We start from the raw sequence: 72,089 nt of genomic DNA on the forward strand, positions 1-72,089 counted from the left end.
AGTGAGAGTAGAGAAGGGGGTCCAAAGCGGATAATATCGTGTTACGGCGGAGCCGATCCCGGAATGTGACATTGGTGGGTGCGGGTAGTTCATTGTTGTTGCTTATTATCACAATTGGACTTGGTAAAACGACTTGGGGTTCAATTTTTCGACGATTGTAACAAGTTTGGGAGGGAAGTTAAAGGCAGTAAAAACTACATAAAATGATCATTTTGTCCTTATATTTAACCGAAAATGTAACAATATTATGACAACCAGGCAAATGGTGAGAGAGAGTGAAGTTGAGGATTATCAAACCTAATATTCGAGGTGAATGACCAAAATTTAAAGAGTTTTTCTATTTAAACCCCACACTTTTCTTTATTCACCCCAATACTTAAATCATTAAGCTTTTAAGTTTTATTATTGTGTAAAAAGACAAAAAAGGTCATCTAACTTAATACTTAACCCTAGTACATCTATACACACACTCCACACACCCCACCACTCTTCATATTAAGTTTTAGAAAAACAAACACTCCTCTACACCATATTAAGTTTTAGTATTTCAATTTTTATATAATTTGACTATTTCCGTGGGAAAATTGCACGCCAACACAGCTATGAATAATAGCTTGAATAAATTACATGGTGCAAGATTTACAATTAATTGCATCTCATCGAGCCCCAAGCAACATTATGGTAGAGTCATAATTTGAAGATGTTAAGTTCTTACTTGAAGAAGAATTTGCTTCAGACAAATATTCACCACCAGAGAAACCTGGTTTTTGGGTTGAGGTAAGGGGCGCTCATCACCTAACATCAGAATCATGGATGACATGGTTGGCATGTCTTCATGAAGCTGTTGCGCACATAAAAGACTAACATGTATGTAACACAAGAGTTTGGATAGAGTGTATGAGTCCCTTAAGCTACACATTTGACAACATTGTTTTTATCTCAAGTAATGTGAGATTGAGGTGAATTTAGAGTGGTTAGGGGGAAGATAGCGGGGTGTGGGGTGTGAGGTTGATGAGTTTTTTTTTTTGTTGGTCCACTGAGTGTGTATTTAGAGGTAGTTTGGGAAGACATTGGGGTTTTCTTAGAAATTGTGAAAATTTGAATTAAAAGTTGTGATGAATTTAGATTATGGGATGAACAAAGAGAAGTGTGAGATTTAAATAGAAAAACTCAATTTAAATGGGGTATAAGTTTAGGACTCGCTCCTAAAAAGCCTAAAATTCATATTATATTCATCCCGTATTTCACCGAAGGAAAACCAATCCTTTGCCGCCTGTTTTAATGAAGAAATGCCCAAAATATAGTATGATTTAGGGATGTAGTGTGCTGGCAGAGGCAGGTGGCAGGCAGCTGTGGAGCGCTGGAAATTTGGGTATTAATTCTACCTTCATTCTTCTTGAGAACACAGTCCAAGTAAGTCGTTGATAATGGAGAAAGGAAAAAATAATAAAAAAGAAACTCTATTCAATGTTCACTCCCTCAATATCCTCAAGGCGGAGAATGCGGAGCCAGGCAAAGACAGTGGTGAAATGACACTCTTCCCGTTCTCCTTTACCATAATTCCAAGGCAATGCCGGCCGAGGGACGGCAGTATCACTCTTGTTTCCGCATTTCTTTTTCACCATCTTCATCATCATCAGATTCGCTACACTCCCAATGCCCTCCTTCATTGATTTTCACCATTGCTATGTCACCTCCTAGGTGCTACCGTCCATTCCAAACTCAGCCGGAGACTTTTTGCTTCCGGTAGCCTTAATGGGTTGTGTTCAGGCCAAAACTAACTCCCCAACTCATGGCTTTCAAGGCCTTGGCAAGTTGAAATTGGATCATGGGTATGTCAAGGGAGGTAAGGGAGGAAAACCCATCAGCCAAAAACACTCCAGAAAGGATATTAAGGTGATGAGGTTTAATAGGGACGAGAAGGTTGTTGATGATGGTGGTGTTGGTGTTCCTGGTGGTGGAGGAGGAGGAGGAGGAGGAGAGGGTGTGATTGGAAGGGAGACAGAGAAAGGTAAAAATGGTGGGAATGTTTCAGGAAGGATTACATTGAAGCAGATTGGAGGAGATGATGATACTGTGGGTGGCTGGCCAAAATGGCTTGTTGAGAATGTGCCTGAAGATGTCTTAGCTGGCTTGGTTCCTAAGACTGCTGATTCCTATGACAAACTTGCTAAGGTAATTACTTACCAAGTACTCTTTAATTATGAGCAATGACATTATCCAATGTCTTACACTTGTCTTAGTGTTTGGTATATGCTGAGTACCCTTGTCATCCTTGCTCCCTGGATGGATAGACATGAATAAGTTTAAATGAGTTTTCATTGTTCTGACATCTGACACATTTTATGTTTAATTGCTTCTTTATTGTGGACTTGTAATTTTGATACATTCAAAGCCTGTACTTTGAGTTTGGGGGGTGCTCTTTGAATTCCTAAACCTTTTACTTGAAGGTTCTTTGTATCCTGGAGTGTATGAATGGAAGGAACTTGACGTGCTAGAATAGCTTCCTTTATTTATCATTTCTGTCATCTTCCTTCCTCTACCCTTGTTTTGCTCAATTTTTTAACATTTTCTATCATCATCCTTTCTCTATCCCTGTTTTGCCCAAAGATTCAAACTGCGGCTTCCGGTGTTAGATGAAAAAGAGGGGGTTGGGTGGGTAAATAAGTGGTGCCGTAAGGTTGTTTGCCTTTCTTGGAGGACATGAGCATCACAATACCTGAATTGGGCTTCGATATTTGGTTTTTGCAGATTGGCCAGGGAACCTACAGCAATGTGTACAAAGCTCGTGACAGGGAAACCAAAAAGATTGTAGCTTTGAAAAAGGTCCGCTTTGACACATCAGAGCCAGAGAGTGTCAAGTTTATGGCGAGGGAGATAACAATGCTACAGAAGCTAGATCATCCCAATATCATAAAGCTTGAAGGGATAGCTACATCAAGGATGCAGTACAGTCTATATCTGGTCTTTGATTTCATGCAGTCCGACTTGACCAGAGTAGTCTCACGTCCTGGACAGAGGCTCACTGAACCGCAGGTTGGCATTTTTCTTCGTCATCCTTAGAGCTAATTAAAAACTCTTATATGTAGGTATTGGGAATATAAGGATGAACTCAAATTTTGTGTAATATTCTGCTGAGAAAGGTGTGAAATTCATGAACTAATCACGAATAGGTCATGATAAGGCCAGGAAAGTCCTATAATTAACTTTGGAGTGGGAAACAATGAAGGTTGCAAATGATAAAGAATATTCCTGTGTCATTGGAAACTTTGCAAAATTGTAAGCACTTATTTGAACTTTGTAACTCAATTCCTAATTGTTGCAAACTCAATTCAAGGAATCACCTCTTAAGAAAAGAAACAGGGCCTTCCCATCCTCACACATAAATGAATAGGAAGCGGGGCGAGGGTCTTTTATTAGGGAGAAAAGAGAGGTTCTTTTGTAGCTTATTTCTATTTTAGGTGTCCGTGAACTTAATCAGACTGATTTGGGTGCTTTCTGTACAGGTGAAGTGCTATATGCAGCAGCTGCTTGCTGGTCTCCAGCACTGCCATGAGAATGGGATTCTACACAGAGACATTAAAGCTTCCAACTTGCTAATAGACAAAAGTGGGATGCTCAAAATTGCAGATTTTGGGCTTGCAAATTTTTTCCCTCCCAAAAAACGCCCTCTTACGAGCCGAGTTGTGACACTGTGGTACAGAGCGCCAGAGCTATTGTTAGGTTCTACAGATTATGGAGTTGGTATTGATCTTTGGAGTGCAGGATGTCTATTGGCAGAAATGTTTGTTGGGAGGGCGGTTATGCCTGGGAGAACAGAGGTAAAATGCTTTGACAGTGAGTTATTCTCTTTGAACTTCATTATCTGTGCATTCTAACTTTCCAGGAAAACTAAATGAGCTCTATTGCCTTCTCACATGAGTTAGTAATACAAATGAATCATCGCACCATTACAAAAATCTTGAGCAATTAGATAGGCATCTGCAAAATGAAACAATTGCATCTTTCATGTATTCTTCTCTACATAAGCACTTTCGTTTTTGTTTATTTCTATTCAACATAAGTTTCATTTTTTATTTTAATTTCTATGCTGGAAATAAATTTTACTGGATTCTGGTTTGATTTTATGCATGACTGAAATACGCTTTTTCTGTAAGCCTATGCACATAACCATCTTATTTGTGGGACTTTTTAGTCTATTAAGCATTTGTGTATTCAGGTTGAGCAACTTCATAGGATCTTCAAGCTTTGTGGTTCACCTGGAGATGATTACTGGAAGAAAATGAAGCTACCAACAAGCTTCCGACCACCACAACATTACAAACCTAGTTTTGAAGAATTCTTTAGGGACTTCTCAACATCATCATTTGATCTCTTGACAACACTTCTTGCTCTGTACCCAGCATCTCGTGGCAGTGCTGCTTCTGCTCTCCAAAGTGACGTGAGTACAAACAGGAAGCTCTTTCTTTGTGTAATCAATATTTTCCATTCCTTCTTTTTAGTCCCTTCTCTTTTAGTTTGCTTGCCCATTCTCTGCATCTGAAGAAGTTCATGCAGTGAAATTATCAGGAGTTTGAATAGTTAGTGCTACAGGAAAGGTTTAATCTCTCTGTTTTGTTAGATTAACATAGTCATGAATTTGTTCTGAATTGACTAAGAGTTTATGGTCAATGTCTAGCAGGTCATCATTGCTTTGTATAATGATGAATTCATATCATAATTTCTCCTCTCTCTCTCTCTCTCTCTCTCTCTCTCTCTGTGTGAAAAGGATTAGCGTTATCAGTTGTATGTCATCTTTGATTTGTTTCAGCAACCAGATACATAATTTATTTTTCTTTGTGGGAGATAAAATTAAGATGCCATGTTGTTACTCTTTTACTTTACGAGTTGGATGAAAGTTTATGAGTACAATTTCAAGTATGAACTGCGTATATGCGGGCAACTTGACCTTTAAGCAGAAATTTGGTCGCTCTAAGAGCAGAATGAGTGAAGAAATCGCAATGAGAAAGGAAAGATGTCTTAGTGATATATTTTAGTATTTTCCTTTTGATTGTTTGATGTACATCTGCTCAACATGTATTTATAAATACTAAATTCTTTCTGCTTTCAGTTCTTTAGTTCAAGTCCGTTGGCATGTGACCTTTCAGCTCTACCGGTAATGTATAAAGGGGAGGATGAGTGGATTCACACCAGGGATCGGAGGAAGTATGCTATTTAAATTGATAACATGCAATTTACTGTCATTATTTTGTTTATTTAATAAATAATAGGCTGAAAGAAGAAAGATTGGATGAAAAATTAAGATATATGTTTTACTAATTTCCCTTTTTATTAAACTTTTACCATTTGAAATCTTACTTTTGTATGTGTAACCAAAAAAAAAAATCTTTCTTTTTTATAACACAAAGATAACCTTTAAATTTTCCAATTCATTAGCATTTTAAATTCCCTTTTTCCTTCCTACGTAAGATGTTAGAAACTTAGAATCTGCTCTTTTAGGTTTTTTAAATGGTGTTCAATTGAGTACAAATTTGTCCATTATGTTCTAGTCCCATTTAGAGGAAAAACTTTCATTTTCAGTAATGGAGACGTTGCAGAAACGAGCCTCACAAAAAAAGACTGTAGGAAAAGAAGCAATGAACAAAAGCTTTCCCAGAATCTAAAACAAAAGAAAATCTGAAAGTGGCAAGTACTTTCAATTAAATGCTACAAAACCACAATGGATTTAAATTATCTTGTTTAGATATAAAATGGATGTTATGGGTTGTCAACACACCCAATGTATGAATTACTTTAATTGTGCTTTTCCATCTGATATAAGGAGGGCTTCCAAACCAAAACAATTGTCTCAAACAAATCGTGAACGTCATCAAAGAAAGGTCCAAGAGGTCAGAGGAGAGTTTGAATCTTCTAATAAGGTAAATCCTTAGTTTCGCATTTTTGTTTGATTAATCAGACTCAATTTTGAATTACTTTTCCTATTTATGAAGTTATACGGTATATGATATATAGCTCATGATGTAAATCCTTTTCTCTTTCTTTAGTTTCTGCTGGAAAAGAATGCAGAACCGAACATGTGCCGCCAAGCTACGGGAAGTTCGCACAGCCATGATATGGAAAGCATGCATAGCCAAGAGATGGGAAGCATGCATGGCCAAGAGATGGGGAGCAACAGTGCAAGAAGCAGCACTTCCTCCAGTTTTAAACCAAGCATATTTGAGAACTTGCATGCATCTCTTTCTCCAATAACCCGTTCTCATAAAAAACGATTCTCGACCACTGAGGGTCATCCTAATGCTCTCAAGAACATCAACCCTGATGTTCTTAAAAAGATCAAGGACTTTCCCCTCTTGCATGCCTCTATAACAGATATCATCAACCATACTGAAGGCAGTGCACTGTCCTATTATCGCAGATCTCATTCTACATTGGACTTCCGAAATCTTGATCCGGAGAAGATGTGATAACTGTTGGGACTGGACAAAGAATAGACAATTGGAACAAATCTTTATCACCTCAAGCTGTTCTAGTCCTGGCCTAGAAGCTTATAATTCTTTTCCCCACTTGTTTTCGGTCTCAGTTTTCCCCTTGTATGATTTTGTGCTATAAATAAATCTGTATCTGGGACCCTTTCTTTACTAAATTACTTATGCAAAATTCTCTAGGGAACATTGATAAGGGAAGTTAGTTTTGCACTGAACTAACGATTACAGAGAAGTAGTAATATATCGATGATCTTTTATTCTAAACTTGTCCAAGAAACAATTGTGTTGGATTGGACCATAGACATGATTTGCTAACAAATTTGTACCAGTACTTTACATGTGTTTGTTCTAGATTTGTCCCGGATACCATACCATCAGGGGTGAGCCAGAGAGGCAAGTTAAATTTGGAAGCAGTGGTCGAATTTGATGTTAGACTTCGGTCTGAGTTTGAACAATGTGGCCGGGATTTGACTGCAGTAAGTTGAAAGACCATTAGGCGCCAAATGTATCGGAAGCTTCAACTGGGTACAAGCGGAGGCACTAAAGAAAGTACGGCATGCTAACCCAAGCTAAGAAAAAAAATATAATAATAATATAAAAATACAAAGAGGGAAAGTTAGCCTGGTATCTCTGGTAGACCAAAAAAATCCTTGGTGAAGGAGAAAAATTCAATAAATCTCAACAAATGAAGACAAGAATCATGGGAGGGGCCAAAATGCTTAACCCTTAAACCCAAAACACACTCCAAAATAATTGGCAGAGGATTTTATGCCAATGCTTGCATCAGAAAAGTCCATAAAGAATCCGACATAGGAGCTGCTGAAGAATTTTGAAGGCAGCCAGTAGATTCATGCCTCCATCATGCCTTAAGTCTCTCCATCAAGCATTAATTAGCTCCAACCCAACCTCATTCATCCTCAATCATGACCCAGATCACCTTCACTAATCGCTTCCTTAATTGCTTCGTTTGAAATATCAATATACGCATACTTTTTGTTTCTTCTCAATCCTCTAAACTAACAGGAAACCCCAATTTTCCTGGGGCCGCCACCAACGCTAAGAGTTGGTGGACTTGGTTCTCTGTATGCCCTATGTTTAATATTACCTTGGACCCCAAGAAACCTTACAAATAGGTCACCTTCTCCCTTCACATGGGATTGACACTTGTCCTTATACAAAGAAAACTCTGTTGAATTAACTGTTAAAATTCTGATATGATTTTAGAGCCACAAGGTTTTTGACTGGTAGCATACCGATTTCCCTCAGATAATCTGATTGTTGTCTTGTGCAGGGTTTACTTGGTGATTTTACTCAAGCTATCTTAGATTGAATAATAATCGTTCGTACTTTAAAAGGACTTCGGCTGTGTGCATGCCCCCTATAGTGCTCTTTCATTTGTAGATTTAATGAAGGACTATTTGCTAAATCTAGAGAAGGTAAGGACTGTTTTTCTTCTTTTGTTTGGCATAGAAGTTATAGGAAATTCGGAATGAAAGGAATTGAAAACCTACCCTAACATAGCGGAGGTTCTAGTTGATGAAGAATGAAGTAAGACTAAAGGGTATTGAAAGTAAGTTGTCCAATCCTAAAGGACTGAATCCCACACATCTGTTGGTAATTGTTGTAATTTTAGATATAGTACCGTAAAGTAGAAGCTAATATCACAGATGATTACGTTTGTGTGATATTGTGATATGATAACCTAAAGCATCAATAACCATAGAAGACAAACAATTATACATCTGGATAAATAAATAAATATAAGGCTAGGCTTAAAATACAGAAAAAGAAACAGATAGCAACGGAAAAGAAGCATGTTCCTCTGCAAGAGCAGCTTAATTCAAGAGTAGTCAAAACCATTTTACATATCAATCATTGGATTCAATCCCAAGAAATTCGTTACAAATTAACCAGGTCTTGACAAACAATGTTTTAAGTTCATATTTTCACCCATTTAGCTTAAACAAACTATACAGTAATTGGAACCTTACTTGACTTTGACAAGAAAATAAAAAAGTAAAAGGATTCGGTTTAGTTCACTACTCATCGTAGAAGTTGTCAACAAACTTGCCCTTGATCCATTTGAAACTGTTGCGCAACGACGACTTGAACTTACCTTCCACAGCATACATGTTGTAGCTTGCCACCCTCTTCCTTCTCTCCAGCTCTGGATTGCCAGATGTTGAAGACAACTCATCTACCTTGCTGCAGCTGACCGGACCATTGAAGCTGTATGATTTCGACCGGTCCTCAAACCCAAACCGGGCTTCTGTGTAGCCGGTCGAGTAGTAGCCGGAAAATGATTTGCTCTTCTCCATTTCAGAACTTGCTCAGGGAGAGGGAGGCCTTACAAGAGTACCTTTCAGTTCCAAATATATATGCGGTGTGAGAAACTCAGAATAGCAACCCAAATAACCAAGTGCGGTATGCATGGGCCATGAGATGCCTTTGATGATTAAAGAATTGAATTATTGGGAATTGTGCGCAGGACAAAATCTAAGTTTGGATATGGTGGCAGACAATTAATAATACTACTCAGGGCAGTTGCTTAGATAATTTCATACGGAATATGCTATGTAATTTATGAGCAATGAGCATTTGCCACCCACAAAATCAATTAAACTCGGATGCTCTAAATGTCTTTTATAGCGTCCAATACAAGTACTAAATACTGAAATTTAAAACAAAATTATCATAATAAGAAAGCAGTATACAAGGTGCAATTAGGAGGCAAATAATTATACACAACAAAGTAGACATTTTTTTTTCTTAGTGGAGAAGTTTGGTGACACCATAGGTGGAGTAGGTACTGTGCTTTCCTCGTTATATGAAATGGAATCATGAGAGAGAGAGGGAGAGAGAGAGAGAGAGAGAGAGAGAGAGTACACGTGGACCAAGATGGTGGTGGACCTGTTTTACTGTTCAATAGGATAACCCACTACTGATGTATCATTTGGGTATCAATTAGTAGTGGTAGGGGCAATGTGTGTGGGGTTGGCTTAGTGGAGGAGTGAACCCACCAATATTGGTGTGGAAAGGAGTTGAATGGCCCACCATAATTTTCATAAGGTTGTGAAGCCCACAAGGCCCAATTTCATTTTAGAATTTTAAAATTTATCTTTTATTTTTTACTTTTTCTTTTATATTATTATTATTTTTTTACCAAAGTTAGGAAGAGAAAGGGGGGTTTTCTTACGCACACATTGCCAATGTGTCATGGTATTTGAACCTGAGCCTTTTCCACTCGGCTAGACACCTTGGCATTTTAGAATAATAATTTATTTAGGGTTTAAAAAAAAACACTCAAATCTCACACGGATTCCAATTTGCAGCACAGTAAGAAAAACATGGTAGGAAAAGTGACCTTCCACTCTAGACACAGTTCCAAACTTCTATGTACGATCTTGATGAAGCAGAAGCAATAACAAGAACAGAGTAAAATAGCAACATCTGCACAGAGTGATGGAAGGTGTAGATTGAATGAATTTATAGATCGGGTGCTAAATTGAAATCGACCTATAAATCAGGTCTGCATTTTGTAATTGACCTTTTATAAAACTTAACTCATCATCCAAGTAAAATATTTGCTGCTTTACTAACAAAAAGGGACAAAAGAGGAAATTAATTGAATAGTTGTATTTGACACAGAAAGAACAAAAAGAAATGGCTCTAATGCAGAATAAATTTTTAGATGAAGAGGAACAAGCATATGCGCACCTGATTTTGCCCATATAAGTGAAATTTAACGCCTGAAGAAATCAGCACCATCCTCGACATCATCAGTTTTGATGCATCCACTTTGTGCCATAAGTATTCTGTACACTCTCTTGGAACAAACTTCACCTAATCTTCTATCATCACCAAGTAAACCTTCCGTTGTCAAGTCCTTCAGCAGAAATTCCTTTTCATGAACCTGCAGAGAAAAGCAAATAGAACAAAAAATTCATTGTTTTACTCAAACTGATGAAGCAGACTGAAAGGCATGTGCATGCTGCTCATCTTTTAACAATATCAACATATATTGCAAGCTGCTCATCTTGTAACAATATCAACATATATTGCATAAGCAATAAGCATGCGAGTCGGTATATTTCAACCAACTATACATGGCGACTTAACCTCCAAATTGTTTTCTCAATGAACTCAATCAAAGCAATTTCCTTTTTTTTTTCTTTCTGTTTTTAAGAGACAATTAAAGCAATTATGTTCAAAATGGCATAGAACAATGGCCATACAATAATCAAAATCCATTTCTATTGGAATTTCATGGTTGTATTCTAATTACTTCTCGAGCAGATATATATCACTAACAAAACATGTTATTCAGTTGTCATATGCATTACACAAACTATACATGGTTATTCAAGAAGCAGAAAACCCATCCAATTTTTACTTTATTAGAAATACATGTTTTACAGAGTTAAAATCAAAAGGAACAATAAGAAACATGGAAGAGTGGTCCATCAGACACTTAAAACAACAGTTAAAACACTCTAACCCAGTCAATACACCTGAAACAGAAGTCAATCAACCGTAATCCAGTAAGCCCTCAGTACAAAACTCCCCCCTCCCCCCTCCCCCCTCGGGATAAAAAATGATTATTCTGAAAGGAATGTTCTTAAAAGGTTTTGACAGAGATGCCCAGAGAGAAGCAAGCAGTCTAACTCTATCGCCAATTGCTCCCCCTTCCTCCTTGAAATGTTTTAACCAAGAGGATAGTGACTATTAATTCCTTTCAGAACTTGGGAGTTCGATTGCATTTCTTAATCTCTCTTTATTTCCCAAAACAGACTAGTAGCCAGATGTAACCCAAAATTACAGATTCCATCTTCCAAACAAGCCCAAGACTCCTACAAGACCAATGGGTGAGGCTATGTTCAAAACTTTAACTTGCTTACTAAGGTATCGGTCCACAATTTTTATTTATTTTGTTGATAGGAAACAAAATTTCATTAACAAGAGAGCAACAGCACAAAACAATAGACAACATGTCCACAGGAGCAAAGAACTAGGGACCTGTAAAACAGCATCAAAACCTTAAAAATAGCATAGAACCAGTAAAGAAACAAAAGAACTCTAATAAACAACTGCAGTCCAATTTGAACAAAAAAAAAGTTCTTAAAAAAGGAGTGCCCCTAAAATCCGGAGAGCTTGAAGCCCATACTTATTAATACATTTGGATCCATGTACACACTCAGAAAAAGGCGTACTATACTTACTGATATATTTGGGTCCATGTAAATACTCAAAAGAGATTTCATGGTAGGGTACTTCTTCCATATAGCAATAGCAAATCGTGGCTGTACCTTAGGGATAGCTACCAAAGCTTTTAACCTGGATGCAGATATTAGGAACAAACATAAAGTACTCACGTATAAAATGGATAAACTTACGAAAAACATACAAATCATATTAGTTTGTACAGAGAAGGCTTGTTCAACAAAATGTTTTACCTAGTGTCTACCAAAATTGCTTTGGCATTCATTAGTTGAGAACACTAATAGGAAAAAAAAAAAAAAAAAAGACCAAGTAAACTGTTGCATGCTGGTGTTTGGGAAATTAATTAAAATTAAAGTCATCAATATTCCTAGAATTCCAGAAATCCAGTTTGAATTCGGAAGGCCATGGTCCAATTTTGTGGGGGCAATGGTTGGAGGGCTTGGAGGAAGGGGGATTAGTCCCAACTAACTAGACAATTAGGCTTGCAGGTTTCTCTATCCTCTCACTTTCATCATGGTTCCTCTTCTCCTTTCTGTCCGATCAAACCGTCCTCAAAAGGAGATAGAGCAACCTCATCGGCCTATATCTAGACCTGCAAGAGGGTCACAACACCTAGATCACAAGTCTTTAACACCAGAAAGTGAATTCAAAGATACTATATCCCCTTGAGGAAATAAGAAAGTATATCAAATGACATAAGTAGAACCACCATCATAACAACCATAGGAGATGAATAAAATCTGTACACTCTAAAATGATGCATTACTTTTGGTGCTGGGAACAATAATTAAGGGTCTATTTGACAGTGCTTTTAGAAGGGCTAAAAGCGAAATCACAAAACCAAAAGTGTTTTTGGCCGTGTATAACAGAATAGTTAAGGGAAGCACTTCCAGACATTTCCAGGAAGCAATTGGATTTTCAATAAAAATTTTGATGTGCTTCTAACAAAAGTGCTTCCAGCAAGTAGAAGTGTCCCAAACAGGCCCTAAGCAGTTCAGACCCCTAAAAGTAGGCTTCACGTTATCACTGGTTGCTACATTCATCATACAAAGTCACATCTTTAATTTTTAATCACAATCCAGACTTCTGCCTTCTGAATCTGCTATCTTGTTATCTTCTAATTCTAGATGATCAATCTGTTAACATCATGCTACTCACCATGGGCTCTTTTTAATTAAATTTCGGTCAAGGCAGTCCTTAGGGATAAGGGATCCATTAGCATTTACATCCAGTCTCGTTAACTTCTTTCTGCAATTTCATAAAGCAAAAGGTAGAATCAAAATATCAACCAGTTAAAATGTGAAAATTCCGATGGAAAGAGAGAGCATTTGTCGTTTTACAATGAAAAAAATAACTGTACCAAATGACAGAACTATTATTTTCTAGGTAATATAAAATAAAACGAAAAAATAATTTGGAAGTTTGAAACATGAGTAAGCTATGTGATCCTCAGACAGAACTTTTTAAAGAAAATGAAAGTGCATAATGTATAAGCATGTATAAGGTTTAGAAAAGTAAAATCAACAAATACCTAAATTGGCAGGATGACAGGCTGCATGTTAAACCAACAACATGTTCAGCAAGTTCAGCCTCATCTATGCACTGCCTGGAGTGTACTTTAAAAAAATTAGTGGTCAATTTTGCGAGCGCCTGTTAAAAAGGAAAGAAGTCAGGACACTAAACAATTAAAGATCCACTGTTCTGCAAGACATATATGAACGGCCAAAAAGCGTTAATGTCTTGCAATCCCAAGTATTTTAATGTTAGTAGTTCAACCTCCTCAACAGGTGGGCGTCTCCGGCCGCTATGATTTGTTGGGTTCTTGTACAGCTCTTGTTCCCTAACATTGTAAAAAAATCAATGTGATGCAGATCTTCAGTATGCACAAACCCATACTAGCATATTATAGTAGAGCAGAAAATAAAGATAGCAATTGGCAGGTCATCACAAACTGTAAATTTTATACAATGAAAGATAAAAAAGATAAACTTATTTCCGACAAAATCTGAGAAAATACCGTTGCATGTCAAAAACACATTCAAGATTTTCTACGGATAACACAAATGAGTAAATGTTAGGTATATGTCACTCATAAAGCTAAACATTCTATCGTTCATATCAAAAGTACGCTGAACTGAATGACAATTTTTTTTTTTTTTTTTACATCATACAGTAGTTTTCTTCATGTGATATTCTACAATATAACAAAACACTGGTTCAACAGGTATTTATAATCAATCAATAATACTCAACAAGCCTATACATTTTATTGAACATTGCATAAGCTCCATCTGTTTAAAAGGCAGATAACAAAGCTTGACTTTTATATTAATCTGTTCCAATTACTTATCACTTGCTCCTATTTGAATAAAATTCTAATTACTTACTGAAAGGAAAAAGAACATGCAAGCTTTTAGCTACGTAATCAACTATGTTTATCTAAATTGTGTTAACCATTATGCAGCATACCTCAAAGATTTAACATATAACACTCTCAGAAGATGAAATAAGTCAAATGGCAGCAAAAAAATTTCAATACAAGATACAATGCATATCTTTAGCTAAGTAAATGAGCTACAGATGCACAATGGTAACCTTGGATCTTCAGCAACCTCACCTTTTATTAACGTATGCCATCAACCTATTTGTAAGATAACACACTGTATACGATGGATAACGACTTCGAACACTAAAAACATTATCCAAAAGAGATTCATTGATGACAAGGTTACAAAACTCTTCAGCTTCATACACGAGCACTATATATTGAATCTCTATTTCTTCAGGAGAAAGCTGCAATTAGATATTGAGGTTAATCTATGTGAAAAAAAAAAATTACAGCAGATACAAAGAAGCAACAGATGCACAAAAATAAATTCTAATTCATTTACTTCGCAGAGAAATTAATATGTTTTTCATATATTCCAACAAGAGACACTAATGGTTAGTGGTTATGCCAGGCATGCCTCTGAGATAGTGAGATGTAAAGTATATTGATCTGTGAGGCTGATGTTCATGAAATCCTTAAAGAAAGATCTTCAAATAAACCATGAAGATGCAACACAATAGCAATCAATCATTTTACATCATGGTCCTTTGATAATGAGCCTTCCACCCACACATACACCCACAATAAACCTTTAACTTTATGGTTTCTATTTTTATAAAATTAATGAATTGACCTAATCTTATGATCCACTAGGGCACAAAGGCTGATAATGTTCAACCATACGGAATTTATTTTTATTTTTAAATTCCAGCCAATTTTCCTATTGTGAAAACTACTAGTGTCTGAGATGATATGATGATGCATACAGAAAATCATCCATTCCATACACCAATTACCTGTGAAATATGTTCTGGGACAGTCATGGTCCAGACAATTGATCTTTCAATTGGATTTGATGTTATACGGTATGTTAGCCCCTTTTCAGCAAACCTTGTAAGCAAATTTCCTACAATAAAGTTCAAATAAGTTCTCAGCTACCAGATATAAACGGATATGAGACACATACACATGCGAAGTACTTCAAGAGAAAAAAAGCAATGACACCACACCTCCAACTGACCCCAACTCCACTACTTTAGAATCAATCTCGGCCACGATGGATTTTAGGGCAAACTTCCCTTTTTCCCACTTTTGCTTTTCTTTCTGTATTTTTTTCAACTCTGCTGCTTCAGCTTTCAGAGCTTCTCTTTGCAATTTCTCTTGCTGTTTTTCATGGATATCAATCAGCTTATTGTTCTGTTAGAAAAAATGCAGTACTGATCATAAGAAGAACTTACTATCTTCTTTAGCTTCTTTTCTTCCATTAAGCGCGTTCTTTCCTCTTTTGTCAGCTTCCTTCTTCCTGTTGCTTCTTTTGTAATGTTTTCATTATCAGTAATAGCTGTTGTCCTTCTCTGCTTCATAATGTTTCCCATCTGATCCATTCTATTTTCTGGATAATCAAGTACCTAATCTCATCATGACATTGCATTTGAGGATTTGGATGTGTGAAATAGCAGAAATTAAAAAGTGATGTCCTCATCAACACCACACCACACCTTCCTTAAAAATGAGCACATAAAGAAGTGAAACATTACGGGGTCTCATGAATACACATATAATAATTGAATTCAGAGAGCAAATGCCCGCAGGAAAAGAATGACAAACAACAGAAAACTGTCCACAAATAGCTTGATTTTCCCAACTATTATGCATTTTAAGTTTAGACAATCGAGTGCGAGAAAAAGTGGGAGAAGGGAAATTAGACATAACCAGATGATTGCTATACTACAAGACTGGTACTACAGTTGGACTGTTAATGTCAATATGTTATAAGCAAAATAGCATATAGAAAAACTTCAGCTACGGTTGATGAAATCATAAAGTACAGAGAACATTTTTCTTGATTGGTAAACAGAAATGCAGAGGATCTAGAAACTTGTTCTCATGATGCTGTAAATTTGTAGAGGAGATTGTTTAAGGAGGCAGAACTGAGCTGGGTTATTCCACCAGATTGAGGGAGGAAAAGAGCAAAGATGATCTAAAACTGTGAGGTGTTGGAAGCTATGGGTGATTTGGTTGGAAAGAAGCAATAGAATGTTTTAAAATTATAGAGATTAGGGGAAAGAGATTCTTTGAATAGAGTAAGATTTTCAACTTCACTATGGTGCATTGGTTTCTCCTGAGTTTTGGGATTTAGCTCGCTGTTATCCTTGCAGATTGGCGGGCTGTGCTTATTATCTTGTATGCAGTGGACAACATGTCCACAACCTTTTTTCTTCACTGGTACGTGTTGTGTTTTTAGAAGGTTATTAATATTTTTTTACTTATTTAAAAAAAAAATTATGTACTCATTTATATACAAAACTACCAAAGGAAAATATAATTTAAGTTCCATGTTTTTTATAAAGACTTCCACAACATCCATTGCAATCCACATTTTCTTGGACTTTCATTAGTCCTATCTGAAATGTCTTCCTCAATACTTCACATCCAAATCAGAATAATTTAAAACTCATCAAGTTTTGGATAAGTAAAAGATAACTAGGTACTTGAGGAGTAATGTTTCAAGTTGGTACTGTTTGGAACCATGTAATGCCTAAATTCTAGAAAATGCAATGCCCCTTATAGAAATTAACAAAATAAAACACACTTGTAACTAGAAGCATGTCTCTGAATTATGAAGCATAATTATTAAACATGAAAGACCAGAATGTCAATTGCACATATAGAAATTATAACCTCTGACCCTAACTGGGAATAGAAGCCACAGGTGTTTCTTGTCCACAGCCACAAAATAGATAATCCTTAAATAAAAGAAAAAAACAGGAAATTACCACAATGCATTGGGACAAAATACCTGATCAATATCATCTTGCAAAGTAGATAGTGAAAAATTCCCTTCAGACATATGTGCTAGCTCAGCATCTCCTGATAAACATGTATTTAATGAGTCCAATTAAATGGATAACATATTCCAGGGAGTGGATCATTTGTTAAATATTCTCAAATTCAAAAATAATAAATAAAGGCAAACACCCAACCTTAACCAAAGGAATGCCAAATACAACATAAACATACCAAGAGAACATGTGGACTCGACAAAACTAAACCTCCAATCTAAGTCCTTCACCACATCACACCCACTAACGATGGATTCAATCTCCTTCCCCTTTTTCCTTGCATGACCACTTTTAGGCTCATTATCAGATTCCAAACATATCAGTCCATTAACACCTGAATGTAAACAAAAGGCCAGTAAGGTCAAAGTTAACGCTGAGCTGTATGGCTGTGAAAAAAAAAATTATATATATATATATTTATGTTTAATATTGCAAACTAAACAAAGATTTCAACATTAACGCTCAAAATGTCAGCAACTAAACGAAAATAATTACAGAAAAACTAACAAATTTCATACAGTCCTCATTCACTTCCTCCAAACTCCCAAATCCTTTTTTCCCCAACACAAAATGCAAAAAATTCAAATCCACTTGGTCGTAAGCTTTTTTGAAATCAACATAAAGACTAGCCCTTCTTTCTACTTTCTCACTTCCTCCACCACTACATATTCATTAGGACCACCTCTGATATCTGCCTTTCTTTAACCTAAGCTCCTTGAATAGAAGGAAATTGTATCCTTTAATACTTCCTTCAATCTCAGAGCCAAAACCTTCGAGATAATCTTGTACAAGCTTGATGCCAAACCTTTCAAAACTTGTGTACATCCACTTTTTGGAAATTAATTTAAAGACTAGCCCTTCTTTCTACTTTCTCACTTCCTCCACCATTACATATTCAGTAGGACCACCTCTGATATCTGCCTTCCTTTAACAAAAGCTCCTTGACCAGAAGGAAATTGTATCCTCTAATACTTGCTTCAATCTCAGAGCCAAAACCTTCAAGATAATCTTGTACAAGCTTGATGCAAAACCTTTCCAAACTTGCATGCATCCGCTTTCTTTGGAATAAGGCAAATGTATGTTTCATTAGTGATCTCATTGACAACCCCACTTCTATAAAATTCCTCAAAAACTTCATCAAGTCCACCATCAACACAGCGTAACACTGGATAAACTGCTATAGAAATACCATCAGGACCGGGTGACTAATCCTTGCAGCAGTCCCAAATTGCCTTCATCATCTCATCGTCCTGAAAAGGTCTCTCTAACCAAGTTGTGTTTTCTTCTTTTGTATAAACCCTTTTATAAAAGCTGATTACTTCTTCCTCAATTTTTCCATCATCTTCAGTCACTGACCCATCTCCCAATTCCCGTCTACTCAAATTTAGGGATTTCACAGTTGAGCATTAGGGCTTAATACTAAAATTTTGAAGAACAGATAAATGGAACTCAAAACTATAATGCCAAGTGATCGTCGAACCTATATTCCAATTGATCGTAACAGAACTGTAATGCCAAAACACTTAATACGCACACACAAATAACTTGAAGCAAAACACTAAACAACTGATTCAACATACAGAAGAACAGTATTGATGATAAAGACAAACAAACAAACAAAACCTTGAATAGAATCAAGTTTAACCAAAAAGACGTAAAAATTATCATAATATAACAAGCAATGCATAAATAATTAATTCAAACAAAAACAAAATATAGCAAATAAGAATTTCCAAAAGCACTCAAATCGGTGAAATAACACAAATCAACCAACCAGGGAACTTGTGCTCGGAGTCTGAAACCCTAGCTTGGAAGTGGGAAGGGGCTTTGGTGCATTTCACAATTGCGAGATCAGACATGGGGGTCTCCGGGACGAAGTCAGGAGTGGAGATGGGGCCGGGCTGCTTCTGTGGGGTCGGGTCGTCGTCGAGGACCAGAACCGTAGGGATTGGGTTTGGGTCCAGTTGGGTTCGGCGTTTCTTACAGTGGAATGGTTGGAAAGGGGTTGAGAGGGCATTCTGGTCTTCTTCGTCGGAGAGAATGATTGGCTCCGACATTTGGGAAATGGGAGGAACTGCAAACGAACAGAGTATGGGAACCCACCCACTCCACTCGGATAGTGAAGTCCGTTTGGTTATGTCGCTTCCGCTTTGAATAAGCGCGGGATGGTGGTGATGGAGAGAGCAAGAAGGCTTTTGTCTACTTTTTATTATTATTTTAATACAAGGTAAGACCATCTCCAGTCATAGACTATAAGTAAGGACTAAAATATTGATAATATCAATGAAATATTGAGGATATTATCGTTTTTACGGGTATATGATATTTTGGAAGATATCCATACACATATTATATAAGTATTGATAATATCGAAAAATATCGACGTCGATAATTTCTCTCACATTTCAACAACATTTGACCAAAATATCGTTATAATATCATTATAATATCGATAATATCAATAATATCGAGATGATGAAGACTAGGGGCGAAACCACAGCCAAGGCTGTGGTATGCTATAGCCCAGTAAGTTTTGAAGAAAAACTAGTAATAAACCACAAGTGTCATGCCTTTTGGTTTTTTCCTTTGCAAAATCTATTGCCTTTTGTTTTGTTTTTTCTCAAAGTCTGCTGTCTTTTTTTCTTTATTTGCTGCTTGTGGCAAAAGATTTTTTAAGAAGGAAAAAAAAACTTATATGGCTCACCATCAACTACAACACATTAGAGACATATTATTTTTTCAAATTTACTTGCATTCTCTTTCAAGAATGAACAATACGTTAACCTAATTATATTGTTCTTGTGTTTACAACTAATTATTTATATGTGAAACATAATTATTTATATTTTTGCACTTGATATTTTAGAAGTTTATTCGGTTGATGTCAAGAAATTTTAATGTATTCAAATTGCAAAGGTAAAAATATCATTAAATTTTAACTAGCCCACCCACCGAAAAATTCTTGGTTCCGCCCTTGATGAAGACAGTGAAAAGTTTGAAGAGTTATTTACACTAACACCCACTGAGGTTTCTTGTGTTTTCATAAAACCCCCCTCATGTCTAAAAAATTACGCTAACACCCCCTAAGGTTTCAGTTTGTTTTCACAAAACCCCTTTTTGTTCATTGTTTGTCCAAAAATTAATGATTTTATTGAAAAAAAAAACTTATACAAATTTCAAAATTAACATCAATGAAGTATATGCAATCTAATCTCAAAGGCCAACTTTGTCATTTAGAGAATTTTTTTGTATAAAATCATCAAAAATCTTTAGATGAAAATCAATGAAAATGAGTTTTGTTAAAACAATTTAAAACCTTAGGGGGGCGTTTTTGTAATTTTCAAAACCTCAAGGAGTTTTGTGAAAAAGCCGAAAACCTCAAGGGGTGTTATTGTTTGTTAGCTCGCTATATAATCAACTTAAATAAGTTAAATCCATCATACAATGCATTTCCTTCCAATTTTTTTTATGTTAAAGTAATAGATAATTGACTAAATGCCTTCCTTTTCAATATATATAATTAAATCTCTCTCTCTCTCTCTCTCTCTCTCTCTCTCTCTCTCACACTTGCAGCTTGGACTTGGCATCCTTCCTTTCCTTTCCTTTCCTTTCCTTTCCTTCCCTTCTTAGTTCAACTCTGTAAGTGCCAACAATTAATTGAATATTATATTATATTATACAATTGCATATTTTTTTAGGTAGGTGGTGAAGAAAGAAAGAATGACTTTGTGTTTGGGCGTTCGTACCAAAGTTTTAAGAAAAATTTCCAAGTTTTTCTTACAATTTCTATGGTTTTTATTCAATTTATCAATATTGATAATTTTCCGATATTTCAATCGAAATATCTGTGTTTTTGGACTATCGATATTTTAGACATTGGCCATAAGCCAAATATAGCCATAAAATAATGCAAAATCCATCTCCATCCATGGGCTAGCCCTTCAACCAGGCTACTTGCAGCCTAGCTATAGCCTATGCCAAATTTTTTTGTGGGCGTGAGCACAGAACATCTCGTGCAATTGCATATCCAAAGGCTAATATTAAAGGTGCAGTGACGTTAGCGATGACATCAGCTAGCCATTAGTTTTCTTTTCCTTTTAACCTTTTTAAATGTATTAAAATTTGTTTTGTCCCACTCCGCATTGTATTTCACTAATCCAAACGGTCTATGTTTTAGATAATCATTCAAAGATCATCTCTACAAAAAATCACTTGAATCCGATATCGTTTGACCACTCAATTGTGTTATTGAAATTTTAGTACTTTCTTGAAGCACCGTGTTCATTGATTTTGTAGGATACAATTGGATATTGAAACGGTTTTCGATTTGTCTAATTTTTTTGCAAGGATGATCTATGAATGTAGACTTAAAAGTTAGATGGTTTGGATCGTTGGGAAGAAATTCGTAGGGTACCCTAAATGGTGTCCCTCAAATAGAAGGGGACTGTATATATATTGGATTTGAAACATTACCATTTTTTTTTCCTCTCTTTTTACATTTTAAATGTATATTAAATTCTAAAATGTAGCCCTGCATGGCTAGGGATGGAAAAATTTAGCCCTACACTATTCTTTAAAAAATTAATATTTTGGAGGGCTAAATTTATAGCCCTGAACTACATTTAACCTTATGACTGGAGAAGGCCAATTCCTAAATTATAGCCCTAAATCATGATCGTCTCATAATTGTATATCATTCTGTACCCTTCTAGCTTATGATTTCATTATGTTTTTGAGTTAAACTTGTGCTTTTAATCTCTTTTGTGTTTATAATTCAGTTCATTGAGCTTAAAGTAGCAATGGTGGCTTTGGATAGGAAAAGATGCAAAATAGTGCAAAAATGTGCAAACTGAGTTAGCAATTCGTTTTCGCTTTAACATCTTCATCTGACCTTGGATTGGGCCAAATGGCATGTAGTTGGAAATATGACATTATGAACTTCAAGATGGATGGCTCAACGTCATCAGTTGCTTAAGGGAAGCCCAAATCGTGAGCCCATGAAGTTACTAGTCATGCTGAGCTAAGGATGAGCTGATTGTTGCTTGGTCATGATGAGCTATGCATGAGCTATGGTTTCTGGTGGGATTTGTTGGTGAAGTGCTGCAGCAAAATAAGAAAAGAAACTGATTTTCTATTGCATTGGTGTTGTTGGTGAAGGCATAAATTAATTAAGAATTCTCCTTTCATTCTCCCTATAAATACCACATCCATCCCACACCAAAAGAAGACACACATTGTGGGATTCACACTCCCACAATTCATCCATCCTCCACACTCCCATCATTTCTTAAACACATTCAGAAATCACCCTTAAACACTCCCACAACCCTAAACAATCCAACAATCAACCCAAAGCTCTAAACAACCCCAAATAACCAAAACTGTCCCAACAAGCCTCTTCTCTATTTCCCTACGAATTTCCTCTTTCTCAGCCATCACCACTCACCCAAACTCATCCCAAATCACCTCCTTAACCTTCATACAGCCTTCTAAATGTGGGAAAGCTCTTGGAGAAGCATTGGACACCACAAGAACTTCAGAAAAGGGGTTTTCTACTCTATTGCATTCATTATGTTTTCTCATTTCTGTTTAAGTTTCTTTCCCATTATGAGTAGCTAAATCTATAATTAGGGCTTCGATGTAACCTAACATGAATATTCAGTTTTATAAATTTCAAGTTTCAAGTTTGATTCATGATTCATATTGTTCTTATTCATTATGCCTACTTGCTTATATGCTAATTGGAATGCCTAACTACCATTCAGATTTGTGTATCTTGGTTGGAATTAAGAGTAGACACCATATGCTTTAATTCCAATTGAACTATGAATCATAAGAGTATGTATGGACATTCGATAACAAGGATTAGATACATACTTGGTTGTTGAAAACATTCTTCTATGCTTAATGGATTTCTAATGCTTAATTTAGGTTCGACAACAAGGATCTAATTAGGGAATTAGGAATACAAGGTTATGACCAGACACCATGGCTTAATCATACTTTAGCTAGAATCGATCTTTGAATCTGCATTAGACTTGTCACTTGAATCCTCATAACATAGAATTGAATTGTTATGGCGAATCGAATGCCTTAGTCTCCAAATCTATTTTTCAACCTTTAAAATCACCCTTTGTTGCATTTACTTACTTTGCCTTTGTTTGCAATTTCATTTTGCTTCATTTGTTTTGACAATCACAATCACTCTCACTTTAAATTCTATTTTAGACTTAACTTTCTACTTTCTTGAATTCGGTAATCTAAGTACATAACTAAGTTTAACCTCTCAGTCCTCATGGGTATGACCTCGTACTTGTCTTGCTGTACTACTAATTGGCTCATGCAATTGCGAGTTTACATAACAACAAATCCCCGAAAATCATCTCCAAGTGAGGGTTACACAAAGGGCTACAAAAAAAAGGGAGGGCAACACAAATGGCCAATTCCTAAATTGAGGGCCACATGTGGGCCTTTGGCCAGCCTAGGCTAAATATTTGGATGGGGCCTAGCTGATGTCACCTAGCCGTTAGATGACATCAACCATCTTTCTTTTTTTTTTTTTTTATAACCCGAATTTTGTTTTTGTATAAATACCTACCTCATTCTTGCATAATTTCTCTCAACATCTTTATCATTTTACATATTATCCTTCCTCAATTTCATCATTTTACATAATTTCTCACAATCTCTTCATTCTTTTACAAACTATCCTCCATCTTTTTCTATTTAAATCAAATTTTAAGTTGTTTTTAAAATAAGACAAAGACTTGAACATGACAATGTATTGTCAATTATTATTAGTTACAAACACCAAAGTTGTTTTTAAAACAAGAAGAAAACTTGAACATGACAATGTATTGTCAAATTATTATTAGTTACAAACACTAAAGTTGTTTTTAAAACAAGACGAGGACTTGAACATGGCAATGTATTATCAATTATTATTAGTTGCAAACACAAAAGACTAGCTAATAATGTCACAAGGTCGCTGATCATTCTAGTGCGCATTTGGCCCAAAGATGTGCAACATGATCCTCTTGTAGGTTGTTGTTTACGGTAGGAGAGCGTATCGACCTATGACGATGCATGTATTCCTCTATGGGATCCTACCAGTTCTTGGTCTAAAATCATCTTCTTTGTACACTGGATTAGGATTGAAGTAGTTATTCATTAGTGTTTGGTGTGCAATCTCTCGTTGTTGGGGTTTGATAACTTGACCAACAATAGAGCACCCCACTGGGGTTGTTGGGAAGTTTCCTCACACACCCAAGATGCGGCGGTTGCCGCTATAAGGTCATTTCTACTCCTCTGGGTATCATCTTCTTCATCCTCCTCCATCAGTTATCGTCTCCGCTCTTCCCATTAGTATTCAAATTTGGAATTGAAAGAGGAACCCCAGTTGGATCCAATGCAAAATTGAATTGGAATAACAAATTATACAAATTGATGAGAGGAATTGGAGAGGAATCAGATGAAGGTGTGAGATATGAAACCCAAAACATCCCCTTTATTGGCATTTGAAGACGAAGATAAGATGTGCCTCATGGATAAAAATCCAATTGAAAATATTGTGGGCTAATCACATACCGACATGTGGCTCTCGAAAATCCTATCTGAAAAATTGTTGGGATTACATCATGATAAGATGTGTCACATGGAGAAAAAAAATCTAATTAGAAATCTATAGGGCTAATCACGTGCCCACATGTGGATGTCAAAAATCATATCCCAAAATATTTTGCTCTTCTAAAATGTATTTTAAATAGGATATAAATAGTAGTTTAATTAAATTAACTAATAAATTTACATAATATACTAAAACTATTAAAATATTAAATTTAGCCCTTTGTTGCTGGAGAAAGTTAAAATGTAGCCCTCCCCACCTAGAGGCCATCTCCAACAGTGGAGGTCTAAATATAGCCCACCCATAAAATTTAGCCCATCATTTATAGTTTTTTAAGGAATAGTGTTGGGCTATATTTTTACCGTCTCCAGCAGTGCAGGGTCTAGGGCTATATTTTAGTATATTCTTTAAATATATTGAATTATTTAATTAGGGGTCGTTTTGGTACAGCAGACTGTCATAGATTGGACTAAATCCTAGGACTGTCCTGGATTAGCTCGGATTAGACTAAGCTGGATTAAGTACTGACCCACGTTTGGTGCTGCGTCGGACTAAGAAGTTGGATTATAAAAATAGTGAAGACCTATGTTTGATGCTGTATCGGACTACAAAATAATTATTTTAGTATTTAAATTTAATTAAAAATTAAAAATAAATAAATAATTATACAAGCCAACTCTTGTGAATTGAAAAATGGCCCCACCCCTATCAGCCCTGCCAGCTCTCTTTCTCTCTCTCCTTTAAATTTTTTTTTATTTTTATAGTATCCCTTTAAAAAAAATAGTATTTTATTCTTATTTTCCTTGTTTTTCTCTCTTTTGTATTTATTCTCCTCTTCTCCATCGTTTCTTTCTGTTATGTTTTTCTTCTTTTTTTTTTTTTCTTTTTTTTCCCCCTCAATTGTGAAGAGAGATCCAGTAACCAACTGGCTTCATCGCCACCATTTTTCTGTGGGCCTCAACCAACCAGGGCATCAAACCTTGTAATCCCAGATGAGCAATTTGGCAACATTAGCAAGATGGCTCCATTTTTTCTAGCACTGCCGTCTTCATTGTCTGCGCGCAACGGAGGGTGTGTTCGGATGAAAATAAACTAAGCCGACTCAACACAGATCAAGCGGTTTCTAGACACCCTAAAACATCATCTGTTTTTTTTCCCTTCCTTTTTTCTTCTTTCCTCTCTCTGTTTCTGGTTTCATTATTTTTTGCTTTTCTTTTTCTCTTTGGAACTGCTACGAATCGGACTTAGATGTCTAAGATACATGGTTATGGGTTCTGCTAGTGGGTGGGGTGCGAAGAGAGATCGTTCTGAGAAGAAATCCAGGAGGAGTGCTGTTGGATCTGTGGCGGTGGGGTTTTGATTCAAGCGATAAGGAAGTCGGACTCACGTGTTCAAAATAGCGAGTGTGCTATTTTGCGAACCCAATTTCGAACTCACTATATTAGATGTGCGAGTCCGAGATTTTTTGAACTATTGGGCTATATAATCTCATTTAAACTAATCCCCTCCCTTACCAAACATAGGTTTCAAGGACTATTTAACACAGTCCAATCCAGTGAGGCATAGTGAGGCATGCCAAACATGCCCTTAAAGTATTATTTTGGACCCTATTTAAAATTTATTTTAAAAGAGAAAAATAATTATGGATAGGATTTTTGACATCTACTGATAGGATTTTAGAAAAGAAAAATATTTTCGAATTCAATAGGATTAATTAAAAACAACAATTACCCACCCAAGAAACTAAAACATCAATTTAAAAACAACAACAATACATTACTTTAAAAACAACAGCTGGCCCACCCAAGAAATAGGCCACATTTGGCCCTTTTGGCCTACTGATTGGGTTTGGCCGAGTGACATGGCACATTTGGCCCACTTGTTGGAGATGGGTTTTGGGTGTGGAAGGGCAATTTAGCCCACCGTTGGAGATGGCTTAACTCATTTACAGTTTCGGTGAGTGTAACCATATTTGTTTTTTGATAAACACATAATTATTACAATTTCTATCCCTAATCTATATTTGTTAATACTTTGTTTCACTGAATTTTGAACCAATTAAAATGTTACCTTGCATTTTACAAATCTAATTGCACTTCATTGAAATAAAGGCTAATTCACTTGATTCCTCTAATTGGTATCTCTTTCTTGTGCAGCAGCCCAAGGAGATAAAAGAAATGAAGCCCAAACTTCAGTTCATTTTCGGCAGTCAGCTTGCAATGCCCAAAACATACACTTGCACTGCTTAGATGGGAATACGTTCTTCATGAAAGTTGTTCCAATGAGTGTCTATTATAATATATCGAAATTTGAGCCCCATTGGATACATATTGAAACCTCAGGCCTTCCAACACCAAGCCTGGTGCAGAATAATTCGTTTTTCCAGCAATACATGTGCAGCAGCAAAAGAACTTTAGCAGTCAGCAACTTTGGACAGCAGCACATGGGTTGACAGCAAATAAAGAGCCAGACCTCCATGCTAAAAGAAGAATGGGCAGCACCATGTGTGCAGCTGCCAACATGTGAAGATGATGATTATGTTGATGCTTTAGTTGCTTTCCTTCCTCTATTAATAGAAGCTAATGCAAAGAGAATGAGAGTAGAATTGTAGAGCAGATTTTAGTAGAATAGAGTGCAGATTTTGTGCAATTCTTAGGCACCAAAAGGAGAGGAAAAATGGCAATATAATTGGAGAGAACCTTGGGGAGCCATGAGGCAAGGAACCAAGGGGTTGATGATGCAATTTTTCCTTCTCCTCTTTGTTCTTCATTTTTATCTTGTATTGTTATTTTATTTATGTCTAGTTAAACTTTGTTAATGATGAAATACCATTATGAAATGAAGTTCTAGTTCTTAACTTTCAATTCCCAACTATTATATTATTCAATGTTTATAATTTCACCTTCACATGATTAATGGGTTAATTTTCTTTTCACCACTTCTATCATGTATTTGTGGTAGTTAGGAATACAAGTTAATCTATTAATGCATCCTTGGTTTTGTATTACTAATATACAATTTTCTTTGATCCTTTGTAGTTAAACAATATTTTTCATATAGGATGGCTTAGAATTTGTAATTATGAAGGGAAGGGGAATTTACATAAGATTCATAAAAATGCATGCTTAATTGATATATCTTGAGAAAGTAGTAGATTGATTTCTTGATTGCTACTCTGTGGGAATTGTTAGACTTTATGGAGTAATGGTATGGAATCTAAAACCTTAGTTTTTCCCTATTTTAGTTTATTTGCATTTTCAATTCTTTGCTTTATTTCTTTTTCTTTTTCAACTTTGAATTAACTTGGGTTGGGTTTGTTTTCCATCTTTTTCACGCACTCCCTATGGGTACGACCTCGCACTTACACACACTTATTCTACAAATGATTCGTGCGCTTGCGAGTTTTATAAATTTAAAACATGCACCTTCGGGTGGCCAACATTTTTTGCTCAAATGGAGAGATTTACAATTGGGGTTTTAAAATTCAAGATTTAGTTTCAATTGTTGGATTGAATATAGAAGAAGGGATCTCAACCATTCAAATAAAGAGAGAAAATGAGTTGAGAAATTCAAACAAAAGAGATGATTGCATGCCCCCTACATCTCTTCCGAAAAATTTGCGTACCGTATTGACGGTGTTTGATTTAGTTAAATTATTTTTTTTGTATTTTTTATTCTTCTAATCCGATCCGTACCGAAGTGTTTAGTTAAAAGATCAAGTAACAATATCCCTAAACCGATGGAAATCCGTACCGAATCGAACTAATGTATGTGATCTATTTTTGGTTATAATGTATGTGTATATATAAAACACACATACATGTATACATAAGACGTGTGTATATATATATATATTTTGCATTTGTTATGGTGCTATCTTCTATATACGTTTCAAGTTGAGTACAAGTTGTACAATGTTCTTGCCATTTCTAAGGATCTGATTCTTCACAATAAAAATGGTTAGTTAATGAAAGAGAAATTGATCTACGAAGGCTTTGGTTTGGTTAACTAAAGCAATGGCGAACTTAGGATTCGAAAGTCGACCAGGCAAAACTTGCATTAAAAACTAGACGGTAAGAGTGAATTTTATTAATAAACATAAAAGATACACCTAATCAGGGGGGACATAATGAGCCTTACCCTCAAAACAAAACAACACTATTTAAATCTAAAAGTTTACCCTACGAGGCTTAAAAATCTTAAATTCCTCAATTATCGATGCATTATCGATATTATTAGTAAATTCTCTTTCAATGTGGAGAATCATGCAATCAGCAAGAATAACATCAATTATGGTGTTTCAAAGTCGATTCTTGATAATTCTCATACATAAAAAAGCTCGTTCTATTGTTGCTGTTGAAACACGAAGAGTCAACACCAACTAAATCAACCTGTTAATCAAACATTAGTTTTCTGCCAAAGTTATTTCCACAAATTGTTGAAATAATTGAAGAAGAGTAGTTGTTTCCTTAAAGCAAGGAAGATGATCTATATCATTTTGAAAGTACCTCAACTTTATTTCTAAAGATTTCAACTTATTTGGAAGGAAATCAGCAAGATAGAATTTCTCAGCTAGTTTACATATATGCTCAATATTGAATGACTTGAAGGAATTACGAGGATCCAATGCTGAGCTAAGAACAAGAAGTTGAATAGTTTGCTATGGAAATCTGTTATTTAACTACCTCAACATGTGCAATCTATAACATCATTAAATGCATCAACGCGATAATAATGCTCAACTGTAATAAAATCTTTTGGTTGACAAGAACGACGTGTACCCGTCATATGACTAACACCCATATTAGGAACATCAACACCATGTAGTTCACAAAATGATACTTGCATATTAGACGACGTAATCCTAGATCACGCTCAAGATAATTGATATTAAAATCATGATCATCATCAACTGTTTGAGAACTAATCATTTCAATTTGAGGCTCAACAATGGGAGACTCAAGAAGATTTTGCTCATCACAAATTGGAGTAGATAAAGGAGAACTAGAAGGCATTGAACTAGATGATGACCCATCATTCTTTTTCTTAAAAAAAATACAACAAATTCTTTGGTCTCTTGGGGTTCCGATTGTGATCCCCTATGTTGCACCGACACTCCAAACTGCTGGAGTGTCGGAGTGTCGGACACGCCGACAGGCCGACACGCCTCCGACACGCATTGGACACGGTCAACGGCTGGGACACGGTCAAGACAAGCCGCCGACACGGTCAAGACACGGCTCCGACACGGTCAAGACACAGCAGGGACCAGATTGAAATTTTGAAATTAAAAGTTGGGGTCTAAACGTGATTTTTGAAACTTTAGTGGACTGATTTGAAATATTTTTAAAAAGATGGGTTAAAAGTGAAAAATGACTTTTTTAAACCTAAATGAATCCCACATTTTTCCCTTTGTTTTTAAATTCTTTTTTTATGTTATCTATCTCTATTTTCTTTTCTTATCTCCCTCTTCACAGCAGTAGAAGAGTTGAATTTGGTGGTGAGGTGAAGATTATTTCTTCTGTTTTTTTTTTTAAGAGAAACACAACAAGAAGGATGATTCTTTCTTGCAAATCGTGACCAAGAAGGACGATTCCTTCTTGCAAACTCAGGTTAGGCTTCATAGATTTTTAATTTTGTTTCTCTATTGTGTTTTTTGTGTGTGGGTATTTTGTATGATTGTATCTATTTGGAGCTTTTTTTATTTTTAATAAAAGTCTTGTTATTAGTTGTTGAGTATATTTGAATTTGTTTTATTAATTGGGTATTAGACTATTAGACATAATGAATGTGAACCATGTTTTATTTTGTTTCTCTATTTTGATGTGTTTTGTATCTTTGTGTGATTTTATATGTATTTGGTTTTTTATTTTTAATAAAAGTCTTGTTTCTCTGTCTTGAAATATTGAGAATTAATTATTATTTTAATTGCCGTGTCCTAGCCGTGTCCGTGTCCTACTTTTTTGAGATTTTCCGCGTCGCCGTGTCGCCGTGTCGCGTTCCCGTGTCCCCGTATCCGTGTCCGTGCAACGTAGGTGATCCCACATAATAAGAGATAACCTATACACAATAAATAGAAGGACCTTTAATTAAACATACTAACAACAAAATCAAACATCTTATATAGAAAATATGTGAAATTAAATCATAATAAGTAATAGCAAAAGAGTAAAAAATGAAGTATAAAAAATAAGGGACAAAGAAAAAGTTCTGACTTGTGTAAGTGCTCCTCCTAGTTTTCTCCTTTATGTAGCAATCTCGAGTGTGAGAACTTTAAAGTTTAAATAAATAAAAAAATTTGTTATCAACAACAGCAAATAAAAAATTCTAAACAAAATTGAATCAAAGATGGAGAGAAAAATTACTTAGGAGATGGCGATAAAGTTGAACCTTTTCTGGTGCCCACCAATCAGCTTCTACTCTCCTCTCCACCAATGATTGTCAAGCACACAAAGAAGAAGAGGACAAATTCGCAAGGAAAAATTCGCAAGGACAAGGAGAATCAAATGCTGCGCATCATGGCTGGCTGGAAGGGTTTTCTTTTTCTCTTTTTGGGCTGAGCGGATTATATAGGTTGCTCAGCTAATTTTTTATTTTATTTTGGGAAAACTTTGGGTTGGGCAACAGCCCGTCCTACCCTCCATGTAAGCCCGCCCCTGAACATAAGAGCCATCTACCGTTTGAAACCGATCCTTGCTTAGGCCTTCCCCACTACGTAAGCTGACTTCCTCTTTGTTTGGGCTTTTTTGGTTTCTCTTTCCCCTTTTTCTCATGTGGGCCCCACATCTTCAGATGTAAAATTTAATGCACAATTGCATGCAAACATACATCACTGATGATTAATGCAAATTTACAACCCAATACACACTCCCACTCTAGGGACTTGAGGTATAAATGTGATTTACATCACCTTTACACCTCAGCAATGTAGATACTCTAAGAGAGGGGGTTTCTCACACACACTACAAGGTGTTATAGGGGTTCAAGCATTGTTCTATAAGTCAAGACCTTTTTTCCACTAGGCTCATTGGCTTATCTTTCTTTTATTGTTGAGAAGGAGTTGTTTAATGGTCTGTTTGGTTCAACGTTTAGAAGTTTGGGAATTGGTATGAAATTGTATTCCCATGTTTGGTAAGTGCATGAGAAATTTTATACCCTTGTGTCAAAAATCGCCTATTTGAGGATCTAGCCCGCACGTAGGAGGGGCCCATTTTCACCAAGCCCACTCTAGATGATCCCACTCATTTATTTGCACATGTTGAAATATGTGGGAATATTCCCAAGAGTTGACTTTCGGTAGTGTTTAGAGACATTGCATGTTCTATGATCTTCCTTTGTAATATGCTTCACCGTTAGATTGTTGTAATCCTGGCCATCGATTTAGGGCTAGGAGTTGTATATAAGGGGAAGGCCACATTTGGCCAAACCATCTCAGAGTTGTGTAGTTCTCTTAAGAGCAATACAAGTATACTTGCTCCCAAATCTTTGTCAGTTTTCTTTGTGTTCTTGTTTCTGTTAGGTGTTCGATCCCATTTTGTAGGTTTCATGCTTACTTAGCTTGTTCGAGGTATCGACCAAGTCTAAGGTCGCACGGTGCTAGGTGCTCAAACCTAGTCCAATGACAATTGGTATCAAAGAGGTTCGATATGCTCAAGGAACATGGATGGTGACAAGATTGCACACCAAGCATGCGATTAACTAATACTTTCGAAATACAGCTATCCAACACTAACCTTAATCGATTAACTAATACTTTCAACATTATATTGTACACCACATTACATAAGCTAATAGGTCGAAAATGAGTAACCCATTCAGGAGGATTAGTTTTGGGAATTAAGGTAATATAAGTACGATTTAAGAGATCAAGTAAAATATTAGAATGATAGAAACAATTTAAGAGATCATAAAATTCTCTTTAACCACATTCCAATTTTTTTTATAAAACAAAGCGGCCATCAGGTCCAGGAGCTTTTAAAGAACCAATTTCTTAATAGCCAAATCAATCTCTTTATGTTTAAAGGGAGCAATTATCATACTACTTTGTTATGCTGAAATAGCAAGATCAATGACTGATAAAAAATTCCTATTTGCAGTAGTAGACTTAGAGTCGTCTAAAAATCTTTTGGAAAACTCCTGAAGAAATAAATAATGAATTTGAATAGGATTCGTAATCCACATATTACCATCAGAATGAATTTGAAATTTTTTAATTTTTTGTTTACGAATGGTAACAGTAGGATGAAAACATTTAGTATATGTAACCAATTAATATGAGCATGTGGAGCCCAATAAGTTTCTTCTTGCTTACAAAGGCTATTTAATTTTTCATTGTAAATCACGTTCTTTCCGAAAGGTAGAAACCGACGCTAAATTATTACTTTGTTGTAAGTCTTCTAATTTCCTTTGTATGGATTTCATTTGAGAAAAAAATATTAGGATTAGTAATTTTATTCCATTTAATTAATGCAGAATGTGAATTTCCATTGTTCCCGAAAAAGTTTGAATAGGATTATCACGAGAACAGTATAGCCAATTATTCTTAAGGATATCCATCAAAGTCGAGTTATGTAAGTATTGTTCCTTAAAACGAAATAAAGGCTTAGAAACCGGTTTGTTATAATTAAGTTCAGAAAACTAAGGGGCTATGATATGAATTTGTAATAGGTAAAATATGCAACTTTGAGTGTGGAAAGATACTTTAAAAATCAAAATTGTAGAATGCTCAATCCAACTTAGCCCAGATCGGGTAATTAAAATCTTGATTATTAGTGCAAGTAATAAAATTCCCATTGGAGGGATATTCCAATAAATTTTTAGACAAAATGAAATTATGAAATTATGAAATTGATTAGAGCTATATGATGAAGATGACTATATCCTCCCCATTTCTCATCATGGTTTAGAATATCATTAAAATCTCATACTAAAAGAGTAGGAAGACTCCAATTAGCTTGCAAATGATTCCATAATTGATTTTGTAAATGTTTATGAGGATAACCATAAAGCCAACAAGCTTGAAATTTGAAATCAGTAAATAGATTAGATTTCATACTTGAAAAAAGAAAATGATCATGAGCATATATAATATCAAAAGACAGAGCAGTTGATACCCAACAAAAATACAGTCCACCTTCCATACCATTTGACTTAATCTCAAAAAATTGATCATACCCTAAGGGCATGTTTACGTATCAGTAATGAAGAAAATAAGGAATAAGAGAATTTAGGAATCGGGGAACTACTGAATCAGTATGGGAAGAATCATTCCCATTAAGCTGTTTACTAATTTTCATGAATCAAAATCCAAATTAATTTGATTACTAAAATGCCCTGCACATTTGAAACATTGGTGTCATATAACAAACAAGAAGGATTTGGTAATTGGGGAACAAAATTAGATGATTGTCAATAGAAAGAGAAAGATCAATATCACTTCACAACGGAACTGGTAAGTAATAAGATAAGGCCAAGAATTCCAAGGAAATATTCTATTGCTCATGCAAGAACCATATTTGCATGAATACAAAATTTCAGAAAAATGCTTACTCTCAATGAGGCATTCACAATAGGTAATAAAAGTAATTTAGAACCAAATGAGCACTTTTCTATCAAAGCACCTAAAAGGCTAAGAATTTATATAATGTATCACAAATAATAATAACTTGCATAATCTTCATACGATTAAATACATGATAGTCATACTACCAAAAGAAGAGATATATAATCTCCACAAAAGTCATTCACCCATTACTCATCAATCACAATCACTGTAAGCCATGCTCCATAAGATTAAATACATAATCCTTTTTTTCTTCATCAATCATGGTAAAGAAGACCCTCAGCAAATTGTGCTCTTTGGCTAAAATGTTGGTGATACGAAATACTTGCAAAGGAGATAGGAATTTTATTTTCCTCAATTCACCACCAAGTTTAGCTTGCATATTAGCAAGATACTTCTCTGTTGAAAGAACATTAAGCAAGCCTGCAAGATGAGGTGCCATTCCTGCTACAGCTTCAGCCATAAGTCCAAATTTGTTAGACATTTCATTCAAAGCATTTACCTTCCTACGAGGATTATTTGGACCACTTGCAACATCTTGTGCGGGTCTCTTCTGTTGGGCACGTTGTTGGGCACTTGAGGGTTGGGGATTTGGTTGTGTAAAGGTTGTCTCATCACCTTCCAAATCCTCAACATCATCAAATTGAGATCCATCATATTCTGAACCCCCATATTGCGAACCACCATCAGGATGTGAAAACATCTCCTTAATAAAATCATCACCCACACTTCTATTCTGATGAACACTTGCATCATCTCGCCTAACGTCTTCTTCATCATCATTAGAATTTCCAGCATTTGTTCCAATAGCACGATCTTTTCTGTATATCTCTCCAAGTGCATAGTAATGTGGAAACGATGAGCCATACAAACCACTTGCATCCTTTTTGTTCTACAATTACAATATATATATATATATATATATATATATATCTGCATTCGTATTCTTAAATAAATATTAAAGACATAGCATAACATATGTATTTTTTAATTCGATACGCACATAATAGGATATGATTAGATTTACCTTCTCCCATGCATCAAATACACTTTTCTCACATACCAACATCATCTCCTCTTCATTCCACCCAAAACCACTTTGAGATAATGCATTAGCTAAAGCACCATATTTTCCCTTCAAAGTCTTCACCCTTGATTCAATATGGGGTGATGCCTTCAACCCAGAATTCGGAAGTTTGACTTCTAGCATAGTTTCTAATTTATTCAAGTATCCATTTTTAAATCCTGAGTGCCCGTTTGGTATTGCTTATTTGGGATAATAAGTGATTTTTTAAAAATTTTGGGAAGCACAACCCGTTTGGTAAACTATGAGAAAATCACTTATTGTTAAAAATTGCTGTGAGAGAAAGCTATTTGGGAAAGCAGCTAATAAGGTGCTTTCATTTTCTGATTATACAGGAATCAGTTTCAAAGAGGCGCTGGATTTAATGATTATGCAGCAATTATTTTTTGATTATACGGGAATCCATACCAACAACACTTCTAACAAAAAGTTTACCAAACGCCAAACTGTGTTCTCTCATAGCTGATTTCTCTCACAGCAAATCTGACAGCGATTATTTTCACAGCACAGCAATGCCAAACTGGCCCTGAGTCACCTTGCCAATTGGTATTATGATGGAGTTCCATCAAGCATTCCATCAATGTGTTATCCTCCTTAGTTGTCCAATAGCGCTTATTTTGTCCCCTTCCTCCCCTTACTTTTCCACTTGAAGTAGCAGTAGAACTCATGACGATAAATGATCTACTACAAAAAATAAACAAAAAAAAAATATATTTTTTGAATCAAAAGTCATGACAATGAAGCAATGTCATATAACAGATGCTGTCAATGTCAAAGGCATGAAAAACAATGAATTTGCTACATAAGTGATGAATAACATGTAATTATATTGAAATTTTCGAGTTTCCATCTCTAAAAAATGAATGAATGAATGAATAAAAAGGTTCTTAAAAACATAGGAACTCACATTAGTTGTTCATATTCAATACATTACACAAGCACAATAAATAAATAATGTCTTGAGTACATTAAATAACATGATAAAAACAAAAAAAATAATGTGTTTGTCACATGTCTTTATTCCCTATTTCCATTCCATGTATTCCACATTTCATTTGCCAGGTTTTGCCTCCATACACTTAGTCGTCTGAGGATTCAACTGTACCAATGTAATCATTTGTTTCCAAAGTTTCATCTACAAGCTGATTGTCCACTTGATGTTCAATAGGATCCAAAGCCATCTCTCTTCTTATAAAGTTATGGAGCATACAACACACAGAAATTATACGACGTTGTGTTATAATATCATAAAAGGATGGACTCCTAAGAATTGCCCAACACATTTTTAATAAACCGAAACACCTCTCAATAACATTTCTATCACTCGAATGTTTCATATTGAAAAATTCATTTGGTGTCTCAGGTCGATGGCCATCCCTCCAATCATTAAGATGATAATGTTGTCCTCTAAAAGGCGCAAGGAAGCCTGTTCCGTTGGTGTAACTAGCATCCACTAAGTAATAATAACCTAATGTAAAAACAAAACAGTAAGAGACATAAACCTAAAGTGATATTTTATGCATAATGGAAAATGCACTAAATTAAAATACTGGTTTTTAAATATTACCATTAGGGACTTTTAGTCCATTTCTCCTACTCAGAGCATCTTTAAGAACTCGACTATCATGTGCAGAACCTCCCATCCAGCCAAAACATATATAAACTGCAAGTCTTGAGAGCACACTCCCAAAACATTCGTTGCTATTTCACCCTTCCTTGTTCTGTACTTTGGTTTCTCTCGTTCTGGTACCTTCACTCTAATATAGGTTCCATCTAATGCTCCTAAACAGTTCTATATTAAAATAGAAAAATTATTAATAAGGTTCTTAAAAGAAAATAAGTATTTTTGTTTTGAACAATTTCATAGCTATAAATAGTGCATACCTTAAACCACTTCCACCTATAGTCTATTGAGTTCTCAGGTACGGGTTTAGGTGATTTCCAGAAATCCTTTTGGCATAGAATCATTGCCTTCAAGCACTCATGAAAATATTTACTAACAGTTCGTCTCGATCTAGTAAAATTAAATTTTATGACGCGATTCTTATGATGGTGTGCAAGAATATTTTAAAAAATTGCAACCATCTCCTCTGTGGACATGTTTCGGGTCGATTGTAGTTCTCCTTTAGTGACCAAAATTTGACAAAGCTTATGAAAAGATTGTGTTTGTGCCTGATAAATCACGGCCATAAGCTGGCCGAAGGAGCCCCTTCTCTCGGCCCTGGCACTTGTTCGTAAAAATTGAAACGCAGCGTTTCGCCAGGGTACTTCGCCTTCCTAAAGACAAAAGAAGAAATGCTAAGGCATGATCATCTCGGCCTCAAGCGCAGGCCAAGGTCGAGGCCAAACAAAATCGCGGCCCAGGCATTAAAGGCAAATCATCACGTGACAGCAGGGTCCCAGGCTTCATTTAATGAAGTAGTGCCTGTTTAATACAGCAAACCCATTGGCCACAAAGAAGCATTTAATGCATGAGGGAAGGTGGGAAGTGACTGAAGTCAGGATTTGGTGATGAGGATCAGAGTGATTAGACGTGGACATTCTCACAAAAATTCTAACAGCCTGAGATATTGGTTCAACAGCTATCCAGGCCATAAATGCGTCTCCACGGCCAGAAGCTCAGAACCCACGATCCGGAGCGGCGGCCGAGATTCACCGGGATTTCTGGGGTCACAACACCATACTTCACGATCCCAAATGTCGATTGGACACCCACTTGCGCTAATCAGACTCCACTATGCGTAAATTCAGCCTCAATTACTCATCCAGGGACTCTTCCTATAAATACAAGACTCGAGCTACATTCAAAGGGTTCAACACCAAAAACAAAGCCTCCCACGGAGCAACTTATTTTTTCCTGTAATGCACTTTCAATATCTTTACTTGCTTTTCTAGGAGTAGTGTTAGATTGTAAGGAAAATCCATTCATCAATATATCATACGACCCTTGATTTTCAAGGCGCTGGAGCACCATCCTTGTTGTTCGTTCACTCACCCCATATATCACACGACCGTCGCTCCCTGAGCAGCGCGTCGGAGCACCGCCCAAAACCCACCACCAACACCATCACTCAACGGCCTTGTAGTTCAGGCCGTGGCCTTGTAGTTCAGGCCGTGAACCTAACAGCCGAGACCAGTTCCTCTCTCAGCTACAATCGTTTGATTAGGAAGACAGTTCAAACAGGCGCACCACTTATCCATCCAACACTCATCAACACATCGACGCACGATAGACCGCGCTGGCACGCCGCGCACAACCGCACCGCACCCAAAAATTAGGAAACCGCGTGTTAACGCACATGCCCTCGGCCCGGAACTCCAGGCCGTGAGATCTGCGCGGCAGACAGATTGTCTATCCATCATTAGTTGGTCAATACATGTAGTATCACTCTTATAAACTAATCCATGTAGGTATTCTAGTTGTTTGTAAACTCTTATCACCGAAGGAAGACTTGGTCGACGACTTTTTCAATAAGCTAAGCGTGCATAGACATAACCCACAACACATACAACAAATATTATTCGAAGCATTTATAGTAACATGTAGTTTCCTCTTTGTGGACAAACTTAATCGAGCCGTTTGTCTACATGACATTAAAATATATATATATATTATTCAAGATATCAATACCTCAGTATATGAGAAAGTTGAATTTTAAGAATCTTACCTAATTTGGGATATGATATTGCTTTGCAGACGTTGCTTTTGTGCTTGAAGATATACTCACAATCACTTTTATTGACACCTGCAAGGAACTAAAATTGTAAAATTAAATATACCGTTTGGGGTAAAGCCTACGTATTACAACAGAAGATTGTTGTATTTTTTTTTTTTTTTTGCTGTAGACATGCAAAAATATATATGTGATATGAAAAACAGTTTAACATATGTGAAAAGATTCTTATGTTGTTGCTGGTCACATAATTTTTTTTTTTCGCATTATGCTTCTGGTTAGAATGAATTCATTCATTCAAATGCAAGGAGGCCATTGCCATGTAAAAGGATATGTTTAACAATACATTGAAACTTGTAAAAGGATATTGGGAAAAACCAAAAACAAAAACAAAAAAGAAACAGCTGATCTATGGCATGAAGGCTTTTTCTCTTTTCCTTTTCTGATCAACACAATGCGAGGTGAGACCCAGAAATATTTGTGACAATAATAAAAATATTAGTTACCTAAGCCTAATCCTTGTTCTGTATATGCCACCAATCAAACCTTCTAATCTTGCATATGTGATTTGCTCAAATTATCAAAAGCAGGCACACTACAAGCCTTTGCGAAAGATCAAATGCCATCCATTGATTGGAACTCTAAACACAATAGAATTATGGAATGGAAGGGAGACTGTAGTAATTATCACGTATGTAGTAATTATCACATATCCATTGATTGGAACTCCAAACGGCATCAATCACGTTGTAGTAATTATCTAAACAAAATACATTCTTAGAATAGTAACACTAAGAAATTCATAAACAGAAGATAAATACCATATGTATAATTAATTCACACCCCTCTAATTTCATTGAAGGAATCATTTCTATATAAGAGCACACCAAACTTTTCAAGGATAATAGTTTTGAAATACGCCACCATGCTTTAGATATTAAAAGATGTATTCTAGTGCTCTAATTACTTTTTGCTTAGGGGCTAATTTTATTGTTAATTAAGGTGGGCGTGATGACATGTTAATACCAGCTATAAGATACATTATGCACCAGCTATAAGATTTTCCAAACCCAATGGAAATAAATTCTAAAATTCACACCATCGTGATATTCTACTGTCAAACTTCATTCATATACTACCAACATGGTTAACTATGACAATATCATCAATTTCTTTATCCATGATCATACTTTGTTTTACGATGAATGTGAAGACAGAAGATAGAAGAAGAAGAAAAAGGTAGATAGATAGATAGATAGAGTGACTTACATAGCACAAGACATTTCTGCTGCTTTAGGGAGGCTGTGTTTGCAACGTTAACATGAAAAAGAAGTTGGAGTGTCTTTGAACTCCTTCTTGGCGTGTATTTTTATTTTTTTGTAGGGTTTGAGCTGTCTTGGAATTATGGTAAAGTGTTAAGGGTATTTTTGGAAGTTACTAAGTGAAAAATGAATGGGAATTGTATCGACTACTCCCCCCTAGTTGATCTGATACCTGGTTTTGAGGGGATGTGATTACGGATTTTGAGGTAGGGCCCACTTTTTTAAAAATTCCTGATTGCAAGTAAACGCAGGGGAAGTTAGGAATGGAAATCATTCCCTTTCCTCACATTCCCATTACTGATACGTAAACATGCCCTAAATTCCTTAGTCTACGTTCCAGAGAGATAGGAACACCCTTTGTTTAAAAACAAGATACATTTGGCGCAAAAGACTAGTACATGTATTTAACATGAGGAAAGAAAGTTGGATAGGACCACCCTTGGCAATTCCATATGATAGCCTTCATGGTTCATCATCCATAGATGCAATCCTAACAGGGCTATAGAACACTTCACTTTTGTCCATAATTACATATTTGGATGCAGAAGGAGAACCACCAACAACTGTAACAATATAATGTAACATAGTAATAAGCTAACCAAGCCAACTAACTTTAAATTCAAAATGGTAGACATAAACATATTGAATTTTACCGTGAGAATCAATCCAAGGTCGCTTTTTAGGACTATTTTTACCAACGTTAGAATCACAAACCATAGTAACATGCTCAGATGTCCCCTCTAAATTAGTACACAGACCCAAAAGGGATATTAGAAAAGTAAACCCAATAAAGGCAGCAACCATGCAATTCAAAGATACTAAACATATAGAAATAAAGTTAAAAACTAAAAATAAAATTATACCACTTGGACTAGCATGCAAGGATTCAGTCCACTCATCCATTACTTGAACATCTTCTCCACCAAGGAGATAAGAACCAAACATTTGAGCCTCATTATGTTCATCATCAGCATTCATACCATGAGTTAGAGCAACAACCCTTCTAGAAAACTCAGATGAAGGTTTGAAACTTTTTCCTAACCTGGTCATACCCACCACTAAACCAGAATTATTTGTATGCATATGAAGAAACTCATTAGTATGAGACACATGTGAATGAGAGTGAGATCTTGTCCTTTGAGCCCGAGGTTGGGATATAGGAGGAGATACACAATGTATTCTAGGAGGAGAATTAAGAGAAGCAATAGAACCTTGAACCACCCTCGAAGCATAAATTTTGACTTGTGGAAAAACATAAATAATATGGCATTATTGAAACCAGTAGAATTAACATAAGAACCACTACCATCTGGTAAAAACTAAGGACAAAGTTGAGTCCAAGCCATCAAAAAGAGATGACAAAGACAAGGACAATGAGTAGAAGTACAAGTGCTACCTTTGTGACGGAGCACATTCAATGCATGATTGTCTAAAGAAGAAGAAGCTCATTGCAGTGATGGCTCGACTTGACTATGAGGATCAGGAGGAGAAACCTGAGGAAAGACTCATGGGGACTATCAAACGTCTTAGGTCGGTACAAGCGACATCCAAGACACCAAGGGTTCCATCGAAGGGACTCATGTTCGTGGAACCAACTCTGGGTGGCAAGACATCTTGTGCACTGATTGATACGAGTGCTAGCCACAACTTCATTTCAATAGAGGAAGCCAAGCAGTTAGGGCTCAATGTTTCCAGGGAAGAACGTTGATTCAAAACAATGAACTCTAGCCCTTGTGATTTCCAATGAGTAGCTCATGATGTGAAGTTGCAACATAGTTCGTGGACCAACTTGTCGTTTCGATAGATGACTTCGAGATCATACTCGGGATGGCATATATGGACAAGGTACAAGTGTTCCAAATGCTAGCTAGTAATACTTTAATTGTTTTGTAAGGTGGGACATCATGCACAGTGTTGACAAAGTTTGCCAAGACATGTTCAACCATATAATTGACCGAGTCCAAGTGCATCGACAAGACCACCGATTGTTTAGCTTGTTAAGACCTGCTCCAAGGTGGAGTCTTAGAGCATGGTGTAGTGATAGCCAAGCAGGAGCCATCGAGTGGAGAGGTGGATGATACTAAGGTGTTAAGTACCCAGCTTCTTGGGATTTAAGGCAACAAGAAGAAGAAGCACGGTGAGCTTATTATTCCAACCGGTTACATGGAGAGTAGCCATGGTGTATTGGCTGAAAAGTCAGAGGCACAACTTGACCACATTGGTGAGCACTTAGAAAATATGTCCAAGGGAAAAAGCTGACTCAACCCAAGAATGAGAAGAGCAAGAATGTGTAATGGTGCTCAAGCCATTGTTAAGGACGCAAGTGATGAAGAAGAGAAGTATACTTAACGAGTTTTATATCTTCCGTTGTCAAAGAGGTGGAGTCCATCTTAGCTGCTGGGGAGGTGTTCATGCCTCTTGTCCTGAGGTACTGATCATACCTTGTGAAGTGGAAAGGCTTTTCAGATTCTCAAGCCACTTGGGAGAAAGAGGAATCCTTGTGGGAAGATTGTTTAGTGGGATATGAATGTGGGGCTAATTAACCAAGTGTATGATTATCATTTGCGTGCTATGAATACGATAACATTTGTTGATAATAACCGGAGGTTTGTTACTTTCAGCACCAACAATTCTCTTATGGTATGGGAGTTAGGGTTACATGTGGTTGTAAGGTATATTAGGCCGCCTCATTCGATACAATCAATTTCTCTGCACCTCAATTCAAATTGGCTTGCAGTACAGACTATGGACGATTAGATTCTTGTTTATCGCACTAGAGAAACCTTTGAGCAGGATTATAATAAGAGGTTTACTGGACAGAAACTTTATGCATATGTTTGCGAAGTCAATATCTCACTAGATAGCCAACATGTTTTGTTGAGGGACGCTAAAGGTCAATGCTGGATCTGGAACTGAAACACTTGCAAAGTCCTCAGAACTATCAAATTCCATGAGGATTATGTCAACGAGTTCACATCCTTGTTATTCGAGCTTGACAATATGAGAAATAAGGATAATTTGATCTATTTCATGAGTGAGCTCAAGAACTATGCCAATGTGGAGTTGCAACGCTAAACAGTTGAAACTTTGTCCGCAGCCATAGCCTCAGTCGACTTCCTTGTTGAGATCAAGAAAGTCGAGTCCAAGTCCAACTAGTAGAAGGGTGACAAAGACCATGCTGGTGTTGATAACAAGTTGAAAGAGAAGTGCAAGGATAGGAAGCGCAAGGACAAAGCCAAGTTCAAGCCATCAAATATAGATGAAAAAGATAAGGACAATGAGTGGAAGTACAAGTGTTACCTGTGCGACGAACCACATTCGATGCATGATTGTTCGAAGAAGAAGAAGCTCAATGCAGTGGTGGCTCTGACAAGACCCGCCCCTAATTCCTCAGAATCCGTGACGAATCTTGTGGTTTTTCTGACATCCACCCGATGCCAAGCCCACTTACTAACATTATCCTCTTCTCCAAAAACAGAGGAAAAGAGGGTTGAGACTTTCTGCCGAAATTTCGGCAGAGTCTCCCCTAAAAAACGGACATTTGACAAATTTTTTTCCACCTGTAAAAATAATAAAATCATAGTTTAAAAATTCCCAAACTTCAGTATGCACTATCTACCATCCAGGCACAGTCATAAATAGTTGTAAAGACTCAATCCACAATCATTCATCAATCTAAAACGGGTTTCAGCCTTGTCACAACCACCAACACATTTTAACCAAACTCAACAAATCTAATAAATAGGATTTGATCCCAATGACCAGATTAAAGTTCCAAATATATAGTTTATCTCGCAGTTGAACCTAGGTGAGACCCCAAGCTACCTACGTACCCTTTCTGAGGGATGAAGCCACACGTTGTTCTTCAATCAATGATCACGAACCAGATAATATACAATTAATTTCAGTAATACCAAAAAGTTAATTCTTTTAAACATTAGTCTTTTCCCAATATAGTGTAAATATCATTTTCCCTTTCTTTGTTACTTTACTACATGCCAGAGAGTTCAACGTCACGCGTAGTAAAGTAACAATAACCAAAGTGTATAGATCCTTTACCACACGCCGGAAAATCTAACGTCATGTGTGGTAAGGTAACCAATGTCCAAGTAAGCACACACGCTGGAAAATCCAACGCCACGTGTGGCCCAACAAAACCATGTTCTATAAGTGTGGGAGCAAATATTTTCATCTCCAATCACAACACGCCACATGGAAAAGAAGATTATCCCTTAAATTAATTAATTAAACCAATTTGTTTGGCCAATTAATTAATAGGGATAATATCTTAATTATAAGATATTATCTTTATTTAATAAGAGTTTATTCTCTACGAAACCCTAGCCCCGAGGCTTCTATAAATAGATGACTTCATTCATCATTCAAGGTACTTTAAAAAACCTACATCTAAACCTACTTCTAAAACCAGAGAAAATACCTGAAGCTCTTTCCCTCTCTCTCCACTCTCCATATTTTCTCCACACGGGTCCGGTCACTACACACGGGTCCGGCCACCTGGTTCTCACCCTAGAGAAATCTCCTTACCATTTTTAGCTATTGTTTTACCTAGATTCAATTGAACTAACTTAGGCATCGGAGGGCCTTTGGCCAACACCCCCCGAGTGTGGTCTATTTACTCCGGTCTTTTTTATAGGAATCGAGGAAAATAGAGAAGGAAGATCAAAGGTTGAAGAATCACAAAGTGAATATTCTCCCGCGAGGATTTTCGCACAAACATTTGCTGCTTTCATTGAGAGCACGAGTTATACTCAATGCGTTGATCGGTGCATAATTACATATCATTTTGTATCCTTCTAACTTATGATTTGGTTATGTTTTTAAGTTAAACTTGTGCTTTTAATAAGTTTTGTGTTTGTTTCAGTGTAATAAGCTTGATACTCATTAAATGCATTTTGGAGACAAGTTAGCTCAAAACAGTGTTTGCAGATCAGTCAAATTCACGAATTGGACTGTACTTGCTCAAGAAGAACCAGATGATTAGCCATACATCATTGGAAAGATGCGGAAGTCTAGTTTCTGGAGAATTATAAGGTTCATGATTCCGAGTCTTCTAGAGAAAGTTATACAAGTTTTGGCAACTTAAGGTCAAATTCGGCAGCATCTGCGTTACTGGGCCAAATATCACATTTGAAGGGCTTTCCGATTTTTCCTTGAGCTGGGCTGCATATGCTTGGAAAGATAATTCAAAGAGCTTCAAGATCCAGATTTTTCCAGATTTTGTAGGAGGGAATATCAAGCCCAAAACAAGCCCACAAACTGACTGCAATGAAGTCAATTCCAGTCTATTTTCGGCAGTCAACTTGCATGGCCCAAAATGTACACTTGTACTGCTCAGATAGGAATACATTCTTCATAAAGATTGTTCCAATGCATGTCTATTATAACATATAAACATTTGAGCCCCATTGGATACATATTGAAACCTTAGGCCTTCCTACACCAAGCCTGGTTCAAAAGAATCGTTTTTTCCAACAACCAAAAGAAAACCCACATGGGTTGGCAGCAAAAGGCAGCCACAAATTGAACACCTTTGAAATCCCATGTGAAGAAAGCATGAGGTGCAGCAAAAGAAGTATGGGATGGAATTGATTCTAACCACACTAACATAGACAAGATGAAGTGGGAGTTATGGATTGTATTAAAAGAGGAATGGTGGTGTTGGAATTCATCATGATGTTCCTCCCTCTTAGCCCTATAAATAGAGAAGTCTTCAAGCTTTAAGACACACCCCAAGGGGGGGAGCTCTCAAACACTTCTCTAGAGCTCCCTTCCCTTCTCCCCCTCACATTCTCTTAGTTTCCTTTCAAGTTGTCAATTGTTGTAACAAAATGATTTTACTAAATTTTCCTTCAAGTTTTCAAGTTCTACTTTAATTTTATTTGTAATGTACATTCTTTCTTAAGTATTCAAGTTTAATTAGTTTCCAAGTTTCAATTATGGTTTTTGTTCTTATTCATTATGCTTATAAGTTAATATGCTAGTTTGAATGATTGATCACCATTTAGGCTTGCATGTTAGCTATCTTGATTTGAATTAAGAGTAGACACCATGCTTTAATTCGAATTGAACTATGGATAGGAAGAGTATGTATGGACATTCGACAACAGGGATTAGATACATACTTGGTTGTTTAAAATGTTCTTCTATGCTTAATGGGTTCCTAATGCTTAATTTTAGGTTAGACAACAAATGATCAAATTAGGGAATTAGGAACACAAGGTTAGGACCAAACACCATGGCTTAATCATACTTTAGCTAGAATCAATCCGTTAATCTAATTGAACTTGGGAACTTATCTACTTGAGTTATTTTCTTTTCTTTCTTTCTTGTTTTATTTATTTATTTATTTTTTTTTCTGTTTTGTGTAGGAAAATTGAATTGGATTATTCAATCACCAATCCCTATGGAATTGACCCCGCACTTACATATGCTATACTACCGAACGGCTCGTTCACTTGCGAGTATCACAAGTTGAGGATGCAGCTGAATCCATTTTGGTGCAGCTGAATCGATGCAACATGCGTGCTCAAGGAATCTGTTCCTCATATTTTCCAATCAACCGAAGCCTTCCAAACAACCATGGTTGGAAGCAAGCGCACAAGGAGCAAGACCGTCGCGATGGCTCAATCCGTGATGGCCCAAAGCTACTCCTCCCACGATCCCGCGATTGACATGGTGGCACCACCACCTCTCACCGCCACGAACCCACAACAAACCCTTACTGCTGCACCACAGTAGCCACCCCGTATGGCTGGAACCACCGTGCCACCTATCGAACCCGCAACTAGGACCACCGCAACTGCCTTTGTCGTCGTCATACCATCTCAAGGCCCCGACAATGCCGCCTAGCATGGTGGAACCTCCCATCAGGGTGGGCTCACTACCATCGCCGACTGAGGCCCAATCTTGGAGCAACTTCAATCATTCCCTCCATTGCCTCCGTGCTCGACATACGCTCCCGCGTACACCTCCAATGAAACCCTAGCCCATGTGCAATTGGGCTCCACACAATTCTCTCCTCCTGGTCCACAAAGTCAAGTAGACCTTAATATGAGAGTTGACCAGCTAACTCAGAGAACGGACGACCAAAACAATTTGATGAGGCAGCTCCTCAACCAAATAAACTTGGCTCAAAAGGAATACCAGAAAATACTGTGCACAAAACGAATAACTGCTTTGCTTGGAAAGTGCACCTCGAATAACTCATGAGAGAAGGTCGCTACACGGAGTTCATCGCGAAGCAGGCCATCCAACAGATTGAGGACCGTGATACCGCCAAGGAGCCACCCTAGAAGGTCATAAGGATTAACACAATCCTAGCCAACTCCGAGGAGTCTGGGCTGACCAGCAGAGAAAAGAAAAGGAAGATTAGACAGGCCACTGTGATCTCCCAAGTCTCAACTAGCCTTCCACTAGCAGAAGACGATTCCATAATCGGCTTCCAACGTAAAGATCTAATTAGCCTTGATTTGCCACACAACGACGCCCTTGTCATAAGCATTCAAATCGCTTAGGCCATGGTTGATCGAATCCATGTAGACGAGGGCATCGTAACCAATATCCTACAATTGGCAGTCATCCAACAGATGGGCTTAGAAACAAAGATCAATAAATCAGTCAGGTCGCTAACTAACTTTAATGGTGTGACAACAGTTACTATAGGCATGATAAATCTCGACGTCTACTCTGTACCTGTAATCAGCTCGCAAACGTTCATGGGCATTGACGAAGTCTCACCCTACAATGGCATTCCGGGCAGACCATGATCAGCCAGATCAACAACGATCAGGCAATGGCGAGGAAATGCTAGGCTCAAGGGCTAAAGAGAAGCAAGCAAACACAATTCCTCCATGTGAATCAAGCATATCTAAAGGGAGTAGAACAAGCAGAGGAGAAAGCAAATCTCGTTCCTAATGGTCGAGCAGACCAGAAAGGAAAGGGAATAGCTACTCCACAATAGCTATCAAAGAATCAAGACCAAGTCGAGAGAATCTGTCTGGAGGTCTCTCCTGAAGAAGGATGGAAGCCCAAAGAGGATGTCGAGCTAGTACCCTTTGATCTTGACAAGCCAGAGAGAAAAGCACAGATCGGCTCGCGCCTAAGCCAGGAGGAAAAGACAGAGCTTGTAGCCTTCCTCCAATACAACAAAGACGTATTTGCATGGTCGCCATTTGACATGCTAGGCATCGATCCCCAAATCATCTGCCATTGCCTACAAGTCAACCCAGCTATCAAGCCTGTAGTGCAGAAGAGACGCAACTTCGCCCCCGAGAGAGTTGCCGTCATTGAAGTCGAGAAGCTCCTAGCTGCCAGTTTCATTGAAGAAGTCTCCTATGCAGAATGGCTGGCAAACATTGTTCTAGTAGCAAAGAAAGATAAAGGCATGTGGAGAATGTGCGTCGACTACACCGACCTCAACAAGGCATGCCCTAAAGACAACTTTCCACTGCCAAGAATTGATCAACTTGTCGATTCAACTTCTGGTAATCAACTGCTAAGCTTCATGGACGCCTACTCCGGCTATAATCAAATCATGATGCATGAAGATGACAAGGCAAAGACCTCCTTCATCATCGAAAGAGGTACATACTGCTACATAGTCATACCCTTTGGGCTGAAGAACGTCAGAGCAACCTACCAAAGGCCGGTAGACAAAATTTTCAAAGAGCAAATCGGTAAGACTATGGAGGTCTACGTAGACGACATGTTAGTCAAAGCTCCCCAGTGAGCAGACCACATCACAAACCTTGCCAAGGCATTCAGCCTACTCCGAAAATACAACATGAAGTTGAACTCGAGCAAATGCACATTTGGAGTCTCATTCGGCCGATTCCTGGGATACTTAGTCACCCAAAGAGGAATTGAGGCACATCCTAATCAAATCAATGCTATACTCAACATGAAGTTACCTGCCACAACAAATGACATACAAAGTCTAAAGAGTAGAGCAGCAACTCTCAACCGATTCCTCTCGAGATCTGCCGACAAGTGCAGACCATTCTTCAAAGCCTTAAAGAAAGGACACAAAGACAAGTGGGATGACGAGTGCGAAGTAGCTTTTCAAAACTTGAAAACATACCTCACTTTACCTCCCCTACTCTCAAAACCGGTACGAGGCGAAGACTTGTACCTCTACTTGGCAGTGTCTGACTCAGCTGTCAGCTCAGCTCTCATATGAGAAGACTTGGGGGCACAACATCCGGTATTCTTCACTTCAAAAGCTCTCCTCGATGCAAAGACTAGCTATCCGAAAATGGAGAAGCTCATTTTTTCGCTTGTGGTTTCCACGAGAAAACTAAGGCCGTACTATCAAGCTCACCGGATAATTGTCATGACAGAATTTCTTTTGAGATCGATCCTCCACAGCCCCGACGCTTCTCAGCGACTCATGAAATGGGTTATCGAACTCAGTCAATGCGACCTCTTCTACCAGCCGAAGACTGCTATAAAAGCTTAGGCTTTAGCAGATTTTGTTGTAGAGTTTAGTATGATAGCCAAAGAAGAGAAGCTGGTCACGAAAAGCAAGAAAAAAGCAGACGATACCTCCCCCACCGATTCAAACCTAACTAACGACTTGTGGCAGTTGAATGTAGACAGAGCATCAAATCACAAGGGAGCGGGGGAAGGCGCCATCATAATCACCCCAGACGGAACTTTGTTGGAACTAGCCATCACACTGGGCTTTCCTAGCAAAAGAACTGTCGATCAAAAGATTGGCCATCTACTCAGACTTCCAGCTGATCACGAATCAAGCCTCAGGCGAGTACATGGCAAAACATCCAAGAATGATCCGGTACCTCGACAAAGTCCAATGACTTTTGAAAGAATTTCCTACTTTCACCATCCAACAAATTCCACAGGCGGAGAACACTCATGCAGATGCGTTAGCGAGCCTAGGATCAGCGCTGGACACCCAGTTTAGACGCTCCATCCCGGTCGAACACCTTGACTGGCCAAGCATCGAAGAAATAGAGTCAATCGAGTTAATGTAGATCGATGAAAACCCCAACTGGCAAGATCCCTTCATCGACTACTTGGTGAATGGAAATATGCCAATGGATAAGTCCGAAGCTAGGAAGGTCCAGCAGAAAGCCGCGACATACTACATGCAAGGCGACAAGCTCATTCACAAATCATACTCCGGCCTTCATCTCACCTGCATAAAATACCCTCAAACACTTGAGATCCTCTGCAAAATTCACAACGGCGAGTGTGGCAACCACTTTGGGGGCAGGTCACTCGCCCAGAAGGCTATAAACATAGGCTATTTCTAGCCTACTATGTTCTACGACTCCACCGAATATGTTAAGAGATGTGATTGCTGTTAGTGGTACAAATCAATTCCTAACCAGTTTGGCGAAATCTAACATCCGCAGAATAGTCCGTGGCCTTTCATGCAATGGGCCATCGACTTAGTGGGCCCCATGCCAACAGCGCTTGCCAAGAAAGAAATGATGATCGTCGCCACAGACTACTTTACTAAATGGATTGAGGCGAAAGCATCTATTAAAGAACCCGATGTGGAACGATTCGTTTGGAGAAACATAATCTACCGATTTGGTTGCCCACAATCACTAGTTGCCGACAATGGCTCACAATTCATCGGCAAGCAGATCACTGCCTTTTTCAAAAAATATGGCATCAAGCAACATCTATCTACCCCTAGATATCCTCAGGGCAACGGCCAGACCGAGACATCCAACAAAATAATACTGGATTGTCTAAAGAAGAGATTAGAAGGCGCCAAGGGGAAATGGGTAGATGAGCTCCCTGGAGTACTATGGGTTTATCGCACCACCAAGCAAAGATCAACTGGCGAAACCCTGTTTTCCCTCACCTATAGAAATGAAGCAATCATTCCCCCTCATGTCACTGTCCCCTCCATAGGCATTGAAATGGGCAGTATTCAGCAGAACTCTAAGCAGATGAGGCTCAACCTTGACTTACTTTAAGGCGAGCGTGAGAAGGCCATTGTCTGAGTCGCCTCCTATCAGCAGTGGTTGAACTCTTACTACGAAAAAATAGCCAAGATCAGACAGTTTCAACCAGACGACCTTGTGCTAAGAAAGACCTTCATCACTACACAGAGGCAAGGGTTCAAAAAGATGAAACCCAATTAAGAAGGGCTTACGTGATCAGTCGGTCCGGGGGCAAAGGAAGCTATATGCTTGACACCTCCAAAGACAATAAAATGCTTGCCACCTCCAAAGATATTATCCATGATGCTTCCTCCTACCCGCTCAGCTCCAAGCAGATGACTGAGCACTGCACATTTCCAAAGAAGAGAAGTAACTACTGGCAGTTTCGGTTTCTTTATCTAGTTATTTGTTGGCTGTGCGCAAATCTCACAGCCTGGTGCTCCGGGCCAAGGGGATATGCGTCAACACATGACGTCCTTCTTTTGGATGCGGTGCGGTTGTGCGCGGGCGTGCCAGCACGGTCTACCGTGCGTCGAGCTGGCGATGCGGTTTGGATAAAATGGTTAAGTGGTGCGCCTGTTTGAGTTCGACGCCTAATCAAACAATTGTGGCCGAGAGAGGAACTAATCTTGGCCGTTAGGTTCACGGCCTGAGCTACAAGGCCGTTTAGTGGTGGTGTTGATGGTGGGTTTTGCGCGGTGCTCCGGCGCGTTGCTCGGAGAGCGACGGTCGTATGATATATGGGGTGGATGAGAGAGTAACAAAGATGGTGTTCCGGCGCCTTGAAAATCAAGGGTCATATGATATATTCATGAATGGATTTTCCTTACAATCTATCACTACTCCTAAGAAAGCAAGTAAAGGTATTGAAAGTGCATTACAGGAAAATATAAATTTGCTCCGTGGGAGGCTTTTGGTTTGGTGTTTGAACCATTTGAATGTAGTATGAGCTTGGTATTCATAGGAGGAGCTCTGGAGGAGTAATCAAGGATGAAAATCTGCATGGTGGAGCCTGATCAGAGCAAGTGGGTAGTCCAATCGAAATTTGGGATCGTGAAGCACGGTGGTGTGACCCGGTAAATCTCGGTTGCCGCCCTGATCGTGGGTTTTGCACCTTTGGCCGTGGGAACGCATTAAATGCCCTGGTCTGGTGGTTGATGACCTGACCTCTCAAGTTGTAAGAATATTTGAGAGAATGTTTGCGCTTAACTACTCTGATTCCCATCACCAAACCCTGACTTCAGTCACTTCCCATCTTCCCTCGTGCATTAAATGCTTTTTTGCGGCCAGTGGGTTTGCTGCAATAAATAGAGGCGTTACTTCATTAAATGAAGTGTGGGACCTTGCTGCCATGTGGCGATGTGACCTTAATACCTTCGGCCGTGGCTCCTGCATCCTTTGGCCTCGGCCGATAATACCGCGGGAGGCCGAGAGGATTATGCCTTTCTCAGCTTTTCTTTTGTCTTTTAGGGAGGCAAATGCCTAACGAACCGCCACGTTTCAGTTCAAGAGTAGGTGCTAGGGCCGAGAAGAAGTCCCTTTGGCCAGTTTATGACCGTGATTTATAAGGCACAAACATTGCCCCCACATCCCCGGATTCTTCGGTCGCGGCATGGGTATAGGCCGGATGGATTCCAGGGGATGGACCCTTTGCATTCCATCTGAAGTGATTGACAGTTGGTGCCTTAAATGCGTAGGTTGGTTGGCGCATTTAATGCACAGGCGCGTCGTTTAGGCCATCATTGCCCCGATTCGCGCGAGCCGTCGCTTCGTCTTGTCAAATAAAACGACGGCCTCTGGGCTTCCGACACGTCATCGCTCATTCGAGTACGCTGTCAGACCGTTACGTCTCCCAAGAGAGCCATGCCCTTTCGTTTCAAATTCTAGCACCAATATAAAAACCCAAACTTCTTCATTCTTTCCTTACGCTTTCAGAATTTTCAGATGCCCAAACTTTGCCAAACTCTTCTCTCAATCCTCCAACCCTTTTGAACTCTAAATCTCAACACTCCTCTTTCTGCCCAGTTATTTCCTCGTTAGTAACCAACGATTTTAGTCGTTCCTTTCGCATTTCTTAGAAAGCTCAAGAAACTCTTTGCCCCTTTTTCTGAGCTTTCGGCTTCCTGGTGTTCTTCGTGTTCATCCTTCTCTTTTCAAACCCCCTTTTTCAAAACACTTGACTTCCATCTCCCTTAATGGCATCCAGCGCCTCTTCCTCTGTTGAAGCCCGGTCCCAGGCCTTCCAAACCGAGTTCGAGGACATTTGCCGAGAGGTCCAAGGCTCGGTTTTGCCTAACATCATTATGCCCTAGACTGATGACAACGGCACCGCTACTGATTCCTGCGTTCTCTGCCCTTCCTTGGAGGGTGGCATGCCAGAGAGGCTGGCAGTCCATCTCAGGGACAACCTGGTGGATCTCTCGGCCTTCGACCAAGGAGACTACCAAGACTGGAGCGCCATTCGGCTGCAGCAGCAGTGGCCAACTTCGACCCCAGACTGGGAGAAGTGGCTGCCGAGAATGGAGCATTTCTTCGGCCAGCAGTGGAAGGATCAGGGGATCTACCACCTGATTAAGCTGTTTGACCGGCCGATTGTCATGGATCGGTCGCTGTTGGCCGCAGCTCTGTGTTTCTGGTCTTCGGCCACGAACACCATGAACCTTCGGTTTGGCATGATGATGCCGACTGTTCTGGACATGGTTGCCCTATTCGGCCTCTCCCCCCTCGGAGTGGAAGTAAACGCCGCTCTGGTCGCCCCTGAGGCCGAAGGGAGCTTTAAGGCCGCGTGGCCTACGGTCGCCAAGCTTGCTGGGAGCAAGGCGAAGAACATGCTCAACTACTCTAGCTTCTACAGCAACTTCGGCGTGGAGGACAGCGCCGATGATGATTCCATCGCCCCTCTAGGCGAGGTCGAGCATGCCGCGTTCTTGTTATACTGGCTATGCAAGTTCGTGTTTTGCACCCAGGCGAACAAAGTCACCTTGGAGTTCGCCCATCTGGCCAACTATCTCGCGCAGGGCGGAAGGCTAGCGCTCGGTCCATTCCCCCTCGGCCATATCTACCGTATGCTTCATGATGTCGTTATTGACGGGATGAAGCCGAAACACGGCGGCCCACTCTGGGCCTTTTAGTTCTGGCTTCAGGCCTACTTTCCAGAACCGAGGGGGCCGGTCAGTGCAATCGCCAGGGCCTCCAGGAAGCATAACGCGACGGCCTTCTGCTATAATTTCTTCTATGACTTGGCCGAGAGGACTGGGTCAGAATTTCGCGTGTGCCTTACTCGGCCATTTCCTCTGTTCCTGGCGCACGACCTCTCTGTGATTCCTGATGGCGAGATGGAGAATGACTTGAGGGAAATCTGGGGCTCCGTCCTGGTGGCGCGCGATCTTCACTGCGGCCTTTCCAAGGCCGGGGCCGAGGTTTATTTGCTGAATTGCGTGGCGAGGCAATTTGGCCTGATCCAGACTGTTCCCCTCCTCCCTCTGTCAATCAACAGGCTCTCGTCCTGGAGGGCTGACGTTCCCCAAAACCATGGTGTGGCTGGCATCTCCTTTCAGCTTCAGAAGCGGATGACCTTCCTTACTTTGACGCCGTGGATGCGCCGCAATGGGATGGACGAAGATGGGCGGGTCTGGTACAAGGATTTCATCTCGGCTAGATATCTTCGGCCAGTTGGTGAGGCCCTAAGGGGGGCCTTGAAGAATGCGGATTGGGACCCCCTCCCTCCTAAGACTGGCAGGGGAAAGAAGGCTTCCGCCATGCCTTCAAGGCCTAGTGCTCCGGCCACGGCCATGCCCCGAGTGACGCCCCCTCCTACGGCCAGAGTGACGGCTGCCCCCACGCCCGGAGTGACGGCTGCAGCAGTGTCCGGAGCGACGGCCCCACCCATGTCCAGAGTGACGGCCCCGCCCGTGTCCAGGATGACGGACGCGACTTCTACCACGACCCAAACCTCCAGTGCAACAGCTGTTGTGGGGACGCCAAGGACTTTGGCGCTCAGGACTGTGCCCTCTTCCTCACCAATTAGACCGAGCGTTGCTGCTGGTAAGCACTGGCCTTCTTGTACTCTTATCTTTTGATATTTTTGTATCATGCTTGACTTCATTTTATTTCTGAATCCCTAGGCCGTAAGAGGAGCAGAGAGGTCGAAAGTACTGGGCTGCTGCAGTTGAGGCCGCGCAGCATGGAGCGCCGCGGCTGAGGTCACCAGAGCGGCCTAGAAAAAGGCTCCTCCTTGTCGCTTCAGATGGTGAGGACGAGGAGGGAGGCCCCCTTGTGGCTGTAAGCAATTCATCCCTTGGCTTCTTTTCTCTTCTTTATTATTATTATTTTTATTTAGGCCACGGCCCCACCTCTTTACATATTTTAATAATCTGGTTCCTTCCTCAGGGCGAGGTGGTGGTCGAGGAGGCGGCCACTGCCGAGGTGGTGGAAATGCTGGATGTCGGGGCAGCAGCTGCAGAGGTGCCAGCTACTGAGGAGGCTACCGCAGACATATCAGACAGCGAGGGCATCGTTGTGGAACCAACGCGGGCCGCCCTGGTGGGACCTCCTTCGGCCAATTCTGCTTAGCCGCTGCCGGTCATTCCCCGTCGTCCAAGCGGCATTGTGATTCGCTCGGTAAGCGTTTGTTCAGCGTGCCAATCTCCTTCCCCTACTTGGATTTTTCTAACTCTCAATTTTCGTTTGTAGCCCCCAAGAGTGTCTTTGCCTCTAGCCATGGTCGTTGTGGCGTCGAGCCCGCCAGTTGTCTCGGCTGAGGTGGTCGTGACTTAGGAACTATTGGCCGAAGGTGAACTTGCGGCCGTGGAGCCCCCGGCCGCTGTCACCTCGATTTTAACTCCAACCGCTTCGGTCAGCGTGTTCATGCCGCAACCGCCCTTATCTCAGGAGTCAACGGTCATGACCGAGCTCACGGTCACCGAGACCTCCATCGTGCCATCGGCCGCTGAGGTGAGTTTCTCCTTATAGTGCCCCTGACTTTTTCCTGTCGTTTCAAACATCTAACCTTTTTTTTTTATTCTTTCCAGGAGCCCGCCACCTCAGATGATCTCGCCGACTTGTACGCCAGCCTTCACGAGGAGGGATGTAGCTCGGTCTCGGATCCCTTAGACGAGGATTGCAGGGCCGCTGTTGAACGGCTCCGAGAGTTCCTCTTCTTGGAAGTCCACCAAATGACCACTGCCGAGGCTTTCATGGAGTTCAGGTACGGCTATGGCGTTGGGTCTGCTGGACTCGGCTCAGCTGGATGAGCTACAGACTCGTTTGGCCGAGGGCGAGGAGATGATCGGTCGATACGCTGAAGCGAACATGAGGATGACCGAGGGGTGCTTGCTCGAGCAAGAGCTGTCAGTGATAAAAGAACAAGTCCAACCTGCCATGGCCTGTTTCAAGGAAAATGATCTTGTTGTCCAAAGAGAGAATGAGGAACTTGCGCAGGTTGAGGCTCAGATTGCTGAGCTCCAGGCCCGTCGAGATCTCAACCTTCAACGCCGAGATGGTGCGGTTGCGGTTGCGGTCGGAACCGAGCTGAAGTCTTCATCCAGGCATATCCTTAAGATAGTGACCGAGAAGAAGAAAGCGCTGGCCGAGAGGAAGCTGATCCGGGCAAGATGGCAGGCGGATATAGACGGCGGGGACATCGCTTGGAGAAGGATCACTTACCTGATCTGGGGGATGTTTAGCGAAGGGGTCTAGGCGGGCGGCCATTTATAGATTTTGGGATGTAATAATTTTTTCTTTGATCGGCCATGACTGGCCGTTCTCTCTTTCTTTTGTAAAAAAATGACCTTTTGATCTAAATACAAAGCATAGGCCTTCTTTTTTAAATGATCGAATGTATGCTCCTTTGCTTTAATTTTACTGCACCATTCGTTTAACTCGTTCCCCTACTTCCCCTACTTCCCCCTCTTTTTCTTTTTGACTTTTTTGTTGTAGGCCCTTGGTGCCATTTTTTCTTGAGCTTGCACCGAATTGTAAGCGTTGAGTCCCGACTGTTCTAAATTTTCTAAACCCCGGGGCAAGGCTTGCGTGTAGTTCTTCACCTCTCGTCCAGGTCGCTTGGTAATTCGAAGAAATCGAACCTTTAGCTCCATTGGTACATCAGTGTCATGGCCGTAGGCTGAGACATGAGGAAATGTACCCGTGGCCGAGCGTTTCGATATGCGGTATGTCCAAAAAGGCATAAGGAACGAGTCATGCCGAGCCCTGGGCTTTTCTGATGAGTACGGCTCAGTATACCCCTGTGCCTCCGGCCGCCTTTGGGCTAAGCCGTCCTCAATCATTCGCCGGACGTCTTCGAACTGAAGCCTTTGGGGGGGCGCTTCTTGTTGGGCCGAAAACGGCCGCGGGACCTGTTGCGCATCGTTCAGTGGCCTTATCTGCTGGGCCACCTGAATAGGGGGCTCGGCCGATGCGACCGAGCCGGGCGGCACTAGATAAGCGTCATGGGTTTGACCAGGGTGCGTATGTGTTGCCGTCGGAATGGCCGAACCGTACTGAAGGTGGGAGCCTAACGGAAGTAACAACGCCTGCAATGGTGGTGTAACGGTCGAATTCTTTTGACCGTACTGTTGTGTTGGCGTCGTGGTCGTGTTACTTGGGCCGGGCTGCGTCTGGACGGCCAAAGTATGAATTGGGCCGAGTTGCTGGATCGCAAAATGCATGGGGTTGCTTTGCCCTATTGATACGGCCAAAGCATGGAGTGGGCTGTACGCTGTTTCTGCTGGGCAAGCTGGTCCGGGATTCGCCCATGTGGGCTGGGACAACCCCCAGCTATTCGTCGGCGGCTGAAAGTGTTGACCATAGCCTGACGCTTGGGTGCGGCCAAAGGCGCCGAGGCTGCTGCTTTCGCCGTAGGGCTCAATCCTCTCGCGCTCTTGGCTTCTCTGTCCGGTTCTGGGAGGTGTTGCGGACGAGGCTACCGGCATCCTCTCCTGAAAGAGCGTCCATAGCTCTGAGGAAAACCTGTCCATTGCGGCCATAAAAGATGTCTCTATCCTGTAGGCCTGCTTAGACATCAGATCTTCCACCACTGCTTGCTCCTGCATGGACTCGGCCGTGCGATCCGTCGTCATTGGAACGCTGGCTGAGATTCTGACCGCTTGATCGGTCTCGACGATATTTATCGGTGAGGTGGACTCGGGGGTCTCGGAAGTCATTTCGACTGTTTTATTCTTGAGCTTTGCATGTGCCTTAGTTTCCATCATGAGTTTTTGACAAGTGTCCCACCGGGCGTGCCAAAAGTGTTGGCTGTGCGCAAATCTCACGGCCTAGTGCTCCAGGCCGAGGGAATATGCGTCAACACGTGACGTCCTTCTTTTGGATGCAATGTGATTGTGCGCGGGCATGCCAGCACGGTCTATCGTGTGTCGAGCTGGTGATGCGGTTTGGATAAAATGGTTAAGTGGTGCGCCTGTTTGAGTTCGACTCATAATCAAACGATTGTGGCCGAGAGAGGAACTAATCTCGGCCGTTAGGTTCATGGCCTGAGCTACAAGGCCGTTTAGTGGTGGTGTTGATGGTGGGTTTTGGGCGGTACTCCGGCGCGTTGCTCGAGGAGCGACGGTCGTATGATATATGGGGTGGATGAGAGAGTAACAAAGATGGTGCTCCGACACCTTGAAAATCAAGGGTCGTATGATATATTGATGAATGGATTTTCCTTACAATCTATCACTACTCCTAGGAAAGCAAGTAAAGGTATTGAAAGTGCATTACATGAAAATATAAATTTGCTCCGTGGGAGGCTTTTGGTTTGGTGTTTGAAACCTTTGAATGTAGTCTGAGCTTGGTATTTATAGGAGGAGCTCTGGAGGAGTAATCGAGGTTGAAAATCTGCATGGTGGAGCCTGATCAGAGCAAGTGGGTAGTCCAATCGACATTTGGGATCGTGAAGCACGGTGGTGTGACCCCATAATTCCCGGTAAATCTCGGATGCCGCCCTGATCGTGGGTTCTGCACCTTTGGCCGTGGGAACGCATTAAATGCCCTGGTCTGGTGGTTGATGACCTGACCTCTCAAGTTGTAAGAATATTTGAGAGAATGTTTGCGCCTAACTACTCTGATTCCCATCACCAAACCCTGACTTTAGTCACTTCCCATCTTCCCTCGTGCATTAAATGCTTTTTTGTGGCCAGTGGGTTTGCTGCAATAAACAGAGGCGTTACTTTATTAAATGAAGTGTGGGACCCTGCTGCCATGTGGTGATGTGACGTTAATACCTTCGGTCGTGGCTCCTGCATCCTTCGGCCTCGGCCGATAATACCGCGGGAGGCCGAGAGGATTTTGCCTTTCGCAGCTTTTCTTTTGTCTTTCAGTTCAAGAGTAGGTGCTAGGGCCGAGAGGAAGTCCCTTCGGCCAGTTTATGACCGTGATTTATTAGGCACAAACATTATTTCCATTTCGAATAAAGCGATGCAATCTCATGAACATCAATAAAAGTTCAGTTTCTCATTCCAGAATGTCCCAAAAAAAAAAAAAACAGTTGCCCATAAAGAGCGTCCTAAGGGAGATGCAGGGCGACGACTAGAAGCATCCTACGGAGAAGCAGTCCGCAAAGAAGCGTCCTCATGGAGACGTAGGGTGCACCAGAAATTTCTTGAAAAGAGGTCTCCAAGCTTCCTAAGGGAGGTATCCAAGTTCCTATCCATTTCCTAAGGGGACAGGATAGTCATATAGTTGCCCATAAGCAATGTCCTTCAGGAGAATCAGGGCGACGACCAGAAGCGTTCTTCGGGAGACATAGCCCGCAAAGAAACGTCATCAGGGAGACGTAGGGTGCGCCAGGAATTTCCTAAAAGAGGTCTCCATGTTTCTTAAGGGAGGTATCCAAGTTCCTATCCGTTTCCTAAGGGGGCAGGATAGTCGTACAGTTGCCCATAAGGAGCGTGCTAAGGGAGACCCAGGGCGACGACCAAATCATCCTTCGGGAGATGCAAAATACGCCCAAAGTCCCTCAAAGGGGACCTTGGCTTTTGTCAATATCCTAATGGAAAGGCGCAACTAAGACACTAGCCGGTTACTCAAGAAGTTCACAAGACAATATGCAAATTAAATTTCCATAGTAAAGTGACCAACCAACCAAGTTCAACAAAAAGAAGATGTCTTCATCTACTTCAAGGCGCCGGTAGGAGATCCCTGATCTACAATCACTTTGGCATCCGCCTGATCAGCCACGCTCTCAGCAACTCCACCTGCCTGATCCGCAATGTCTGCCACTACCTTATCAGCTGTATCCTCCTCTACTCCATCCTCTTCAGCTACCGCCTCTTTTGGCCGCCTGCTTTTCAGCTCCTTCCATGTTCACAGCATTAATGTGCTCACTTGGATCCTTCAGCAGACTTGTGATAGGCGCGAAGGGATCATTTCCATTTGTGCAGTCTAAGTAGCCCAACTTGTATGTATCCATGGTAGTTTCGAACTTGGATCCTTCAGCAGACTTGTGATAGGCGCGAAATCTAGCTAAGAGCTTGTAATAGCTAAGAGAGATGTCAACATATTCTTGCACTCAAGACGGAAGTGGACATCTTTTCGACTAACCAAGTCAGCAGCAGAAGAGGGGCCAACAGCAGACGAGTTCCGAATAGTTTCAGCAGCAAAAACTACTCATTTTTTAAGCAGATGAAATGTTGCTTCCCTTTGTTTTTCCAATGAAAGATTTGAGAAAGTACCAAGATCACTAGACTGACGGATTTGATCAACCAGCTCAGCACAAGCAGATGGACTTGACAAAAAGTTCATCTTGAGCATATCAGACACGCCTGCATCCCTTGCAGGGCTGAACTTGTCCACCTTGGGATCAGCCGCTGACGTTGCAGAAGAACCCTTCACCCGGGCAGATGACTCTCTTGCTTTCTTAGTCTATGCCAACCTCACCTCCAAAGGAATTGGCGACGCCGAATCAACTCCTCACTTGACTACTTGTGACTCAACAGCTGGATCAAGATGGTTGGGTGCATGAGTCGAACTTCGGAGAGAAACATCTGCATCTCTTTGCCTCTCAACAGGTGAACTAGATCGTGCACGGACTACTTAACGGAGCTGATCACAATCTCCAAACTCATCAGCAAGAGGCTTAAAGGGAACATCCCTAATGTTGTGCATATCGCCAATCTTCTTGCTATCTGCACCAACGAGATGTTTAACCCTAACTGATGACGGGGGAACAGTTCCTACTTGAGTCTTCTCAGCAAAAGGGATCCTTGGCTTCTTCCTCAACGGTCCTTCACCCGTGAAGCCGCAGCTTCATTTCTTAAAGACTCGACATCAACCTTCCTTTTTTAGGGGGGGGGGGGGGGGGGTCCGGCAGAACACTCCTCCTACCCAGCTAGCAGATCATCAGAGTATGTACCATTTTGCTTCCATATCTCAACATCTTGAGCAGGGGGCAGACCACCAACTTTCTCCCGATACTCACTCAGTAGCTACCAGCGGCCACCGCCTCTCCAACCGTCTTTGACCGCCAGTCACGACGATAACCAGCCTGGTCCTACCCAGCTGGTCCTTGCGGTGAAAAAGAGAAGACAAAGAAAAAATATCCGTGCTCAACTTACCTTGGGATGCACGACAACTCCTCTCTTCGACAAGCAGTACAAATTCTCCAAGATCTCTCTCAAGCTAGAAAGTAGAGAAGTTAGGTTTGCGATGTGAAGAAGAGTAAAGTGAAGCCTGCATTTATACAGGTTGGGCATCTTAGGCCAAGAACAGTTAGAAGCCTAGTTCAATTGGGAATTCGATCTGCAAAAGGAGTCCAACTCATAGAAGAAAGTCCAGACACAGTTGGAGACCCTGAAAAATAATTTCATCTCCTACATGCCACACAAGTGCCATGCAGAAGCTGGGAGGCATTTGTGGGAGCAAATATTTTCGTCTCCAATCACAGCACGCCACGTGGAAAAGAAGATTATCCCTTAAATTAATTAATTAAACCATTTTATTTGGCCAATTAATTAATAGGGATAATATCTTAATTATAAGATATTATCTTTATTTAATAAGATAATATCATTAATTTGGATATCATCCTAATAAGGGGATAAAGTCATCATCAAATTGGGAGATTTGTATCTCAATCAAAATCCCTAATGGGCTCAATCTCTACAATCTGGGTAAAGAATAATCTCCTCCTAATAAGAGTTTATTCTCTATGAAACCCTAGCCCCGAGGTTCCTATAAATAGATGACTTCATTCATCATTCAAGGTACTTAAAAAAAACTACATCTAAACCTACTTCTAAAACCCGAAAAAATACCTGAAGCTCTCTCCACTCTCCATATTTTCTCCACACGGCTCCGGCCACCCGGTTCTCACCCTAGAGAAATCTCTATACCCTTTTTGGCTATTGTTTTACCTAGATTCAATCGAACTAACTTAGGCATCGAAGGGCCTCGGCCAACACCTCCCGGGTGTGGTCTATTACTCTGGTCTTTTTTACAGGAATTAAGGAAGAAAGAGAAGGAAGATCAAATGTTGAAGAATCACAAAGTGAATATTCTCCTGCGAGGATTTTTGCACAAACAATGCACGCAGACTACTTTATCCCACGTCGGAAAATCCAACACCACATGTGATAAAGTACTAACAATCAAGTAAGCCCACACGCCGGAAAATCCAACACCACATGTAGGTATAATAAACAAGGAAGGTATGTATGATAGTGAGATTCACAATCCATATAATATATATATAATATACCCTCCCTTAATTCAATCTTTCCCAAATTCTCAATATTTCAATGTACTCAATTATTTATTCATAGTATATAACAAAAATAGACTCACAACAGCATAAATTCCATAAAGACCCCAAAATAATTCAAATAATAATCAAAACTTGTTTACACATAAAATACTATATTCCACAATTTCGAAAATCCAACACCACGTGTGGGTATAATAAACAAGGAAGCTATGTATGATAGTGAGATTCACAATCCATATAATATATATATATATATATATAATATACCCTCCCTTAATTCAATCTTTCCCAAATTCTCAATATTTCAATGTACCCAATTATTTATTCATAGTATATAACAAAAATAGACTCACAACAGAATAAATTCCATAAAGACCCCAAAATAATTCAAATAATGATCAAAACTTGTTTTTTTTTACAATTTCGAATATTTCACAAACTTCAAATATCAAATTAATATCCACTAATTCCATAAAATACTATAAAACAATCTCATAAACCCAACATAATAAAAATAAATCAAATAACAATCAGGACTCGTTTACAAGGTTATTCTAGTACTTTTCAAAGGGTGAAACTACCTCGGAAGGCTCATGGTCAACTGAGGGGTCAAAGTTTCCAAATTTGGTCAACCGGGCCCGCAGGGCCCACGACCGCCGATTTCCTATTCGAAAGGTCCTACTGGTTCAACAAAGTTTACTAAACACGTCCTAAAAGTTTGGTCCAGATCGAGCGGTCGGATCACTCGCCATCGCACAATCGGATGGTCACTGTTTTACGCAAACTTTGAGTCATTGAATCGGAGCATCTGAGACTCTAATTCTAGATCCACGAATTCCTACATGATCCTAGAGATAGCTAGATCAACATATTTGGAAATGAAGTCGATCCAACGGTCTGAACATATCAAACCCGAATAACGTTTAATATGGGTAAATCCGATCAACTGTCAAACGATAACCAAATTCAAATTCGAGCATACCGTTGTGCTCGGAACGACATGGGGGACATTTTAGAACCAAATGGGCCACCCAAACATGACCCATGCGCCGCCACAAGTGCCAGTAGGGCGTGGGTGTCCTGAGAAAATTCCGACGACTGGAAAATTCTCAAAACACCCAACAATATCTATACCTACGTGATTGGGACAACGAGTGGAGCAACTTTTGTTCTTGGGCCACGACCAAAATGTGGCTGGAACTTGTCAGAATTTTGAGTCGAAAACTAGCCAAAACTTTGAGTTGTAAAACAAGTTTCAAAACTTCAAAATCAATACAAACCAAACCAACTATTAGCTAATTCACGTTGAAAAGATGAGAAAGCATACCTGGATCGACAAAAATGGTGGTCGGCATCGTCAGAAACGACGCCGAAAAGTTCGAAGAGAAACTGGTTGGTTTTGAGAAGTTTTCGGCGGCTGTGGTGGCGGGTTTCGTCGGAGATGGGGTGGGTCGGAGAGAGAAGGTTGAGCTGGTCGTTTTGGTACCAGCCCAGTCGAATTTGGTGGCCGGAGGTGGTGGTTGTCGGCCAAAACGTGGCCGGCTATGGGTGTTGGTCGCAAGAGAGAGGTGAGGTTGTGCGGGGGAGAGAGAGAGAGAGAGAAATCTTAGTTTAAAAAAAAAAAAAAACACCTTTGAAATATTTACGGTTGTGCCACTGCACTTTCATTGATCGTAACTTCTTCATTACAACTCTGATTTGAGCCCACTACGTGTCTACGAATTCATATCGATGCACTCTAAGAAATAGTGCCATTCAATTCCCCAAAATCATACCGGATTAAAAAGTGATCAAAATACCCCTACCCCAATGGCAAAATTGTAATTTTGAAATTAAATAATTTAAATGAATAGTTAAAATTGGGTTGGGGAGACATGCTCTACTTGACTCCGAGGATCAGGAGGAAGAACCTGAGGAAAGGCACATGGGGACTATCCAATGCCTTAGCTCGGTACAAGCAACATCCAAGATGCCAAGGGTTCCATCGAAGGGACTCATGTTCATGGAAGAAATTGTGGGTGGCAAGACATCATGTGCGCTAATTGATACAAGTGCTAGCCACAACTTGATTTCACTAGAGGCAATTAGTAGTATAGCAAGACAAGTACGAGGTCGTACCCACGAAGACTGAGAAGTTAAAACTAGTTATGTACTTAGATTACCAAATTCAAGAAAGTAGGAGGTTATGTCTAAAACAGAATTTAAAACAAGAGTGGTTGTGATTGTTGAACAAAAGAAGCAAAATGAAATTGCAAACAAAAACAAGTAAACAATTGTAACAAAGAGTGGTTTTAAGAGTTGGAAAACAGATTTTGAGACTAGGGCATTCGAATCACCATAACAATTCAATTCTGGGTTATAAAGATTCAAGTAACAAGTCTAATTCAGATTCAAAGATTGATTCTAGCTAAAGTATGATTAGGCCATGGTGTTTGGTCCTAACCTTGTGTTCCTAATTCCCTAATTTGATCATTTGTTGTCTAACCTAAAATTAAGCATTAGGAACCCATTAAGCATAGAAGAACATTTTAAACAACCAAGTATGTATCTAATCCCTGTTGTCGAATGTCCATACATACTCTTCCTATTCATAGTTCAATTCGAATTAAAGCATGGTGTATACTCTTAATTCAAACCAAGATAGTTAACAAACAAGTTCTAATGGTGATCAATCATTCAAACAAGCATGTTAACTTATAAGCATAATGAATAAGAACATGAATCATGAATCAAACTTGAAACTCCAAACTTATAAACCCAGAATATTCATGTTAGGTTACATCGAAGCCCTAGTTATGGATTTAGCTACTCATAATGGAAAAGAGACTTGAACAGAAATGAGAAAACATAATGAATGCAATAAGAGTAGAAAAACCCTTTTTCTGAAGTTCTTGTGGTGTCCAAGGCTTCTCCAAGTGCTTCTCCACTTCTAATGCTTCTCCAAGAGCTTCCCCACTTCTAGAAAGATGTATGAAGGATATGGAGGTGATTTGGGATGAGTTTGAGTGAGTGGTGATGGCTAAGGAAGATGAAATTCGTAGGGAAATGGAAGAGAGGTTTGCTGGAGTTGTTTTGGTGATTGTTGGAGTGTTTGGGATTTTGAGAGTGTTTGAGGATGGCTGGAGTGAATTGTGGGGTTGTGAATCCCAGGATTTGTTGTGTCTTGAATGTGGAATGGATGTGGTATTTATAGGGAGAGGGGAGTGATAAATCTGAATTCAATATGGCTAATGCATACAACACTTGCATTATAAAAGATGAATTGGTTGATGCACTTCACTAATGCATACAACACTTGCATTATAAAATCTGAATTGGTTGATGCACTTCACCAATAAATCCCACCAGCAGCCCTAGCTCATCTTCATGTCACCATGACCAAGCTTCCAACCAGCTACAATAGCTCATGCCTAGCTCACCATGACCAAGCTTCCAACCAGCTCATCCTCATGTCAGCATGACCAGCAACTTCTTGGGCTTACGAATTGGGCTAGGCTGAATCAAATGATGACTTTAAGATGTCTATTGTGAAGTTCAGAATGTGTTTGATCCAACCACACAAGTATTGGCCCAATCCAAGCTCGGATGAAGAAGTTAAGGCCAAAACAAATTGCTAACTCGTTTTGCTCGCTGACAAAATCCATCCTGAGCATGGTTCTGTGTTTGCTAGGTAACGGACTCCAGATTTATCCAATGGGGCTGAATTTTGCATATGTTATAGTACACACCCATTGGAACAACGTTCATGAAGAATTCTGCCTCATCCGAGCTGTGTAGCTTGCTGAAACAAAGCTTGCAATATGACCTACGGAACTGGACTGGCAGGGGGCTGTAGCCAAAATGAGTTTGTCTTTAAGCTCTTCTTCCATTCATCCAAATCAGGCCTAAACATGCTTGAATTGCATGAATTATGCTCTCTTACTCTATTGGCCTACAAAACACACAAATAGAGGCAAATAACTCAGAATTATAGGAAACTAAGCAAAAGAAGTAAGTAAATTGGGCATGTATATGTATGAAATTATGAGCTTAACACACCCCCAAACCTAGATTTTGCTAGTCCTCGAGCAAAACAAAAGAAAAACAAAGGTAAAAACAAAACAAGAAGTTAACTAGACCACTTTCGTAGGTAACTCGATTGCATTGAGCGTATGCAACAAGCCTTTAAACCTCTAGGCATCCCTAGTAGGAGGAGTTGTGTCTCCTGAGGGTTTAACAGATACGATACCCACAAACGCTTTACTGAGTCTACAAAACAAAGTGGTTAGAAAAAAAAAAAAAAAAAACTTTGAAATCAACTAATGAAAATGAAAGAAAACTTTAGTCATACCTCCAACACCATAGAGTTGCCAAGATATGTGATTAATCAGTGTGTACAAGTGGAAGCTATAGCTCAAAGGCACACGGTTTCAAAGCAAGCACACTCAAACCTTGAATAGAGAACATGCTTCGACTCTAATTCTCACAGATAACACTCAATCATTCAGAACCTAAGGTTTAATTCTCTCAAGAAAGCATAAGTGAGTGTATGAAATAGAAGCACAAATTTGGTTAGATCTCATGAAAGGAATTAAATACTATGAATAGAGATACACACATACTTACCAGCACCCATGAATACATCCTCAAAGATCAGCTAGGTCTTTCACAAGGTTGTAATGAAAGGCTAAGGTTAGGGGAAATGGAAGAATTGGAAGGAAAAACAAGTAACTTAAGAACATACCAAGGTTGTATTCTTCATTGATCTGCAAGGTATCATTGATTTATAATGGCATGGCTGCAAACTTCATGGTACCACCTGGCATAGACCTTATATTTCACACTTAGATCAAATCGACACACTTTCTCTTTATCTTTCTTATTTGCTGATTTGATCTGCTTCTTCTTTAACTTCATTGCACAGATTCACTTCATCTTTCATTTAGGCACATGGCAGCAACTTCCTTGCTTCAAACTTTATCTTGGCACACCTTAGTATATTTCTAAGCTATAGGGTATGGCTACAATAGGTCAAGTATCTCATATTGGGATACAAAGGTAGGGAAATGATGAGGGTGATAGAAGAAAAAGGCTTTAAGTGTTTGGCTTCAAGAGGGCTAATGGAACACACATATGGGTAGGGTGAAAAGAAAGCACATAGAATAGTTATACACACATAGCCTAGCATCACTTCAATGAGTTCATTCATGAATGAGAGCAAGCACATGATATCTGCAAAAGAGAATCATCCTTAGTATTCAATCAAAATGAAATGATGAGATCAATTAGAGTGAATTGAAGAAAATAAGTATGGATGAGAAATAGAACACTTTAAACCCTCTCAAGAAAGCAATTAGGCTCGATATAGCTCACTAGGGTAGTCTCCACTATTTTCCTTCAAGAATTTGAGCATGGTACTTTAGCCACCAGAATTCTAAGAGCAAAAGCTTTGTGAAGTGCAAAATTCTGATATGAAAACCTCAAATAGCAGCTCCATAGCATTGATTGTATGACATTCTTAAAAAAAATAAAAAATAAAAAATAAAAGTGACAAGAGAACGAAAATTGAAAACACAAATGGATAAGAAAATTGAAATTGAAAACCTTCCCCCCAGACCTGAATTGAACATTGTCCTCAATGTGAAAGCATACAAAAGATGATTGAGAACAAACAAATGATAAAGGGAAAAGTTTAGAAGAAGGTTTAGGAAAAAAAAAAAAAAAATGAATATATAAGCAACTCACGGATGACCAGTTAAGGGCCTCATAAAACACAGCCAGGGGATCCGGGAAGGTTGGAGGGGTCACAATGGTCCCGCTTAAAACCCAAACTTCTTAGACACCGAAGGTGTCGCCTAAAGAACTCCTAGACACTGTATTGACGGAGGTGCTCACTGGGGTTACCAAAAGTAGCTTATATGAAATATTTTTTTTTTTTTTTTTTTTAAATTTATTTATTTATAAAAAGGAACAGAAACTTAAAATGACTAAAATAAAAACAAAACAAGTAAAGAGAAAGGATTGAAATGCTTCCCCTTGATGCAATTAGGTCGATTGCTACCAAGCACCTTCTTCTTGAACACATGGGTTGCCTCCCAAGAAGCGCCTTAGTTACTGTCTTGGCAAGACATTGTGCAATCAGCTAAGTTGATGGTACGAAGGGAAGTTGATCTACCACATGGCCAGTTTGGATGCCAGCTGAAACTCCCTCATAGAATGGCTTTAAACGTTGTCCATTTACTTTGAAAGTCGAGCCATCTTTAGGGTTTTGAATCTCCACAGCTCCATAGGGAGAAACATTGACCACGGTGAATGGGCCTTGCCATCTAGACTTCAATTTTCCTGGAAAGAGACGCAAACGTGAGTTAAACAAAAGAACTGACATACCTTTGGAGAACTCTTTCCGTTGAATGTTTCTGTCATGGTAACTCTTGGTTCGTTCTTTGTAAAGCTTTGCATTCTCATAAGACTCATGTCTAATTTCTTCCAATTCATTGAGCTGAAACTTTCTTGCATGGCCTGCCTTGTCTAGATCAAAATTCAACTTCTTGATGGCCCAAAAAGCATTGTGTTCAAGCTCCATTGGCAGGTGACAAGCTTTCCCAAACACAAGACGATAAGGGCTCATTCCAATGGGAGTCTTATATGCAGTCCTATAAGCCCATAATGCATCATTGAGCTTGGCTGCCCAATCTTTCCTTGTATTATTCACCACCTTTTCCAGGATGTGCTTAATTTCTCTATTGCTTATTTCCACTTGACAAGAAGTTTGCGGATGATATGGTGTAGAGACTCGATGGGTGATGTTGTACTTTTTCATGAGTGCTTCGAATGGCTTGTTACAGAAGTGGCTGCCTCCATCACTAATGACAGCCCTTGGAGTACCAAACCTTGTGAAAATATTATCCTTCAAGAACTTCAGCACCACCTTATAATCATTGGTTTTGGTGGCTATGGCTTCCACCCATTTAGACACATAATCAACAGCAACAAGTATGTAAGTATAACCAAAGGAAGATGGGAATGGTCCCATGAAATCAATACCCCACACATCGAAGAGCTCCACAACAAGTATGTTATTCAATGGCATTTCATTCCTGCGACTTATGTTCCCCATCCTTTGGCACCTATCACACTTAACACAAAAATTAAACGCATCTTTGAATAGAGTGGGCCAAAAGAAACCAGATTGCAGAATTTTAAGTGATGTTTTCTTAGCTCCAAAGTGACCTCCACAAGCCAATTCGTGGCTATGCCTAAGTATGCTTTCTTGCTCTTCTTCTGGAACACATCTTCTGATGAGTTGATCCGGGCAATGCTTGAATAAGAAAGGTTCATCCCAGACATAATGTTTCACCATGGAAAAGAACTTCTTCTTGTCCTGAGAAGTTAGATCATTTCTAAGAACACCACAAGCAAGATAATTAACAAAATCAGCATACCATGGCTCTTTGACTTGGGCAGCATATAGTTGTTCATCAGGGAAAGTCTCATTCAAGGGTAGCATAGCTGCTCCTTTTTCTTCAACCACAATTCTGCTCAAATGATCAGCTACCACATTCTCACATCCCTTCTTATCTCGAATCTCCAAATCGAATTCTTGCAGCAAGAGAATCCATCTAATCAAGCGTGGTTTGGCATCCTTCTTAGTGAGCAAGTATCTAAGAGCTGCATGGTCAGAATAAACAATTACTTTAGAACCAACAAGGTAAGAACGAAATTTTTCTAAAGCAAAAACCACAGCAAGCAACTCCTTCTCTGTTGTGGAGTAGTTGATTTGAGCATCATTCAAGGTCCGGCTAGCATAATGAATCACATGGGGCAGCTTGTTCTTCTTTTGACCTAAAACTGCACCAATAGCAAAGTCAGAGGCATCACACATTATTTCAAATGGTAAAGACCAATCCGGAGCTATGTTAATATGGGCTGAAGTTAGCTCCCTCTTCAAGGTAGTAAAAGCTTCCATGCAAGCTTCATTAAACTCAAAAACAGCATCCTTAGCAAGGAGATTACACAATGGCCTTGTAATGCTTGAGAAATTTTTGATGAACCTTCTATAGAATCCAGCATGACCTAGAAAGCTTCTAATTCCTTTAACAGAGGTAGGGGGTGGAAGATTTGAGATGAGGTCAATCTTGGCTTTATCCACTTCGATTCCCTTGCTTGAAATCACATGGCCTAGTACAATGCCTTGTCTCACCATGAAGTGACACTTCTCCCAATTCAAAATCAGATTTGTTTCCTGGCATCTTTTAAGCACTAGAGACAAGTGGTGAAGACAATTATCAAAAGAGGAACCAAAAACTGAAAAATCATCCATAAATACCTCAATGAATCGTTCCACCATATCTGAAAAGATTGACATCATGCATCTTTGGAAAGTTGCTGGGGCATTGCACAAACCGAATGACATCCTTCTATAAGCAAACGTACCAAATGGGCATGTGAATGTGGTTTTCTCTTGGTCTTCCGGAGCAATGGGAATTTGATTATAACCTGAAAAACCATCAAGAAAACAATAGTAAGCATGGCCAGATAAACGTTCAAGCATTTGATCAATAAAAGGCAAGGGGAAATGATCTTTTCTAGTGGATGTGTTCAACTTCTTGTAATCAATGCAAACTCTCCAACCAGTGACAGTTCGTGTAGGAACTAGCTCATTCTTCTCATTCTTCACAACGGTGATTCCGGACTTCTTTGGAACAACTTGCACAGGGCTCACCCACTTAGAATCTGAAATTGGGTAGATGATTCCTACATCGAGTAGCTTTAAAACTTCAGCTCTAACCACCTCTTTCATGTTGGGATTTAGCCTCCTTTGGGCATCACGAGATGGTTTGCTGTCTTCTTCCATTAAAATCCGGTGCATGCACATGCTTGGACTAATTCCTTTGATGTCTGCTATGGTCCACCCAATGGCTGTTTTATGCTCTTTTAGAACTTTAATTAAGCTCTCTTCTTCATGTGAGGAGAGACCTGCAGCAATTATAACATGGAGAGTTTCGTTAGCACCCAAATATGTATATTTAAGATTATTGGGAAGAGGTTTAAGTTCTAGCTTTTGTGGGATGACAATGGATGGCTCCAATTTCGTGGATGATGGTCCA

General features: G+C 39.5%; 2 protein-coding genes and 1 pseudogene across 4 annotated transcripts; 1 reads left to right on the forward strand and 2 right to left on the reverse strand.

Annotated features, from left to right (window-relative positions):
* The first annotated feature begins 1,225 nt into the window (after positions 1-1,225).
* Positions 1,226-6,749, forward strand: LOC110771858 (putative serine/threonine-protein kinase At1g54610). The gene is made up of 7 exons (XM_021976210.2): positions 1,226-2,175; positions 2,752-3,036; positions 3,507-3,821; positions 4,220-4,441; positions 5,111-5,205; positions 5,822-5,918; positions 6,045-6,749. The coding sequence occupies exons 1-7, from the start codon at positions 1,756-1,758 to the stop codon at positions 6,462-6,464; spliced, it is 1,854 nt and encodes a 617-aa protein (XP_021831902.2). The 5' UTR covers positions 1,226-1,755; the 3' UTR covers positions 6,465-6,749.
* Positions 6,750-8,704: 1,955 nt separating this feature from the next.
* Positions 8,705-19,310, reverse strand: LOC110771860 (crossover junction endonuclease EME1B-like). 3 transcript variants are annotated; one of them, XM_021976216.2, is made up of 13 exons: positions 18,871-19,310; positions 17,275-17,430; positions 17,054-17,124; positions 15,492-15,662; positions 15,264-15,417; positions 15,051-15,160; positions 14,323-14,498; positions 13,482-13,545; positions 13,237-13,355; positions 12,864-12,953; positions 11,705-11,819; positions 10,203-10,398; positions 8,705-8,844 (listed from the first exon to the last, which is right to left on the reverse strand). In XM_021976216.2, exons 1-12 carry the CDS (start codon positions 19,151-19,153, stop codon positions 10,228-10,230), a joined length of 1,680 nt encoding a protein of 559 aa, XP_021831908.2. In that variant the 5' UTR covers positions 19,154-19,310; the 3' UTR covers positions 8,705-8,844; positions 10,203-10,227. The 3 variants fall into 3 exon arrangements, with proteins under 3 accessions (XP_021831908.2, XP_021831907.2, XP_021831906.2); XM_021976215.2 differs by lacking the exons at positions 8,705-8,844; positions 11,705-11,819 and having other exon boundaries at positions 10,225-10,398; positions 18,871-19,288; XM_021976214.2 differs by lacking the exons at positions 8,705-8,844; positions 10,203-10,398; positions 11,705-11,819 and adding an exon at positions 11,835-12,297 and having other exon boundaries at positions 18,871-19,288.
* A 15,177-nt stretch (positions 19,311-34,487) lies between these two features.
* Positions 34,488-36,034, reverse strand: LOC148293780 (uncharacterized; annotated as a pseudogene).
* Between the last annotated feature and the right edge of the window lie 36,055 nt (positions 36,035-72,089).

This window comes from Prunus avium, chromosome 6 (genome assembly GCF_965620075.1).
Source record: "Prunus avium chromosome 6, drPruAviu1.hap1.1, whole genome shotgun sequence".
Lineage (NCBI taxonomy): Eukaryota > Viridiplantae > Streptophyta > Magnoliopsida > Rosales > Rosaceae > Prunus > Prunus avium.

Excerpts from the sequence above, each read along its gene's own strand:
- LOC110771858 (XM_021976210.2), top strand. The coding sequence starts at position 1,756 with ATGGGTTGTGTTCAGGCCAAAACTAACTCCCCAACTCATGGCTTTCAA. Across the intron at positions 3,037-3,506 it reads AGAGGCTCACTGAACCGCAG|GTGAAGTGCTATATGCAGCA; the intron begins GTTGGCATTTTT and ends CTTTCTGTACAG. Across the intron at positions 5,206-5,821 it reads CACACCAGGGATCGGAGGAA|GAGGGCTTCCAAACCAAAAC; the intron begins GTATGCTATTTA and ends ATCTGATATAAG.
- LOC110771860 (XM_021976216.2), bottom strand. The coding sequence starts at position 19,153 with ATGTCGGAGCCAATCATTCTCTCCGACGAAGAAGACCAGAATGCCCTC. Across the intron at positions 15,161-15,263 it reads GGAGTTGGGGTCAGTTGGAG|GAAATTTGCTTACAAGGTTT; the intron begins GTGTGGTGTCAT and ends ACTTTATTGTAG. Across the intron at positions 12,954-13,236 it reads CTGTCATCCTGCCAATTTAG|AAAGAAGTTAACGAGACTGG; the intron begins GTATTTGTTGAT and ends ATGAAATTGCAG.